Source organism: Manihot esculenta, chromosome 10 (assembly GCF_001659605.2).
Source record: "Manihot esculenta cultivar AM560-2 chromosome 10, M.esculenta_v8, whole genome shotgun sequence".
Classification (NCBI taxonomy): Eukaryota; Viridiplantae; Streptophyta; class Magnoliopsida; order Malpighiales; family Euphorbiaceae; genus Manihot; species Manihot esculenta.
The window spans coordinates 24,215,546-24,287,634 of NC_035170.2; the positions used below are offsets into that span (position 1 = coordinate 24,215,546).

A 72,089-nucleotide genomic window follows, 5' to 3' on the forward strand; every position below is an offset into this window, starting at 1 on the left:
TGAAAATGTTGTTAAATGATAAATTTGTGATAGTGTTAAAAAATAAATATTTTCTTAACAAAAGAGAAAATTAAGTTATGTTTTTTAAAATTGACTTTCAATTTTTTGAAAAAGAAAGTTGCTTTTAGATTTTACAGTGTTATTAATACCGATATATACAATATTCGCTTAAAAGTGTAGACACTGTCACAGTTCGATTTGGATATTAAACTGAACTGAAATTAGATAGATCAAATTCAAAATTGATCTAATCAATTGATTTTAATTTTTGAATAGAATTAAAATTTTAGATTAATGGGCCGATTATGATTTTTTTATTAATCAAAATCGAAATTAAATTGAAACTGATCGTCCAATTTAATTTCGATTCGATTTTTTATTTTTTAAATAAATTATTTTTAAAAATTGTGCGATTTAAAATTGATATATAAATAAATTAAATTATTAAATAATTAAGTTTAAATTTTATTTTTAATTTTTAAAAAATATTTTTTTACATTTAAATATAATGTAATTTTATTTTATATTATATATTATTTTATTTTTTATATTATATAAATAGCTACATTTTGTAATTTTTTATTTAATAAAATATATATTTAATAATATTAAGATTTATATTTAATTTTTACCTTTTATTTAAATTTTTATTTTTCAAATTAACATTAAATTACTCTTTTATAATTTAAATTTAATTAAAATCAAAATTGAAACGGTGTAAAATTGAAATCGTAATCGCTATAAAACTAAATAAAAATTAGACTGAAATCATTAAAAAACTGAAACGGTTCAAAACCGTATTAAATTGAATCCATTTTAATTTAAAAAATAAATCAAACCACCAATTTTGAATCCAAATTGGCCATGATCATATGTACCAAAATAAATTATGAGCGTTCATTATACGACAGAATAACTTACAAATGGCTAAGTAAATTGTAACTTGATTACAAAACTCTCACCCCTAAGAAAAAAATACAGACATTATGATAGGTAATACTTGGGATGATAGAAGAATTGCCCACTCATTAATCAGTCGAATATTATCACATTATATTTATAATCTTAAAATTTCATATTCACTAGTTGATATCAATTAAATTTTCGAAAGATTCACTAATTAATTTTATTTTTTTATCGTATAAAAATAAAATATACATATAATTTAAAAGTATATTTTTATCCATTTTTTTATATTTAAACAATTTATTTATGCTAATTTTTTTTATAAATTTATTAGTTTAAACATTGGACTGTAGTCATAAACATCAATCACTTTATCTTAATTTTTTTTATATTAACCAATTATCTTTTGCTTATTTTCAACTGCATCAAATATTATTATATATAAATTTATTTATATTTTTTATTTATATTTTTTAAATTATATTAAATAAATAAATAAATTTCCCACAAAATATTTCGTATGAAAAGTCAAAGAAAACCTAATCTTTCAAATATTTTTTACTTTAATTTTAATCGTATATTTTATTTTCGAAATAAAGATGGAAGTGACATATGGAGAAGTAGGAAACGGTTACCGTAGACCTATGAGAAAGGTTTTATTTATTTTTTTTTTTTTCCCATTTTATGGACTTTTTAATTTTTATAAGGTTATTCAACTTCTTAACAATTTAATATTTACATGCAATTGTCTTTTTTTTTTTTTTTTTTTTTTTTTTTTCCTGCGACTTGCTCATATTTGTAGCGTTGTCTTTTGTCCCACTAACTCTTTAGTTACTGTCTTGTTATTGGAGATGGAACTTTTTAATTCAATTTATTAATTTTCTTTTAAAATAATTAGTGATTTATTTTTTAAAAATATAAAAAATATCATTGTGATTTTTTTTATAAGATTTATAGTTTAATTTATATTAAAATAGTATTTACGATATTATATTATTAATAAATAACGATAATTCTCATATACATAAAAAAATATTGATGTGTCAAATAAAATATAATTATTAATTGAAAAATAACTCATAGATTTTGTTATTTAAATTGTATTAAATTAGTATATTATTATATAATTTTATATTAATATTTCTGACGACATTTAAAAATTATCTCTATTTAATAATAGTTATAAAATTATAAATATTATTTTAATATAAATTGAATTATAAGCCCTAAAATAAAAATTAATAAAATTATAAAATATGTTTTTATACATTGCGCTTTATTTTAAATCATATATATATATATATGCGCACTATAGAAGTTTATAAAAAAAAATTATAATAACTTAAATTTTGAAAATATTTTATAATAGACTTAAATTATTTTAAAATATAATTAATATGAACTCGAAATTTTAATATAAAATAATATAAACTATAAAGGGATTGAATTATATTTATAAATTTTAAATTATTGTTTAAATTCACTGATTATAATAAATAATAATCTAACAAAAACAATCATATACAATATATAAATTTTAAATTTTAAAATTAGTGTTATATTTTGTTTATTCAAATAATATTCTCTCAGAATTCAAATTATTATAAGAAATGTTTGAGAACATTCATGTTATGGAATTATTGGATCATTTTAAATTTAAACTTAGTGTGTTTTGAATGTAGTTAAAGTTTAATGGAGCTCATATGTGTGAATATATATTGTGCATTTATTTAAAATAAAAATTAATCATAAAAAAATATATTCTTTATAAATTTTTATAACTACATCTTATATTAATTTAATTATTAATTAAATTCTAAATTTATATTTTATTTTAAATATATTTTTTCGTTATTTATATTATTAAATACTAATAGAATTATCACGTAATTTAAAATATCAGCAAAATTAAAGGTATAATTAATCAATTTATAAAGGTGATATGGTAATTTTGTAATAGTATGAGATGTGAGATGACGTGACAATTCTATTTGTTTTTAATGATAAATAAAATATATTTAAAATAAAATGTAAAATTTAGGATTTAGTCAGTAATTAAATTAGTGAAAAATATAATTATAAAAATTTATAAAAATAAATTTTTTTTATAATTAACTTTTAAAATAATTATATTTAATGACTCAAAGTCTAACATAATCACTCATAATCTGATCTGAAATTCACTAGTTTAGATTAATCTAATTCCCTAAATAAAAAATATTTTTTAAAAACTATTTTATTATATGTGAACCTAAAGTTAATATTTCTATGTTTGTTAGTTGATATAAAAAATTATAAGATTGCCTTTCCCTGTTTGAAAACAAAAAATTTATAGAAATTTAATTGATTTTTTTTCAATCAATTCTTATATTTGAAACACAACTAAGTGAAAAACGGTTTAATTATTTTAAAAATATAAATCATGAAAAATTGTGTGTGATGAATAGTGATTATGTGAGAATTTAATTTAATTTTTATATATGATTTAATTACTTGAAACAACGCCTTTAAAATTTCTTACAGAATTATTAAAATTAGCATAAAATTATGAAAATCGAAAGATTAATTATAGTTAATCTCCTGTTCACATAAAAAACTATTAAAATTAAAAATATTGAAAAAAATATAAAAATTAAAAAAGAATTAATGCGATATCAAAATTGTTTAAAGTAAACCATGAACTGACACTATAAAACAGGGTCACGTGATAAGTAGGGGTGTAAACGAAACAAATTGTTTGTGAGCTATTTGAGATTCGGCTCGATAAAAACTCGATCGGGTTCAGTTCGTTTTCTAAACGAGCCGAGTTTAAGCTTAGCAGTATTCGGCTCGTTTAAACTCGCAAGTTTAGCTTGTTTTCAAGCTCGTGAACAGGCTCGCGAATAAACTTGTGAACGGGCTCGCGAATAAGTTCAGGAGCAGGCTTGCGAATAAGTTCAGGAGCAGGCTTGCGAACAAGTTCATGAGCAGCTCGCGAACAAGTTCATGAGTTCGCCAACACCAATCCCACATCAAAGGTTGAAAAGATATGGAGGATTATGACTTCTCTATAAAGGACAACCATTTTACATACTTTTTCATTAGTTTTGAATTTGAGAGACTTGAATTAAATAAGAAAATTTAATTTAAAAGTCTCTTAACGACCTTATAATTTAAATTTTATTTTTAATTTAAATGAATTTAAATTATATTGAGCTTATTTATAATATAATCGAGCTCAAATTCGAGTCTAAATGAGCTCAAATTCGAACTTGTTGAATGGAGTTTGAGTTGGCTCGTTAATGTGATAAACGAGTTTATTACGAATCGAGTTCGAATTGAGTTTGAGTTTAATATTTATTTTATGAATCGAGCTCGAGCTTATAAATGAAGCTCGAGTTGAGCTTGAGCTCGAACTCGAGCTTTTAAATTTATTTTCTAATTGAGCTTGAGCTTATCAAAGTTCGGCTCGGCTTGGTTCGATTACAGTCCTAGTGGTAAGGGTCTAATAGGCTAATACGAGATCTCACCCATAGAAAGAAAGACCTGAACACCGAAGCGTCTCTTTGGCAAGACGAGACTTTACAGAAAGTTACCGTTAGCAGAAATAATCCAACATATCTCTATTGTATCTATAATCTCAGGATTCCTTATTCAACTAGCCGGTACCAATCGAATTTTCAGAAGATTCGATAATTAACTCTACTTTCTTACAGTATAAACATGTATAGAGATCAAGATACGCATTCTTACATACTCATTTTGAGTTCTAAGCAATTTAGTTTATTGACTTTGAGTGTTGGAGTGGCTGCTCATAGATACTAATTACCTCACATATTCTCTTTTGCAGATTGACTAATCGCGGTTCAGATTTATTTCAGCCACATTATTTGGTTCCGTTGTCAGAAAATCTATTGAATTCTTCCTGTTTATTTAGGTTAAAGTCGGTCTTTTATTTATTTTCTTTTAAAAAGATATTCTTTTCGCATTTTCTAAATGGCTAACAATTCACGAGTTGCTGTTAAGGCTGTTGCCAACAAAGGGGCCATCATTTCTTTCACTCATAGAAATGGACAAAACACGCCCTCTATGATCAATGAGGTAGACCTCAACAATCTGAATAATGAGCAAATATTTCAATACATTAAAAGGCTGCAGACCACTCTCAAGCAATGTAAGTCTCGGGAGGAGGCCTCATTTATAGCTCCCAGAATAAGGGAGGAAGCTTCTATTAAGACCCTAAGGACTCAGACGGAAGCGATCCAAACGCAGTTTAAAGGGAAGGCCAAGCTGGAGAATGAGGAATCATTGGACGAGACTCCAAAGGACGTCGATTGGAAGCTGGTTTGAGCTGTGCAAAGGTACCAGAAGGAGCAGGAGGAGGATTATGGCCTGAACGATGTCTCGCCCCTGTTAGAAGAGATTTTGGCAGAAACTTTTCCTTCCAAGTTCAAGCTACCAAGCTTGGATAAGTATGATGGAACAGCTGATCCCAGGAGTCAATTGTCGATCTTCAGGATAACGATGCAGCTTCAAAACGTCAATGACTTTGTGTTGTACTGAGTATTTTCGTCCACACTCACTAGTTTGACTCAGAAGTAGTACCAACATCTGAGTCCAGATTCTATTCATAATTTTACACAGTATGCCATGTTGTTTAAGTCTAGATTTATTAATTGCATACCTCTTAACAAATTCTTCTCTGACTTACAAAAGATCCGCCAAGGAGATGGTGAATTTTTAAGGGGTTTTATTTCACGTTTCAATACTGAAGCGATACAGGTAGAAGAATTAAATCATAAAATAACATGTGAGGCGCTAAAAAAAAGAACTCATAACATCAAATTTATGGACTCGTTGATCAAGAATCCCACCGCTACCTATTAGCAGCTGATGGATAAAGCTCAGAAATATATAAGACTTGATGATTAGGCTCAAACACTGAGAGACGAGAAGAGGACGAGTCAAAAGCAAACCCAAAAGCAGGAGAGCCGAAGGTATAAAGGAGACTGTAGGAACTATCTAGTGTCCCGAGGAAGGGACAAGCAAAGTATAAGAATTACACTCTCTTGAATGACTCACATGCACACATTTTAATATGGATAAAGAAAAACGATAAAAAGATCAAATGGCCTTCCAAGCTTAATCATAAGAAAGCTAGAAAACGAAACAGGACCAAATATTATCGTTTTCATGAAGATCACGGGCATACAATAGAAGAATGCCAGCTGCTGAAAGATGAGATCAAGAGATTCATAAGGGATGACACATTTCAAAAGTTTGTTAGAAAGAACAGAAAAAAGAGGAGATCCGAACTTGAGGTAAGTACTCTTTCATTTTGTAGTCATATTTGATAATTCTTATTTAATTTGGGTTTATATAAATCCGGAGTATATAGAAATGAGATTTCATCGACAAAATAAATAATTTATCTCCTCACTTTCACATTAAAAATCATTTTACCTCCTCATCTTTTACTTTATCCTATTTACTTTTTTAACTTTCAAATGGTGAAATAACTTAATCTTACAAGTGGATTGCGATATTCACGCGCCTACTATATAATGAAGATGAATTTATTCAATAATTAAAAGTTTAAAAAGTGATATACACACTCTTTCATTTTGTAGATATTAAATTTAAAATTTAAAAATTAAAAAAATAAATAAAATTCAGAATAAAATGACTTTTCATAAAAAAGAAAGGGAATTATACATTTGACCGACTTCATTGAGATCTGTCGTTGATGATCTGAGATCCAATAGAATAGGGTTTTACAAGGGTTTTGTATTACTCAATAAGGCTTAAGCTTTCTGAGGAGGGGACTCCTCTTTTATACATTGTCTTGCTTGCTGGTGACGTGTAAAGGTCTCTCCAGGATTGGGCCACGCGTCTCTGCCATGCGGATTCGGAGGTACTAGGGTATCAGCTGCCTGCTCCATGCGTAACGGCTTCTGATTCTCCTCGTGCGTACGTTCGAGCGGATCTGCCAGGCTGTCTGGTGAATATTTTTCTGGATCCTGGGCTGGGCCGAGAGTTGGGCCGGACGCTAAGCCTGAGTGGAGAGGGCCTGCTTCGTAAGGGCCGGGCCAGCTTGAGTGAAGAAGATGGGTCGAGCCCGGCCTTGAGGGTCGGATGAGCCAGGCTTGTTATGTATATCAGGTGTGTGGGCCTCTACGTCATGGGCCTTGGGCTGTGGTCAAGCCCCTGGCTCGGGGTGAAGGAATCCAGCGGTCATCAATTGCCCCTTCACCTTCTCGGCAGTTATTGCTCCAACTGCCGAGGGGGTGAATACCAAGAACTATTATGATCGCGTCTGTTCGGGTTCAGGTGCCTTAATAACATCCTTTCATCTTTCAGTCATTGCGCAGTTTCTGAATTCTATCTGCTCTTTTCTCCTTCTGTCTTTTTTCTATTCTTCTTGTCCTCTGCCGCCTTTGCTTTTTTTGTCATCATTATCTGGACATCTCCTTTCTTTCCTTTCCCGTGAATATCTTTTAAGAATCTGACATCACTGGCTTAGAGTCTAGTGTAGCTCTGCCCCGTGCTAAGTCCTCAGGCTCCGAGTATATATCAGCGCCAGCTTTTCTTCATTCTTGAGCCTTCTGTTGAAATGAGAAATTCTTGTTTTATCTGTGGCAGGTCTATTCGACGCCTTCTTCAAACAGATTGCCTTGTGCCCCAGAGGTTTGCTTTGATTTTGCTCTTATCATCTTAAGGGAGAACTGTTTCTGACTTGTCTCTATTTTGAAACTTTTTGCAGTTCCTGAAATAAAAATGGGTCAGTTCAAAATTCTTGAAAATTTGATGTTACCTCTAAGGCGTCTGGATGGTGAATTGAAGATCCTTCTGGTATGGCAGTCGAAGGGTGGGACCATTCGGCAAGCTGCTGAAACTGCTTTACCCAGGTCGTCTGGCCGGCCTCCTCCTCTGCTTGTTGTCCGGGCTCCAAAGAAGTTCTGGGCTATTGAGGGGTTCGCTCTAACTTCACCTTTTTCCGCAGAGAAAAAGGGAATTTCCTCGATGCCCCTGTTGTCCTCTTTTGATATAAATGGGAGTGGCGCCGGCGCTCAGCTTGTTGTTCCTTTTGGTGTGAAGTACCAGTATTATTATTCCCTTTGGTGTGAAGTACCAGTATTACGTGGGACTGAGATCTGCTGCACTTAGTCAAGTCTCCAACGACTTCTCTGAGTGTATGCTTCGTGATCTCTTCGGCACCGTAACTAGGGAGCCCGTGTTTCCAGGGTACATTCGAACAAGCTCAGATATTATATCCTGTTCGGATGTACCGTGAATCACATTAGGGTGCCGACCTTGGTCTTTTCTGCCAAACTCACATTCCGAGCTGTGAGAATTCCTCCGGGCTGAAGACCAGAGTAGTAGGATAGGTGACAACGATATAATCGTAGATGATGATGTATGTGGTTATGTAAATCCTTTAAGGATAGTCTTTCATCCCGTAGTGTAGGCCTTTGTAACGTGCTGTAATGTACTTTCCTTTTAATGAAGTTCTTGTTCTGCTCTCATACTCAAGCTGTTCTTCCTTTATCATGTGTGAAATACTTTAGATTGCTCGCCTTATAATTTTAACCAACTGAGCTCTGTCCTGCTTTTTTCCGAGCTGATCTAACCATATCTGCGAGCTCTGATGAGTTGAACTCCGGATCCACTTAGCCAACTGGGCTTTCAAGTTTCCGAACTGGACTGTCTGACCGACCTGTGAGCTCGGTCTTTACTTCGATGAATTGTCTGATGAGTTGAACTCCGGATCCACTTAGCCAACTGGGCTTTCAAGTTTCCGAACTGGACTGTCTGACCGATCTGTGAGCTCGGTCTTTACTTCGATGAATTGAGCTTTGAGTCTCCTTCATCCGGCCGGGCTCTCAGGTCATGTTGTCCGAGCTGGACTAACCGACCCGAGAGTTCTGTCTTTGCTTAGTGAAATGAGCTCTGAGTTTCCTTTAGCTAGCCGAGCTCTCAAGTCATGCTGTCCGAGCTGGACTAATCCGACCTCTGAGCTCGGCTTCTGATGAGTTGAACTCTAAGCTCTCAGCTCAGTATGGATCCGAGGTACCCTTGTCATCTCTTTCCGATCTCGTAACCCTTGTTTTAACAACAAGTCAAATCTTATATATATTCTACGTGATGAGTAGGTCTAACCTTTATCATGCTTTCATCTGCTTGCATCTTTGAGTTTTTCCTTCTATTTTCTTGATACTTACCACGGATGTGGTGAAGTGATGAATCTTGTGGGTTAAGTTGTCTTGGCTGGAAATCAGGTCCAAACAAGTTGGGCTTGCCTGGGCTTTTAAGTGATGGGCTATCATTGTGGACCTGGCCCTTGATAGATGTAGACAAGCCCAGCGATCATCCTTTTGCCCCTTTACCTTCTCTCCGGTTATTACTTAGCCGTTGAGAGGGTAAACTTCGAGAGCAATTAATGATCGCGCCGCTCCAAGACAAAACTGTTCAGATCAACGTTCCGTCTCATCATTGCCTTTCATTTCGAATTCTTTCTGTCTTCCGAAGAAATTAGCTCTCTTCTGCTCTCTGTCTTCCTGCAACTCCTTGTACGGTTTTTCATCCCATCGTGTTCTCAGGTACGCTTCCTTGTTCTCCCATGGCAAGTTCAAAGCTTCCTGATGTTTTTGACCTTGAGTCGCATATTACACCTTCCAACATAACTGATCACATTTCCCGGAGGCTTTTAGATACTCTGTTGTATCTTATTCGAGCACCTCTTCCAAATGAGAGGATAGTTCTTCCTTACCCTCCCCCTCCTAGTTTGGTGGATCCCCAAGAGGTTCGTAGCATAGTGTTTTTCCTGAAGCAGAGAGAATTTGGTCTACCGTTTCCTTTTACCCCTTTCTTTGTTGAGGTCTTTGAATACTTTGGGGTAACTCCTCGAATGTTATCCCCAAATTCCATTTTATTCATGTCCTGTTTCGAGTCTATCTGTCTGGGTTGGGGTTTCGCACCTACGGCCTGTCTGTTTGTCACTTTTTTCCGCCTGGTTAGGGCGAAGCAAAACTTCTATTACTTTTCCCCCCGTAATGGGCTATCTCTTCTTACGGGCTACAAGGATTCTATAAAGGGATGGGTAGAGAATTTCCTTGTGGCGGAGCTGAAACTAGGGTCCTGCCGATCGTGGGATGTGGACCTAAGGTGGGGGGAGATCTTTCCGGGCTGTAACGATCTGCCCGAATTGAGTCTTATTGAGCAGGTCGGGCTGCTTCGACTGACTTCCGTTGAGAGGAAGTATGATGTCGAGAAGTGTATGTTTGCGTCCAACCTTAGGGATATCCGGGACACGGGTATAGTGCTTTGTCCGGCTATTCTGTTTCTTCTTTGCTCATAATATCAGGAAGTATGCTGACTCTTTATAACTTCTTGTTTCTTGCAGCTTCTGAGGTTAGAATGGATGGCATCAAATTCCCCAAGAATCTTGACCTGTCTCGGGAGAACATGCATGCAATTTTTGACGCCTTTGGGGATGGGCGTTCTGTAACTGAGATTGCTGCAGAGCTGGCTCAGGCCGCTTCCTCCAAGAAGGTCAGCCGACCTCCCGTCAAAGCTTCTTCTCGAACTTCCAAGCCGAGCTCTCGCAGCACCAAATCAGCTCGGCCATCTAGCCGTGGTGGGTCGAGCTCAACCTCGACGCCTGCTGAAGGGTCTAGATCCGTTCCAGCCTTCTCAGAGGTCGTGAGGGAAACTTCCCTAGCCATTGTGGAGCAGACCCAAGCTACTGAACAAGTGGGGCAGGGTGCTGCCCATTCTACTGAGGGGGTGTCAGGGGGAAAATCTAAGTCCCCTGTTGAAGACAAGGAGACCTCTGGGACAGGGATGGAGATCATCCTCCTAGAGGATCAAAGCCCAGAGGTTTCTGGTGAAGGTGCCCCTGCCCCTGTGAGGACTGAGCCTGAGGGGTCTGAAGTCGTCCCATCAAAGACCGGGGACAAGCGTCCGACCCCTTCTAGAACGTCTGCCCCGTCTCCTGCTCGGAAGAGACCTAGGACTGCTGTAAGGCCTTCTCCACCTCTTCCTCCCATTGGGAAAGAGAAGGGTGTTTCTGCTGTTCCCTCGTCGTCCCCTACTGGCGACGTTCTGAACCCGTCAGGCATTACCTCTGAGTCTCCGGCCAGTGCTGTTGCCGCACTTCTCCGGGAGTGGATGTTTGGCGGAACAACAGAGGCTTCGGATCCTCGTCTTCTGGCCCTGACTGGTCACTTGGCCAGTTCTACCAAGGAGCAGGTGTCCTTCCGATCTCGCTCTCGTGAGGAGCTCGGATCCACGATTAGAGAAATGCTTCTGATGGTAAGTTATTTGTCTCTTTCTTTTGATCTTCTTCATTTCTTTCTCTTAAAGGTTGGCCTCTCTTACCAGGTGACAGGTCTTTCTATGGAAGTGGACGCTCGCGACCACTCTCTCCGGGAGTCCGTGGACCGCCGGATCGAAGAAGCGCGTCGCGATGAAAATCTGACGGCCACCAGTGACGCAAGGGGCCACCTGGTTGCCGCCCGGGAGCAGATCCAGTCTCTCCAGGTGGAGTTGCATTCTGCACTGGAGGCCTCTAAAAGGGCTGAAGACAAAGCGGCTGAGGCAGCAGAGCACAGCAAATCCCTGGAATCAGAGCTGTCTCGTACTTGCAGGGTTCTCCAGGAGACTGATAAGAGGGCAGCTGAGGTGGAAGCTCGTTGTGTAGAGGTTGCAAAGCAGCTGTCCTCTATGACAGCGGCCCTTCAGGAGAGGGATGAGGCTGTAAGCCAAAGAGCTGAAGTCCAGCGCCAATATGAGGCCTTAAAGGCTGATTTTGAAAGGCTTCAAGCTCACCTGAATGAGGTGAAGGCTCAGAGGGAAAGTGCCCTAGCCCGGGTGGAGGTCCTTGAGCAGGAATTGGGCACAAGTTCTGAACGTATCAAAGATCTGTCTTCATCGGCTGAAGAATTCAACCTTCGCCAACAACAGCTGTAACGACCCGAAAATCGGACCGCTACCGGCGCTAGGATCCAGATCGGCTTAAGGCCGCCGGGACCCGAAGCAAGCCTGACATAAAACCTGTAAACCTGTATAATCCCATACATGATCAACAACATGCATAAAAATTAAAACTTTTCTTTCCATACTCATCAACCAAACTCAACCTGAGCATAAACATAAATATAACTTTGATCCTCTGTGGGATCTCATCTGTGCCCTCAATGGGTAACATACATCTGTTGAGTTGGTTTACATAAACATCAACAAAATCTCTAAGATCATGTATAAAAGGGATACAACAATCTATGGTCAAGCACACACTAACATCCATAAAACTCATTACATAACTATACTGTACTTTTACATTACAATTTGATCATGTCCATTACTAGCTATTACATAAACATGACTTCTTTACTCTATCCGGACTCCCGCACTATACTGTACCTGCAAGCCTGGGGGTAAAGGGAGAGGGGTGAGCTAAAAGCCCAGTGAGCTGAACTATTAAAACACATTAATACTATGCTCTATGAAATGCATCATAACACAAACAATTCACATAAGGGTTGGGTGAACTTGTCACCAATTAGTCCAAGTTAACTCTGTGCCAGGCCTGTAGAATGGGGTCCTGGTCTTTCCTGTAAGAACATACATTACTTACCAGTTTCCCAGGGCCTCCTCTGGCTCCTGGTCTTCAAGTCCCATAACCGTGCTAGACCATAGGATGGGATCCTGGTCTTTCCTTACTCTGTGCCAGGCCTGTAGACTGGGGCCTGGTCTTCTTTACTCTGTGCCAGGCCTGTAGCATGGGGCCTGGTCTTCCTGTCATGGACTAACTGGGTCATCCGACATTCACCCACAACAACAATAAATTATGCAATGCGGCATATTCGTGAAAACTAATGCAATCATCCTATTGCATAATCATGATGCATGAAACATGATAAAGCATTTAATTTAAAAGATTAAGTTTAGTTCCACTCACCTCTGGCTGACTCTGACAATACCGAAGCAGTTGAACTCACTGCTGGGGTCCTCGGTTCCTCGGGTCCGAACCTACACAGGTGGACTCAAATGAGGGACCAAACATACGTAATTACAACTCTAATATACTCCCCAAAAACCCCCCTAGAACATCATGAAAACATCACATAAAAACATGCAAGAAATGGCTGAACAGGGCACTTTCGGCGGCAGGTTCGGCGGCCGAAAGTCCCTCCAGAGCCGAAAGTCAGGCAGGTTCGGCGGCACCTTCGGCGGCCGAATCTCCCAGACAGATCCGAAAGTCTTCTTTCGGGGGCAAGCTTCGGCAGCCGAATGCTGCCTCCACAAGGGGGTTCGGCGGCCGAAAGTTCCTTCGGCTGCCGAACCTGGTTTCTCCCAAAAGGGCAGAAACTTGGCTCACATGAGCCTCTTGCCTCCCAAAACCTCAAATCATGCATAAAGCTCAACTAGGACATGCATACAAGTTCCTAGGGGTTTCAAACAATCATATACCCCAACTACAACACTTCAAACACACACAATCAACACACATTGCTCAAAACATCAATATTAACCCATAACTCAACATATATCCTAACATGCATTTCTACCCAAAGAACTCATAAAATCTTACTTAAAACACATAAGGAGCTTAAGATCGGCTCTTACCTCTTGAAGATCGAGAGGGAGACGACCTAAACTTGGAGATCCACGAAAATGAGCTCCTGAGTTCCCAAAGCTCCAAAACTTGTTTCAAAAGTTCAAAACCTTCAATGCAAGCTTAAAACTCAAGAAAAATGGTGGGGATTTGAAGGAAGAACACTAGATTTGGAAGAGGAAGGTCGGAAGCTCGCTGTGGCCGAAAATGGGAGAAAGCTCGTCCATTTCGGCTAAGTGCCCCTTTTATAGGTGGCTGGCCAGGCCACGTTCGGGGGCCGAATGTGCCTCCGCATCCATGCAATGTTCGGCGGCCGAACTTGACTTTCGGCGGCCGAACCTGAACTTCCCTAACTCATGCTTTCGGGGGCCTAACGTGCCTCCAAAACGCATGCATGTTCGGCGGCCAAACTTGACTTTCGGCGGCCGAACCTGGGTTTTCCTCCAAGGACTTTTTATGCTAAAACTCATTAAATTTCATACTTAAAACCATTAAAAACATAAAAACATTTCATAAAAACATGATTCTACCCTTCTAGAGGTCTCCGACATCCGAGATTCCACCGGATGGTAGGAATTCCGATACCGGAGTCTAGCCGGGTATTACAACAGCTAAAAAATGAAGTCAGGGCTTTGGAACGTAAATGTTTAGCCCTGCTCGAGGTGGTAAAGTGTGCCGAAGGGAAGGCTCAGCTAAAGCGTGAACAGTATATAGCAGAGTATCAGGAGTCTGATGAGCTGAAGGTTAAAATTGAACAGGCCTGTGAAGCTCATCTTCAGGACTACAAAGACTCTTCTGAATTTAAGGAATTTGTAGCTGAGGCTTGTGAAGAACATCTTGATGAGTATAAAGCTTCTGGTGAAATGAAACAGGCTATCATTGATAAGGCCTTCCGCATGTATGTAACTGGCTACAATCGCGGTTTAAGAGAAGCTAGACAGGCTCCTGATATTCCTTTGGCCAAGCTTCGTAGGCGCGAAGTGGACTCAGATGGTGAGTCAGTGCTATACGGGGAGGATGATTTCCCTTTACCCCGAGGAGATTCCCGGAGGAACATAGACCGGCCAGCTGAGTCTTCTTCAGGGGAATCCGAGCTAGGGTCGGAGGAAGATGATCCTGATTCTGAGAAAGAAGGCCTCCACCCTGGGTCAGAAGTTGCCCCTACTATTAATGTTGAGAGCTCTGGCCCAAGGGACACCGAGCTTCTTTCGGAGGTGACTGTAAATAGAGATAATGCAGGCGAGGGTGTTCTTATTGATGTAAGTCCTTTAAGGACTATTTATCCTCCCACCTCGCCGGAGAGATAAATTGTAACAGTCATTAATGAAATATCAGTTTCCTCTTTTTTGTTTTTCATATTTCTTGAAATTTATCCTTCGTATTTGTGATGTGAACTACATATTTTCATTCATAAGCTCTGAATTAATCTTAAGTTGCGAGCTCAGCTCTTAGCTGATAGTCTGAGAGATCAAATCTCGTACCTTTTTAATGGCAACTATCATGTCTGTTTTTGGCTTTTAGTCCTTCTTTCTTGGTTGTGACTTTGTATATTTGTTCCAGATAAACTGATTTAGGCTTTGATTATAGCCTTTTTATCCTCCTAAGGATTTCTTCATTTATGAGTCCTTCTATGGAGGGAGCTCGGCCTTTCTCTTTGGCTTTCGTATCTTGATCTTTTAAGGATATGAGTCTATCCGAGCTAGGAGCTCGGTCTTGGGCCTTTGTGAATATCGGTCCGAGCTGGGAGCTCAACCTTGAGTTTTTAAGAATATAAGTCTATCCGAGCTGGGAGCTCGGCCTTTTCTTTGAAAGCCAAAGTTTTGGCGTTAGCGTCTTTTTCGAGGTCGGGGCTTCTTTAGCTTATTAGGCCTTGTACCTTTTTCATAGGTCGGAACCTGACTATCCGAGCTGGAAACTCGGCCTTTTTCTTTCGTACCTTGAATTTTTGCGGAGATATGTTTATCCGAGCTGGGAGCTCGTCCTCGGCACTTTTATAGCTATTACGCCTCGCGCCTCTTTAGTAGGTCGGAACCTTGTTTTTTTTTTTTTTTTTTTTTTTGGTAGCTCCGGGCCTCTCTGTTTTTGTGAGGTCGGAACTATATTTTTGTAAGTTGTCCCTGCATGGGAAAAAATTTTTTATTTTTGGGAGGCTCTTAAGTCCTTCACCAGCCGTTTTTGTTTTCCGGAGATCTTACGAGATCCTGGCTGAGCCGGGGTGGCCTCGGGGCCCCACCGGCTGTCCTTTGTTTTGTTTTCCCGGGAGTTCTAGGGGATCCCGGTCTTCATGCTCCGGGAGGCATCTTTTAGACCCTCACCGGCCGTTTTTATTTTCCGGAGATCTTACGAGATCCTGGCTGAGCCGGGGTGGCCTCGGGGCCCCACCGGCTGTCCTTTGTTTTGTTTTCCCGGGAGTTCTAGGGGATCCCGATCTTCATGCTCCGGGAGGCATCTTTTAGACCCTCACCGGCCGTTCCGGGGTGACCTCGGGGCCCCGCCGGCAGTTTTTTTGTTTTGTTTTCCCTGGAGTTCTAGGGGATCCCGGTCTTCATGCTCCGGGAGGCATCTTTTAGACCCTCACCGGCCGTTCCGGGGTGACCTCGGGGCCCCGCCGGCAGTTTTTTTTTTTTTTTTTTTTTTGTTTTCCCGGGAGTTCTAGGGGATCCCGGTCTTCATGCTCCGGGAGGCATCTTTAAGATCCTCACCGGCCGTTCCGGGGTGACCTCGGGGCCCCGCCGGTAGTTTTTTTTGTTTTGTTTTCCTGGGAGTTCTAGGGGATCCCGGTCTTCATGCTCCGGGAGGCATCTTTAAGATCCTCGCCGGCCGTTCCGGGGTGACCTCGGGGCCCCGCCGGCAGTTTTTTGTGCTCCCTTAGGAGGTCTTGCTCAAGGTTCAGGCTCATGGGCCTTACTGTCGCTTCGTCATCTCAGCTGGTTTTTGTGCCTAACTGAGGTCTTGTTTTCAAGGGATCTTTCTGAGCCCTGTTCTTTCTTTTTCATGGAAAAATGTTTTTCACAAAGATAATCACATTGTATAAACAATTTTCATTTATTCATATTTGTCAAAATACAATGTTTTTCTTTACAAATATTTCAAGGGAAATACCTTTTTAAGTGCTGGATGTTCCAAGCGTGGGGCTCGGGGTTTCCTTGCATATCTTCAATTCGGTATACCCCGGGCTTAACCACTTTTGTCACCTTGAATGGACCTTCCCAGGTCGGTGCTAGCTTGCCTGCGACTGCTCTTTTTCCTGTAGCTTCCAGGTTTCTCAATGCCAAGTCCCCTACCTTCAAGCTTCTTTCCCTGACCTTTTGGTTGTAATATCGTGCTGCTCGTTGTTGATAAGCAGCAGTCCGGACTTGAGCTTCTTCCCTGACTTCTTCAAGAGCATCCAGGTTGCTTCTTAACTTGTCCCCATTAGTGTCCTCACTAACAAATTGGACTCGATGAGTGGGGATCTGCAACTCAACTGGAACTACGGCCTCTGTGCCGTAAGCGAGTGCGAACAGTGTTTCTTTAGTGGGTGCTCTTGGAGTAGTTCGGAGTGCCCATAGGATGCTATTGAGTTCTTCTGCCCAATTCTCCTTTGCACCATCCAGCCGCTTCTTTAATCCTTGGAGGATTGCTCTGTTAGTGACTTCTGTTTGGCCATTAGTCTGAGGATGAGCCACGAAGGAGAACTTATGCCATATGCCCATGTTCGTCGTGAAGGTTTTGAAAGTGCTGCAGTCAAATTGTCTGCCGTTGTCTGAGATAAGCACTCTGGGTATGCCAAATCTGCAGATGATATGCCCCCATACAAAATCTATCATCTTTCTGGCTGTGATTGTGGCAATTGCTTCTGCCTCTGGCCATTTTGAGAAGTATTCCACAGCCACTACTACAAATTTCCTTTGCCCCGTAGTCTTGAGGAAAGGTCCCAGGATGTCAATTCCCCACTGTGAGAAAGGCCATGGACTGGATATGCTTGCTTGAGGAGTGGCAGGGGTCCTGATGGCGTTAGCAAATCTCTGACATACGTCGCACCTCCGGACAAACTCTTCTGCTTCTTTTTTAACAGTGGGCCAATAGTATCCTTGCCTGAATATTTTGTTGGCTAATGTCCCTGCTCCCTCGTGAGCTCCACATAGGCCTCTATGTATCTCTTCCATTATCCTCGTAGCCTCTTCCGGGCTCACACATCGGAGCCAAGGGCTGGACTTCCCTTTTCTGTATAAGGTTCCTCTTATTACCTGGTAATTGGCAGCTCGAGCTGCTATCTTTCTGGCTTCGTCTTTATCTTCAGGGAGCTCACCCTTCTCTAAGTATTTTAGATAAGGACTTATCCATGTTAGGCTCTGTTCCACCTGCAGTGTCGTGTTTGCCTTTTTGAAAGCAGGTGTACGGACATGCTGTATATATACTTCATCGGGAAGCTGCTCTAGTTCTTCTCTAGACAACCGACTAAACAGGTCTGCCTCCTCGTTTTCATCCCGAGGTATCCTTTGAAACCTGACGATAACTCCCGGACCCGTAAGCTCGGCCTCTATAGTTTTTACTTTATCAAGATAGTTCTGCATGATAGGGTCCCTAGCCTTATATACTCCCGTCACCTGGTTAATCACCAACTGAGAGTCGCTATTTACTTCGAGGTCGGTTACCCCCACTTCCAAGGCTACCAACATCCCATTCACCAAGGCCTCATATTTGGCCATATTGTTGGAAGCCTTGAACTCCATCCGTAAAGCATAACATACTTTAAAGCCCTCCGGCCCTTTAAGCATTACTCCAACGCCACTGCCCTCAGCACCTGATGCTCCGTCTACATATAGCTTCCAGCTAAATTCTTGGGAAAGCTCTCCCTCTCCCTCCTTTCTTGGTATCTCCGAGGATGATCCTTCCTTCTCCTCATTGAATGAGCATTCTGCAATGAAGTCAGCCAGCGCTTGAGATTTTATAGCTGTCCGAGGTCGGTATTCCAAACAATAGGGGCTGATCTCTACGGACCAAGCCAACATTCGCCCTGAAGTTTCCGGCCTGCATAAAATCTTCTTTAGGGGTTGATCTGTCATCACAACTCCTTGATGGCCTTCTAGATAAACTTTGAATTTTCGGACTGCCAACAGCAGGGCATAAGCCGATTTTTCTATGTTTGAATATCTGACTTCGGTATCTCTGAGCACCTTGCTGACGTAGAAGACAGGCTTCTGCTCTCCTTCTTCCACCCTTACTAGTACTGCGCTGACTGCTTGCTCTGAGGCTGCCAGGTATATCAGGAGTTCTTCCCCTTTTATGGGGCTGCTGAGCACGTGAGGCGAGCTGAGGTATTTCTTAAGCTCTGTGAAGGCTTTTTGGCAGTCTTCTGTCCATTCAAAATTCGGAACCTTCCTCAATTTTTTGAAAAATGGCAAACACTTTTCTGCCGACCTTGACATAAATCGGTTAAGCGCCACTACTCTCCCAGTTAATCTCTGGACGTCCCTTACACAGGTCGGCTCCGGCATATTTAATATGGCTTCTACCTTCTCCGGATTGGGCTCGATGCCTTTTCCGCTTACCATGTATCCCAAGAACTTTCCTCCTCTGATGAAGAAGGCACACTTTGCTGGGTTCAACTTCATTCTGTACTGATCTAATACCTCAAATACTTCCCTCAAATCTGCCGTGTGTTGTTGGAAAGTTGAACTTTTGACCACCATGTCATCCACATACACTTCCACGTTTCTGCCGATCTGGTTTCTAAAAATTTTATTCATCAACCTCTGATAAGTTGCCCCCGCATTTCTTAACCCAAAGGGCATAGCCCTATAACAGTATGTTCCATCTTCAGTTATAAATGAGGTTTTCTCCTCATCCGTCTTTTCCATTGGGATTTGGTGGTAACCAGACATAGCATCCAAAGAGGACATATAATCAAATCCGGCCGTTGAGTCGACCATTTTATTAATGTCAGGGAGGGGGTAACAATCTTTAGGGCAGGCCTTATTCAGGTCAGTAAAATCTATGCACATCCTGTATTTGCCATTTGCTTTTTTAACTAACACAGGATTTGCCAACCACTGCGGGTACATAACTTCCCTAATAAAACCTGCCTCTTCTAGCTTCTGCACTTCCTCCCGGGTGGCTTGCTGCTTCTCTCTTCCCACTACTCTCTTCTTCTGCTTTACAGGTTTGGCCTCGGGGAGGACATTCAGTTGGTGTGTCATCACTTTGGGGTCAATTCCCGGCATGTCCGAGGGCTTCCATGCGAAGGTCGGCGAGTGACTTAGGATCAGGGCCATGGCTTCACCTTTTTGTTCTTTGGTGAGGCCGGCATTGAGACTGAAGACCTTACTCGCTTCTTCTTCTGATAGGGAGAAGGTCTCCAGCTCTCCAACGGGCTCTGTCCGGGCTTCCTTTGTCTCATCCCTGACCTCCAAAACTTCCGAGTCAAGCGCTTCTCCGGTTGAGCTCGGTTCCGTCACTGTGGCCAAGTATACTGCCCTTGCTTCTTCCTGGCTGCCCCGTACTATCCCCACTCCTTCCTCCGTTGGGAACTTGAGTGCCAAATATCTGATGCTAGTAACAGCTTCAAAGTTGAACAACGCCGGTCTCCCCAAAATCGCATTGTAACTCAGTGGGAGTTTGACCACCAAAAACACCTCATGATGGGTGCGAGCTCTGGGTGCTTCTCCCAAGGTAAGGGCCAGCTTCACCTTCCCTTCTACAAGTACCGGTGCTCCTCCGATCCCTTTGATGGGTGACTGGTCCCGAACCAGCTGTTCCTCTGGGATTCCCATCTGCTGGAAAACCCGATATGGCAATAAATTGACCTTACTCCCATCATCCACCAGAACCTTCTTCACCCGAAAATTATGAATGACTGCTTCAATGACAAGCGCGTCATCATGGGGCATCTGAATGCCCTGTGCATCTTCCGAAGAGAAAGCGATGGTCATGGGAGAGTGTTCAACGATCTGCATAACCTCGCCATTGCTGGTCTCCCCTTCCCGGTTTCTCTTCTTTCCTCGACGGTTCATCCGTCCTCCAATTCCTCCAACAATCATATTAATAGTCCCACTGGACCCATCATTCACTGGTCCAACTCCAGTTCTCCTGCGCATCTGGGCTGCCGGACCGGGTTGAGGCCTCTGCCCCTCCGGTTTCTTCACAAAATTTTTGAGATGCCCCCTTTTTATCAATCTTTCAATCTCCGCGATTAACTGAAAACAGTTATTTGTATCGTGGCCATGCGTCCGGTGGTACTGACAATACTTGTCAGGATTCCTCTGATCTGCTTCCGACTTCAAAGGTTTGGGCCACTGGAGAAACTCCTTATCCTGGACAGCCATGAGCACCTCGGCTCTGGACGCATTTAATGGAGTCGGTTTCTCCGGGACCCAAGGAGGGAGCACTCTTGGTTCATGAGCCCTGGGAGGAGGGGGAGGCCTTTGATCCCTTCTTTCCCAGGCCTGCTTGTACGGCTCAGGCCTCTTTCCACGCTTCTTCTCGTGTTTCTCCGGCCTCCCCTCCTCCGGGGCTTTCTCTTTTCCTGCCACCCCTTTGGCAAATCTACTCGTTACTAAGGCGTCATCCTGCCTTATATACTTTTCCGCCCTCTTCATCAACTCGGCCAGTGAGGTCGGAGGTTTCCTGCTCAGAGAACCAAAGAACTCGGCAGAGGTTGTTCCCTTTTGCATGGCCTCTACCGCCCTTCCTTCGTCAAGCTCGGAAATCTGCAGGGCCTCCGTATTGAAACGGGCGACATACTCTCTGAGGGATTCACCAGCTTTTTGTCTCACTATTTCCAGATAGCTCGTCTTCCTATCTGCTGGCACCCCGGCTACGAACCGGCTAATGAAGCGGGTGGCAAGATCTCCGAAACTTTTAATGCTTCCGGCCTCCAGGCTATTGAACCATGCCCTCGCTGGTCCCGAGAGCGTTGTTGGGAACACCTTGCACATCAGAGCATCTGACAGAGTTTGCAACTCCATGAAGGTCTTATAGTTCATGACATGCTCTCTCGGGTTACCAGCCCCATTATAGGCCGCCATCAGCGGCATCATAAACTTTTTGGGAACGGTCTCCTGCTGCATTAACTTTGAGAAGGGAGAAGAAGTAGGCAAGGAGGTTTGACTCTGATCTTTCTTACCTAGCTCGGCTAGGAGCTGCTCCTTCAACCTTTTCAGCTTTTGGTTCATTTTCTCGTCTTCCGGGCTGGATCTTTTGCCCAAACTACATTCTTCCTCCTTTGTTTCAGTTTCCGTTTCCCTGGTTGTTTCAGCAGAATAGTCGTCCACCTCTTCATTTTCTATCAACTCTCTTGCCCTTCTCCCATGGATTCGGGCCTCCGGTTCTTCCTCTTCTCCGGCATCGTGGTTGTTAGTTTGGAGGCGGGCAGAGGTAGGTTGGGGTTCATCGGTTCTGGGTTCCTCCACTACTGGGAGTGCGTTTACTGGGGTGCTAAGTCCCCTTTGTTGCATTATCTGCCCCAACCAGTGAGCAGTGGTTTGTAGCTGGAGAGCCATGGTTTGAATGTCTTGGTTAGACAGGGTCATGGTGGGAGTATTCCCTGCCAAGCTTGGCGAGGGATTAAGAGAAATAGGTGTTTGGTTATTCAACGTTGTAGGGCTAGAAAAGGAGAACTGCTGCCCATCTTGGGCAGAGCTCAGGTCATTTGGAATATTAAGGTTACTTTCTTGGTGGTTTGCCATCGTGGATCTCAGTGGGTTTTGAAAGTGAAAACTCCGGTGATGAAAAGATCTCCTTCGTTTCCCACAGACGGCGCCAATTGATGATCTGAGATCCAATAGAATAGGGTTTTACAAGGGTTTTGTATTACTCAATAAGGCTTAAGCTTTCTGAGGAGGGGACTCCTCTTTTATACATTGTCTTGCTTGCTGGTGACGTGTAAAGGTCTCTCCAGGATTGGGCCACGCGTCTCTGTCATGCGGATTCGGAGGTACTAGGGTATCAGCCGCCTGCTCCATGCGTAACGGCTTCTGATTCTCCTCGTGCGTACGTTCGAGCGGATCTGCCAGGCTGTCTGGTGAATATTTTTCTGGATCCTGGGCTGGGCCGAGAGTTGGGCCGGACGCTAAGCCTGAGTGGAGAGGGCCTGCTTCGTGTGGGCCGGGCCGGCTTGAGTGAAGAAGATGGGTCGAGCCCGGCCTTGGGGGTCGGATGAGCCATGCTTGTTATGTATATCAGGTGTGTGGGCCTCTACGTCATGGGCCTTGGGCTGTGGTCAAGCCCCTGGCCCGGGGTGAAGGAATCCAGCGGTCATCAGTCGTGAATGTTAAAAGTGTTATTCAAATATAACAACAACAAAATCACATTTTAGGAATATAGAACGGCTCGTCCTAATTATAAACTTTGAAAATATTGTCTTTTGTTATTAATTAGCATGTTTATATTATAATTTATTCTTTAATACATTAGAAACTTATCCAAGAGAAAGAGGCTATTACAATTTTAACTTCAAATCTCATACACCGCAAGAATCACAAGGCTACAACTCTGAAAAGAAAAAACGGCTACATGCGGAATGATAGTTGATTCATTTTACTTACTTAAGAGTTTATTTAACTTTTAGATTCATTTTCTACTTGACTCAAAATAGTTAAATCAAATTATTTAGTAGTATTAATATAAGAATCAGCTGCTTGCTTAGAGCTGCTTATTTGTACCGCTTCCCACATCGGGAAATTACGGTAATTTCGAATTATATATAATAGTTAGCACGAAACTACTAAATAACTTGGGTTAACCATTTTGGGTCAAGTGAAAAATAGGTTCAAAAGTTATTTAGACCAGTTTGGGCCAGACTGTTACAATTGATATCAGAGCCACCCTGAGTCAGACAAATTGTGCAGAGCTAGTGGATCTGCGAGAAAAGAGATACCCGTGTGAGACGAGATGGAGCCGCCCGAGTACTAGCGAACCACAATATCCAAGGGTCCGGTCCTAATTAGCAATTGTATCCGATTCTGAGTCAGACAAATTGTGCAGAGCTAGTGGACCTGCGAGAAAAGGGCTTCCCGTGTGAGACGAGGTGGAGCCGCCCGAGTACTAGCGAACCACAATATCCAAGGGTCCGGTTCTAATTAGCAATTGTATCCGATTCAATTGCGACGAGGACGTCGCAAATTTAACAGAGAAAAATGTAAGAATCAGCAACTTGTTCCCACGTTGAGAAATTACGGCAATTTCAAATTGTATATAATAGTTAGGGTTTATATATTATCAATTTAATTAGTAATTTGCGGAGCGAGACTCTTTCTCACAAGACGGGCAGCTGAATATTACAAAAACTTTACTTTAAAAAAAAAAATTCCGAATTACTTATCCCAAGTATATTATTTTGTTTATTTTGTGGAAAAAACATCAACATTCATAATCTTTAAATATTGCTTAGCATTGTCATGTAGTATTAGATAACAGATCAGCTAATATGCATTTTTCAGCTCGTAGTGGAGACAGAAAGAAATAGAAAGGCGAAGATTTCAATGATTTAGTGTTAAAAAATTCATATAGAATAATCAAAATATTTAATTAAAGATTAAGGTCGGATTTCACATAGCAAGAAAATGAAACATATTCTTGAAATTCATGCTTGCCATGGCTTTTTTATTTTTTCCTTTTCCTCCCAAGGTTTTCAAACCCAAAGTTTATCTCCCAACAATGGTAGCTTCCCTTCAAGTTCTCATGGCTGCAATTTTTCTCTCTCAAATGAACTTACTAGCAACTGGATTATCTTTCGACTTCACTGGTTTCAATGTTGGTGACCTTAACATTTCTTACGAGGAAGCCTACCCTGCGGACCAAGCCATTCAGCTTACAAATAACATGAGAGGTGTCAATCCTCAAGCAAAATTTGGCCGAGCCACATACTTCAAATCTATGCAACTTTGGGACAGATCTTCAGGTAATCTCACAGATTTCAATACCCATTTCTCTTTTGTCATTGATTCTCAGGGCAACAGCATATATGGAGATGGATTGGCCTTCTTTCTAGCACCTGAAGGTTCAAAGCTTCCTCCCAAGCAGACACAAGGCTGTAGTTTAGGTCTTACATTTGATGGACAAGAATTAAACACTTCTTCAAATAGATTTGTTGCAGTGGAATTTGATATTTTCAGTAACGATTTTGATCCTCCGGGCGAACATGTCGGTATCAACATCAATTCTCTGGAATCTGTAAACAATATTACTTGGTTTTGTAGCATAATGACAGGGAAGATGAATGATGCTTGGATTAGTTATAATTCTAGTACACATAATCTAAGTGTTGCCTTCACTGGAAATGACACTCTGAAGATGCAATACCTTAGTGAAATCGTTGATCTGAGGGATTATCTCCCAGAACGGGTTACTTTTGGCTTCTCAGCAGCAACAGGAGAGCTTTATGCTATTCATAGAGTTTATTCGTGGCATTTTAGTTCAACGTTGGAAATTCATGAGAAGAAACCTATTCTAACACCTCCATCAGAAGCTCCTTCACCTATTTCGGATTCAAATCCGACAGAAAATGGAAAAAAGAGAAGATTACCAGTGCTTCCAATGTTGTTGGGTGTTTCAGGTGCTTTAGTTGTCGTGGGTGGCTTGATTTGGCTGTTTCTTGTTTACTGGAAGAAGGATGAAGAAGTTGGCCATGTCGTGGATGAGTACATGGAAGATGAATTTGAAAAGGGAACAGGGCCAAGGAAATTTTCATACCGAGAATTGGCTCGAGCTACAAATAATTTCAAGGATGAAAAGAAGTTAGGAGAGGGAGGATTTGGTGGGGTTTATAAAGGATTTTTAAAGGATACAAATTCAGACGTTGCAGTGAAGAGAGTATCAAGGTGGTCTAAACAAGGAGTCAAAGAATATGCAGCAGAAGTAAAGATCATCAGTCGACTAAGACACAGGAACCTAGTGCAACTCATTGGCTGGTGTCACGAAAGAAACGATCTCTTACTTGTTTACGAGTTCATGCACAATGGAAGCTTGGATTCCCATCTTTTCAGAGAAATAAGCTTGTTAACCTGGGAGGTGAGGTTCAGAATTGCTCAAGGCATAGCTTCAGGATTGCTGTACTTGCATGAAGAATGGGAACAATGTGTTGTGCATAGAGATATAAAATCCAGCAACGTTATGTTGGATTCAAACTTCAACGCTAAGCTCGGAGATTTCGGATTGGCAAGGATGATGGAACATGGAAAAGGTTTGCAGACAACAGTATTGGCAGGGACAATGGGCTACATGGCTCCAGAATGTCTGACGACAGGCAAGGCCAGCAGAGAATCTGATGTGTACAGTTTTGGGGTGGTGGCTTTGGAGATTGCTTGTGGAAGAAAACCAATAAACACCAAGGCTAATGAAGAAGAAGTGCATATGGTTTCATGGGTTTGGGATCTCTATGGCCGAGGGAAGCTGCTTGAAGCTGCTGATCCAAGATTATGTGGTGATTTTGATGTGCAGCAAATGGAAAGGTTGATGATTGTTGGGCTCTGGTGTTCTCACCCAGATGAAAATTTGAGACCTTCAATTAGGCAATCGATTCATGTGCTTAATTTCGAAACTCCATTGCCTGATCTTCCATTGAAGATGCCGGTGCCGATGTACCTGAATACAGTGGTGAAGCCGTTCTCTTTTTCCTTGTCCTGTGGTCCTACTCTTAGTAAAGGTATTCGAAATCAGTCTTCAACTAATAGTTATAATGCTAATTCCTACTCTTTCCGTTGAATTAATGACATTAATTAATTTTTGTAAGTTTTTGTTGAGTGTTTCTACTCAAGTTTGGAATGTTAAAGTTTCTCTTCACATCATACGTTTGTTAAATTTTGTTTTCAATGCTCTGTTTCACTCCCTCTCTATTAATTTTTTTTTTGTGCCAAGCCAAAAGCTAAACTTTATTAGAGTGACCATTCGATCGATTCGATTTAAAATCAAACTGAATAAACTAAAAATTAAAATTTCAGTATCTATAAAAATCGAACCGAATTGATTTTAATCAGAAATCGAATCCAACTGAACCGATCCGATTTGATTCAATTCGGTTCAATTTAAATTTTTAATAAATTTTTTATTTTTTACACTTTATTTTTAGTATTTTAAAATTTAATTGGAATATTTTAACTTTAATACAATTTAATCTCCCTATATTATTGAAAATAATATACTATTATCACTAAATCAGTTCGGTTTAATTTTTTTGATTTTTTTATCAAAATCAAACCGAATTGAAATAATCAAAATTTTTAAAATTAAAAATTAAAACGAACCTAAAATGAATAAAATTAAACTAAAATTTTAAATTAATTTAGTTCGATCGATTTTTTCGATTTAAACCGAAAACTGCTCGCTCGTACGTTTTTAAAATATCAAGAGACCAAGCTCAGAATGTCACATAAAAAATTATAAAAACTTAAATGAATATGCAAATTTTTACGCATTATAGTTAAATGTTACTACTTTTGTATAATAAAATATGCTAATTTTTTTTATTTCTCTTAAATTATATATTATTTTTAAATTGTAATTTATTTATTAATTTCTTACTATATATTCTTTTAAATATACATTAAAAAATAAAATTTATCATTTTAAAAATAATTTAATATTAAAAATATAAGTGAGGATTATATTGAAAAAAAAACAAATAAAATTTATTATTTTAACTATATAATTATATTTTCTTGATTCATATAAAAATTAAATATGTAAAAAGAACGATATTTATGTAAAAAAATAAAATAAAATTTTGCTTCGACTCAATTTGTTTTGATCAATAAATTCAATGAAGCGTTATTCTTAAAAAAAGATAACAAAATAAAATTCAAGGTTTCACATATTTGAATTTGATTTCAGTAATAAGCCCAAAAAAAAAAAATTTATTTGACATCCAAACATTAATCCAGCCATGATTTATTTTATAAAAAAATAATTTAAATAAATTTTTATAAAATTATATATGATTTTATTTTTATAAATAAAAAATTTATAAATTAAAAAAATTTTCAATCCTAAATAATAAAATTAATAAAAAAGAATTGATTTAAATTTTTATAAAATCTTTTATTACGAGGATTATATATATAAAAGGAAACCATTCAATTTTGTTTTTCAATTTGATATCTTGTCCTAATTATAAAAAGTACAAGTTAATTAAAAAAATGCTATAAATTGAAGCTTTAATAATAAAGTTAAATATTTTTAATTGTTATAAATATCACAAAAAGATTAAATTAAATCTAGAAAAATTAATGAAAAATTACAATATAGTCCTTAAAATTTTATTTAACTAATAAAATAATCTTTGCATATTTTTATTTTAATAATATTCATTTTTGTTAATCTCATTATTTATTTTCCTATTTCACTTTTGTATGCATATGATAGATTAATAAAAAAATTTAAAATATAAAAATAATAAATTAAAATATATAATATTTCATTTAATTTAATATTATTGATATAAAACGAAATTTTCCATTCACACAAGTTATATGTTGAATATAAATATTTAATAAAATATTTTAATATATAATATTTATGTAAGAATTTATTTATAATAAATATTTATTTAATATAATATATTTAAGATTACATATAATAAATATAATATAAAATAGATTTGCTTTCAATATGGAAGCTTAGGAGGGAAGTAAAAGACATAATCCAAAAGAAAGGAACTTTGCAGCCCATGAAAGAATCGAAAATATGCATTTAAAGTAATGATTATTTGTAGCTATGTCGGGAGGACAATGGATAAAACAAACCATTTTACTTATTATAATATATTTAAAGTAGTAAATCCATATATTGGATTATAATATTATAAAATTTATAAAATAAAGTTTATGGCGAATGGACCTATCAACATACTTCTTTTTGTCAGACGACTATTTAATTTTTTTCGATGTGCATGTTAATAGGGCTGCGAGGTGATTGGATCTACTCTCCTACCTCTTGTTATGTCAGTGGGTTAGACTATTTTTTGGTAGATCTGCGTGTGTAGTCAGTCCGGACTGCTTTAGAAATTCCTGATAGACTTTGAGTCTATATATTTTTTTAGAATTCGGTCTCACTCCAGACGTAAGAATTCGGATGTAAAAATCCCAACGGTCATCAAATAATATCCAATATTAAGTAAAATTTTCTAATTAAAGTGTTTATTATAATTTTTTTAATATATATTAAAAATATATTTTTTTTATAAAAATTCACTTATTTATATTTTACCATGACCAAATCTAAATAAGTATTTTCCTATTTTACAAATCATTTTATAAAGATTTTTAAATTTTTTCTTTAAATTTAATTATATATAATTAATTCAAATTCTAAATTTATAAGAATTCTTTTATTTAAATTATTTTTAATTTTTATTTATAAATTAAACTCAAATTTTTTATTTTAAATTTAAAAATATAAAAATAATCTTATTTATTTGGTTTTTTATTTTTTATATATATTTGTTGTAATTTACATCCTTTCATGGAAATCATGGCATGGAGCCAAGATTTTGCATTTTCTTTCTCAAGAAAGATGAGAGAAACTGCGTACCGTCCGTGTCCATTCGAATTGATGGAGACAAATACTATATTGTATGTTATTAACACATTCTATCTCATTGCCTAGCAAATTCATATCCAAGTTTAATACTGTTCTTCACTTTCCATTTCATTTCCATAACCTATTTTAATAATGTGATCATGATAACCACAGCTATGGCGAATTCAACGTTTTGAATTGTGTCCCCATGATTCTATATATACAAAGAGCAATTCTTGTTACTTTCATCCATGTTATACATCTTCTTCTTTGATTATGATAGTCTTGTTTCTTCTCTTCTTCCTGAGAATTCCTCATGTCTCTTCTTTATCATTCAACTTTCCTAGCTTCGATTCAAGCAACCATGACATAAACTACGAAGGAGATGCGTCTCTTTTGGATTCTGTCATCCAGCTTACTCCAAACCAGCTTTCTCAAACTGGTCATGCCACATATGTGGAACCCATGCATCTCTGGGACAATGCCTCCGGCAGCCTCGCAGATTTCACCGCCAGCTTCTCTTTCTCCATTGATTCACAGAACAATGCTTCACATGCTGATGGGCTTGCGTTCTTCATTGTTCCTCCGCAATATAGAATGCCTGATGAAAAGCAAGGTAGCGGTATTGGTCTTGCCAGTGGTAACCTGACCTTGAACTCAACAGCAAATCCATTTGTTGCTGTCGAGTTTGATACTTACTACAATCCCTGGGATGATATGGATGATGATCATGTGGGTATTGATATTAACTCCTTGAAGTCTTTAAAAAGTGTGAAATGGTACAGTAGCGTCATGGATGGGAGGGTAATGGATTCTAGGATTAGTTATAATTCTAGTTCCATGAATCTCTGTGTTTACTTTACAGGAATTTCAGAAAATATCAAAGTTGATCAGAATCTTTGCTATGAAGTTGATCTAAGGGGATACTTGCCTGAATGGGTTCTTCTGGGGTTTTCTGGTGCAACTGGGGCGAATAGTGAGTTTCATAGAATTCATTCATGGTCTTTTGATTCGAGTTTTCAACCACATAAAAACAGTACGACCACTCCCTCTCCTCCACCTCCAGACATGCCAGTTCCCATTTCCACCGGAAAAGATGAAAACAAGGCAGGAAAAATTGCAGGGGTGGTGATCGGCTCACTGGGTGCTTGTGTTATAGTTTTTCTTGGTATCTGGTACTTCAGGCACAAGAAGAAGAGCAAAACGAAACCATATGCTCATCCCATAGGCTCAGTACAAATGAGTTCCACTAGTGTTGGAAATATAGAGGAAGCAGAAGTTGATTCATTCGTTGTGCAATCCCAAGACAATGAATTTAGAAGGGTGACTGGAGCCAAGAAGATTCCATATGAAGCCTTGATTTGTGCAACAAATAATTTCGATGAGAATGAGAAGCTAGGGGAGGGAGGATTTGGCGCTGTATTCAAGGGATATCTGAAGGATCTGCGCATTTTTGTCGCGGTTAAGAGGATATTCGTGAGCTCAATTGTAGGAATAAAAGGCTATGCAGCTGAGGTCATGATCCTCAGCCAGCTGAGGCACAAGAATTTGGTTCAACTCATTGGTTGGTGTCATGAAAGAAAAGCAATCCTACTTGTTTATGAGTACTTAGAAAATCGCAGTCTAGATTTTCATCTATACAATGAGGAAACCTTGCTGAAATGGGAGCAAAGATTCAAAATTGCCCAAGGTTTAGCTTCTGGCTTGCAATACCTGCACCATGGATGGAAAGAAAAACAATGCGTGTTGCACAGAGACATCAAGCCTAGCAATGTAATGTTGGATTCAGATTTCAATTCTAAGCTTGGAGATTTCGGATTAGCTCGGCTTCAGGACAACGACGGGCGGTCTCAAACATTACAAGGTGGCAGCCGTGGATACATTGCTCCTGAATGTTGGGACACTGGAAGATCGATCAAAGAGTCAGATGTCTTCAGCTTTGGCGTTGTGGCATTGGAGATTGCTTGTGGAAGAAAACCATTTGTACAAAAGGAAGATGGAAGCCAAGTTCATATAGTAGAGTGGCTTTGGGAGTTCTATGGAAGAAGAAAGCTGATCGAGGCAGCTGATCCGAAACTTGAAGATTTTAAGAGGAAACAGATGGAATGTTTGATGATTGTTGGGCTCTGGTGTGGTCACCCACACTACGCTTTTCGACCATCAATGAGCGATGTCATTGATGTCCTTAATTTTGCTGCTGACCCTCCTGAGCTTCCACCGAAATTTCCAGGTCCAGAACATTGTCTTTATGCACAAGGATCATCGACTGTCTCATCTTCTATTACTGCAACTTTCATAACAGCTCCAACCCAACATTCAACTTATGATTCCCAATCTAAGAACTCAAATTTCACTTCTCCTACATCTCCTCTCATTATGAACCAAGTTAAGTCAGGTCCATCACGTACTCAAGATATAAATATATAAATGTTTTATATATGTGATGTAATACACATGATGATGATATAAAATTTTCAAATAAATTATATTTTGGTCTCTAAAATTTAATAAAAATTTATAAATTAATCTCCATTTTATTAAAAGTTGTTATTTAATCCATAGAATATATTACTACTTACCATGAAAAATAGTTAAATCATTATTATTATATTATATATTTAGGCACGAATTTATTATATGTATTAAACTGTATAAATTAAATTGTTGGCATATATGAAACTACAGGGATTAAATTATAAATAGATCTATAAAAATAGATAAAATGACTATTTAGTCTCTATGACTCACTAGTTGATTTCTCGGTTTTTAAAAATATATTAAAACGCTCTAACATTAGGGGTGAGCAGTATTCGATTCAAACCGAAAAAATCGATCGAACTAAATTAATTTAGAAATTCGGTTCAGTTTTTAATTTTAAAAATCTTAGTTATTTCAGTTTGTTTTGATTTTAAGAAAAAAAAATTGAAAAAACCGAACCGATTAGTAAAATTTCGATTTTCATTACACTGAAATTTCAGTTTTCGATTTATTCAGTTTTAAACCGAACCGACCAAATGTTCATCTTTATATGGTGTTTTAAAAAGTCTAATAATTAATCACTCTGTTAATTTTAGTCGTTAAATATTAAAAAAAAATCTAAAATGTCCCTGATAGATTAATCAATTCCAATTAATAAGTTTTAAAAACGTCACTCAGTTTTAAAAAATTTAAACTTTTTAAAAAGTCATTTTAAAAAAATTTAAATTTTAAAAAATTTGCGAGATTGATTAATAAATTTTTCAAAATTATAAAATTAAATAATAAAATATTTACTTACAAAATTAAACAGAAAGACGAAGTAATAAACTTTTTTAAAACGTCAGGAACATTTTAATATATTTTTGCAAATCAAGTAATTAACTAGTAAATTTTATCATATTATAAGAATTAAATAGTAATTTTTTCATAAAAAAAATCTTAACTATATAATAACTGATTAATTTGTTTTTTTTTTAAATAATTCTAGAAACTAAATAGCTAGCACATGAGTTAATATGTAGGTATTACTAAGCTAGAAAGATTGAATCATAGTTTATTTTAGAAGAAATTTGGTTAATTTACTAAGTTTTCCAGAATTAATTTTAAATAAATAAAATTTTGATTTTTTAAAAGGGTGCATGCGGATTATTGGATTTGAATTTGTAAACGGGTATATATTGGGAAGTGGTTAATTGTTAATTTGCAATAGATTTTAATGTAAAGTATTTCAATTAATATAAAATTAAGGTAAGATAAAGTATATAATTTTAATAAAATATATAAACTTTATTAATGAATTTAATAAATATTAATTAATTAACTCTTGAAAAAATCATTAACTTATATATTTTTAATTAAAATCGAACTGAATTAAAATTTTTAAAATTAAAAATTAAATTAAATTAAAATAAATAAAAAATTTACTGAATTTTCAATTTATGTTAAAAATAATTGACAAGAAAGAATTATGTATTTTATTAAAAATAAACAAATAAGCTATTTTAGCAAATAACAATAATAACGAACAAGTAATACGATAAATAAATGCACGAGAAGTTGCCAGGAAATAAAGGGGACAGTTTAATTTTACGGCAAGGTATCCTCAGACATCCGAACACAGGCAAGAAAACAAGACTCAGTAATAAAAATAATCACTTTGACAAAGACATCAACTCTTTTATTATTCTCCATGGCTGAAGATTGAAAGCAGGGCTTTAGAATTGATGATAACATCTATGAGCTTGTTATAATTTTCCAAGAATTTTCTTGGATGCCCATCTCTGCTGCCATGGACATGTCTTCTTCTATTACAAAACTCTCTTTCTCTTCGTTCATTCCTCTTCATATTCTTTAATAGTCATGGTTCTTATTATATTCTTTGTTCTAATCTCTCCTGCCAATGCATTATCCTTCAACTTCACCAGCTTCAACGACAGCATTCGTGACCTAAAATATGAAGGAGACGCGTCTCTCGTAGATTCTGCAATTCAGCTCACCGAGAACCTGCCTGAACTCACAGGCCATGTGACATATTTGGAACCCCTCCATCTCTGGGACGAAACCTCAGGCAATCTCGCTAGCTTCATCATCAACTTCACCTTCTCTATTGATGATCAAAATAACGCTTCACACAGTGATGGGATTGCGTTGTATCTCGCTCATCTAGATTATCAGATACCTGATATCCAACAAGGTAGTGGGATTGGCCTTGCCAGTGGGAACCAAACATTAAACTCCACAGACAATCCATTTCTTGCTGTGGAGTTCGACACCTTCCATAATGCATGGGATGAAGACGATGGTGATCATGTCGGTATCGATATCAGTTCATTAAGATCTTCTCAACATACAAGATGGTATAGTAGTCTTGATGGAAGAATAACGGAAGCTGGAATCAGCTACAACTCTAGTTCCAAGAATCTGTGTGTTTACTTCACTGGAATAACAGAAGGCATCATTATTCCACAGGTTCTTTGCCTTGAAATTGATCTAAGGAATCACTTGCCTGAATGGGTTGTGGTTGGTTTTTCAGCAGCAACAGGAATGTTCTCCGAGTTCCATACCATCCACTCATGGTCTTGCAATTCATATTTCTCTTCACTACCACTACCTCCTTCCTCCTCTTCACCACCACAACCTCCTTCCTCCTCCTCACCTCCGCCTTCCCAGATTCCTCTGCGTCCTCCCAAAAATGATAGATACAAAGTGTTAATGATCGTAGGATGGTCAGTTGCTGGTTTGTTTTTGGCAATATTGATCGTTGGAGTGATCTTGTTTTTCATTTTTAAGAACAGACCGAATACAATAGAGGGACAGAATCCAGTTCCAGGTCATTATGGAGGAGGAGGAACAGAACCTGGTCCACCACAAAATCAGTTCAGCGAGATAGAAAATGATACAGCCATAAATCAGAATAGAGAAGCAGCAGGAAATGCAGCAGCCACAACTCAAATTGCTAGAAATTTAGAAAATGGTTCTGCCACTGTTCAGAGCAGAAGTATAGAGAATGAAGTAGACAGTGCTCAGAGCAGAATTGAAATCCAGAATAGAGAAGAAACACAAATTGATTCATCCAGTGCTCAAAGTACAAGGGAAATAGGAGTTGATTCATCATCTGTAAGAAGCTCAGACATCTGTTAATGCACTGTATGGGCTCAATAAAATTCAAGCTACAATTCCTGATTTGGAAACGATAAAAATTAGTTTTTTTTTTTCTTTTTCTTATATTTATCTGGTTTTGAACAAATGGGTATAATAGTAAATTAATTCATTACAAGTGAATTTTTATAATTAAGACCAAATACATATTTTTGCACAGAATCAAGAAATAAAAATGCTTAAACACAGCAATAATCAACCCTCTACAAATGGGTCAGCCCAAAGTAGGGATTTTGTAGGAGTAGCTATGATGGCTGTCTCAATTTCATACACCCGCCAGCCATCAACAGAGCAAAGAGTGAAGTAGACAGTACAATTTCTCTTACATCCAACTCTGCTTGCTAACACAGTCGTACAACGATTGGCACCCACAAACAATGTTAGATCCCCAAGGCTCTCCTTCTTAATCCGTGTCAGGTTACCAATATTAAGCTTGCACATTTCCACGTAATCCACCACTTCAATAGAATCTCTAGAGACTAGAAAGACTAGCAAAATCTTCCCTTCTGATTCTACCATATATTCTCTGAAATGCTTACACGAAACAGAAGGAACAGCTATTTCTTACCTAAAGCTATGATTCCGACATCAGAATCCATGTCTTCTATTACTGCAAGAGTTTCCTGCAAACTCAAAGCATAAAACTTTTCCTTAAACTAAATGCGATTAATGAATCACAGAAGTGTTAAAGAATTGAATAATTACATAATCTAATACTACTTTGTCATTTTCATAATAAAGTCATGTACTAACCGTTCCTTTCAAGTATCTCAAAAGCCACTTCACAACTTTCTAATACTTTTTCCCTGGATCTGACATATGAACATAATATATATCAAACTCCTAACTACAGAAATATAAGGTACTTTTGCTATGTGATCATGCTCCATAGCTGTTTTTGGTGATTGCTCTTTTGACAATTTGAGATGGTTAGCCAAAGGCGTATTTTTGGGCTTAACATCATCAATTCTAAACCTGGACAACACCTTCTCAATATATTGCTCCTGGGACAAATTTAAAATTCCAGCAAACCTGTGCCGGAAATTCTCATCCCTAGAATCTGCTTTGCTACACCAAAATCCTTCATTTCAAACTCTAATGACAGTCTCTCCTTAAAATTATTGATCTCCTCCATACTTGATCCTGCAATTAATATACCATCCACATACAAGAGTAAAATAACAATTAATATAATAACACTCCTCCTTTTCACTTCTGTGAAAACAGTTTCTGCATATGAAAGAGTCAAACTTCTTATACCACTGTCTTGGAGCCTGCTTCAATCCATACAAACTCCTCTTGAGCTTGCACACTATGTATTCCTTACCAGGAACCTCATATTCCTGTAATTATTGCATGTAGATCTCTTTCTTTTGATTCCTATGTAAAAATATTATTTTTATATCCATCTGCTCAAAGTGCAAGTTCTCTACTGCAATAATATTCAGCAAAATTCTGATTGTGGTTAGTTTCACAACATAAAGGAATATTTCAGTGTAATCAATACCTTTTCTTTGTGAATACCGCTTAACCACCAATCGGTCTTGAACCTAATTTTACCATCAGTTTCATTCTTAATCCTGTAAACCCACTTGTTCAACAAAGTTTTCTTTCCTATAGACAACTTAATTAATTTCCAAGTGTCATTCTTCTCAAGTGACCATATCTCATCATCCATGACTTGCTCCTACTTGATTGAATCCTTCAACTGCAAAGCCTCATCAAAGGATTCTAGTTTTCTTCCATCAGTCAACAACAAATAATACAGGAAAGATGAATACCTTTTTGGTGACTTGGCAGTCCTAGTAGATCTCCTCAATACTGGTGCAGATGTGACTGGCTGCTGTTCTGGTTCTACAACAGTGTTTTCTGAATTCTCCTGTGGTCTTACTACAACATCACTAGGTGAAATTTCCTGTAACTCAACCTCAGCTCTCACTTCTTTTGTATCTTCAGATTGCACCCAGACATGTTCTTATACAGGACATTCTTATCAAATGTCATATCACAGTGTCTCAAGATCTTCCTATTCTTGTCATCCCAAAATATATACCTAAACTGATTTGAACCATACCCAATGAAATAACACTTCAAAGCCTTTGTATCAGCTTGTTTCTCTTTTCTAGATCAATGTGAATATAGGTAGTATACCCAAAAGTCCGCAGATGAGTAAACTTGACCTCCTTACCCGACTAAACTTCTTCTAGAATCTTGAAATCCAAAGAACTGAAGGTCGTCTATTTATCAAATATGCTGCTGTTGCGTGTCGAAACCACAAAAAATAACCTATCGATAATCAACAAATATGAATTGCATATGGAGTGAATGGGATCGAATCCACAAGGAATTGACACTAAGAACTTCTAAACAATGACTAGAAAAATAAACAATAAAAATACAAAGTGGTTTTAATGATGAGTTAAAATAAAAACCTAAGAAATTAAAGAAAGCGATAATTAAAAGAGAAATAAATCAATGTAAATAAATTCTAGTTGAAGTGTAGGATCTATTTCAGCTTGAAAATTGATTATCGATACAAAAATACTTTTATCCATTCCAATAAATTAGTTATAATTATGGAAGAAACTCCACATAACCAATCTCTCTTTAGATTTAAATTAATTAGAAAACGTTCACTAATTAACCCTAGCAAACAAATTGTCGAAATAAAATTTTTGAGATTTTATTTATCAACCGCCTTAAGAATTAGAGAGACCTAATTCTAACTGACCAGCCGTGTGGTGAGTTTAAGTTAAATCATGCAATTTCTTAGTGGGTTGCATTAATTGTTACTTGTTGTTCGAATAATCTAAGCAATTACGGACTTCAAACATTCAAACTAACAATATATTACTTTGAAATTAAAAACAATGGGCCTTATTGATCAAGTAACAAAACAATAATAATATGAAGAACATAATTTGCATAAATATTGGAGAATAAAAGATGAACAATTGTGTTTAGATCTCACAATTCATGTATAAACTAAAATTTCACCCTAACTTCAACCACAAATAAAAAGTTTAGTCACTCATGACTTTCAAAGAAAATACAAAATATAAGAGAGAATTCAAGATGAAGGCTTGGTGCTGAAGAAGAGTTATATGTTGTTGTCCTCAATGATTGGCTTATATAGGTGCATAACCCTAGTAAAGTTCTTTTGGGAGTAGAAATTTTTTTTTGTTTGGAATTAGGACTCCTTCCTTCAATATATTTCTTCCAAGTATAAAACTCCTTGATTTGAGGATGATTTGGTACCGTACTGAAGAAGGAGAAATTGCATGGGTCTCGCAGCTTTCAATGAGGTGTCCTGGTCCTTTTATTTTCAAATTTGGATTTTTCTCACTCACTGTCAAATTTTGTGCTGCATGTTGATTTGCCTAGTGGTTTGGGCAAATCGCTGGTCAAGTCCACCATCTAAGAATGGTTAAGTTAGTTTGCGGGCCTGGGCCATTCTTGGCTTCTCTGCAATATAATAATCCAATAGGTTTGTCCAAATCGCTGGTCAAGTCAATTTCAGCGCTTTTAGATCATTTTTTTATCAAATATTCTTCTCTTTTTATTTTTTTTGTGAAATATAACAAAAAGTATAAAATTAGTCAGAAAAATACTCAATTTAATGCTAAGAATAGTATGAAAAATTGGTTAAAATTACGTTCGATTAGCTACTATGTTCAATGCATCTGCCCAAAATATTTTTGGCAACCTAGCACGTAGCCTCATGCTTCTTGCTCACACATTTAATGTTCTGTTCATCCTTTCAGCAATCTCATTCTATCTTGCGTTGCCAGAAGCTGTTTCGATGCACCTGATTCTCTCATCAGCACAGAACTTCTTGAATTCCGTAGAATCATACTCTTCTCCATTATCAAATCTTAGGCATTTGATCTTTAACCCAGTCTGATTTTTCAACTTCAGTCTTCCATCTCTTAAAAGTGGCAAAGATATCTTATTTGTGTTTCAGAAAGTAAACCCATACCCTCCTACTAAAGTCATCAATGAAGGTAACATAGTATCTCGAACTATCAAGAGAGAAAACTAGGGATGACCCTCACACGTCTGTATATACTAGTTTTGACAGTTCTGCCTTTGGTTCTCTGATAGCCTTTGTGAAATTGACCCGTTTCTGCTTTCTCAAAACACAACTCTCATACAGACTTATATCAACAAATTTCAACCATTGCAAATACCCTTTCGAAGCTAGCATCTTCATCCTTTTCTCGCTCATGTGTCCAAGCCTGTTATGCCATAGACTTAAGCTCGATGTACTGTCAACCGCAACAACCATATCCGAACACCATGCAGTAGTGTATAAAGTTTCGAATTTTGTACACCGTGCTATCACCATAACTCTTTTTACAATTTTTCATGAACTCTCCCCAAATACTGTTCTATAACTCGTACTATTTAGTTGGCCAATAGAGGTCAGATTCTTCTTCAAGTCAGAAATATATATGACATCCTGTAGCTTCCACTTACCTTTACCTGAGGTTTGGATACATATATCCCCCTTTCCAGTAATCTCCAAGACTTTATTAATAGCAAGATACACCTTCCCATAATTTTCAGACTTGAAATTATAGAATAATCATCTGCTTGGAGAAGAATGGAATTGATGCACCTGAATCAAGTATCCATAAGTCAATCGGATTGTCCACACTAAGAATTAAAGTATCACCAATGTTATTTGCAGAATATATAGAATCATCATCTTTATGAGACTTGTTCTTTTGGCCTTTCTTCTTCTTAGATTTAAGGCAAACATTTTCAAAGTATCCTTTTCTACCATAGCCCCAACAAACAATGTAATACCCGGCTAGAGTCTGGCATCGGAATTCTACAGTCCGGTGGAATCTCGGATGTCGGAACTCTCTAGAAGGGTAATAGATATGTTTTTCTAAAGTGTTTTAGTATGTTTAGGAATGGACCAGAGGAACCAAAGAGATCAGCAGTGAGCACTGCTTCAGAGTTAGTACAGAGTCAGCTAGAGGTGAGTGGAACTAAACTTAATCTTTTTAATTGAGAAATCAATTGCATTTAGCATGTTTCATGCACCATGAATATGCAATAGGTTGATTGCATTAGAATTCACGAATATGTTGCATTGCATTCTATATTGTTGATGTGGATGGATAGTGGATGATCCATTAGTCCTTGAGAAAGACCAGGTGCACATTCTACGCCCTGGCACGAGCTATGAGAAAGACCAGGTGCCCATTCTACGCCCTGGCACGAGGTATGAGGAAGGCCAGGTGCCCATTCTACGCCCTGGCACGAGTTTAGTATGTCGGGACTATTGGTGACACATTTATCCTTGCTGTGAATTGTCTGTGATATGATGCATTTCATATGAGCATGTTTATTAACATGTTTTTACTGTTCTACTCACTGGGCTAGTATAGCTCACCCCTCTCCCTTAACCCCAGTCTTGCAGGCTCAGAGTATAGGGGGAGTCAGAAGAATACATGAAGAGTAAATAGTGTTGTAATAGCATAGTGTGGACATGTATTTTTGTAAAGAGATGTTTTAGCAGTGTATAGAGTTCAGTAGTGTGCTTGACCCATTTGTATTGTAAATCCCTTTTTGTATACATGGTTGGGTATGTAAATGTGTTTTCTTGATGAGTATGAAAACCAGGCTTAACATATTATCAGTGTTAACCCATCTAGAGCAATGATGAGAGCTCTAGTAAGGGGTTTCTGTAGTACAGAGATAGTGCAGGCACAGGTTGAGCCTTGGTACAGAGCAAAGTTTTATGTTTTTGCAGAAAATGTATGATCATGTATGGGATTTTACAGGTATACAGAGAGAATAGTAGGCTTGCTACGGGTCCCGGCGACCTTAAGTCTATTTGGATCCTAGCGCCGGTAGCGGTCCGGTTTCCGGGTCGTTACAAACAACCTCATTTCTTCCATGAGATTTCTCCCGCCTCTTGACTTCGATCGACCATGTTTACTATGGTCTCCCTTCAACTTGCTCCTGCCCCTACCCTCGACACTGAGTGTGTTACCCATATGAATGCTCTCGCTCATGACAACATCCTAAACTTCATCAAACTTTAACTTCTCAGACCCATGTGAACTACTAATTGCAGAAACAACAGTATCCCACGACTCAAGTGGAGAGGATAATAAAATTAGGGCTCTTATTTCATCATCAAAATTAATCTTGATAGAGCTTAATTTGTTAATATGGTTCATAATAGATTCACTTTCAGAAATCTCCAAATTAAACAAATGACGCATCAAATATACCTTGTTAATAGCCAATGGTTTCTCATACATGTTCGCTAGAGCTACCAGAAATCCTACAGTCGTTATCTCCTTAACAATATTGAAAGCAACATTTTCTTGCCAATATTAAACGGATCAACCCAAGTGCCTTTCGATTCTTCAAATCCCAAACTTCCTATTTCATAGTTTCTGGCTTCTCCCTTGAAAGGAGTTTATGGAGGTTATTCTGTTATAGATAATCTTCAATCTGCATCTTCTAGAAATCAAAATATGTTCCATCGAAATTCTCAATTCGAATCTTCAGGCTTTCTATTGTCTTTTCAGATTGTAGCGATACAAACCAAAAGCTCTAATACTAGTTGTTAAGAATCGAACAATTACACAATCTAAAAATAATCACAAAAAGAAATCAATACACAGATTTAACGTGGTTCATCAATTTGGCTACGTCTACGGTGGTTAGAGTTTTCTTATTTCTCTGTGAGTTTTTGAATAAAATATAGTAGAAGTGTTATATATTTATATGTTCAGGAAAAATACAAAAAGACAAAATAGTTCTAAAAAAATTCGCGACCATGGGATATGGTGTACAATTCGTAATACATTATTAGATTTCATATCCTAACAAGAAGATGGGTTCATTCATTTAGATCAGAAGAGAGAGGGTCAATGATGGTATCCTTTGCTTTCCATAAAGGCAAAAACACGTTCCTTCATTGTTCAACTGCTAGATCTCTTATTACATAATATGGTGATGAAATTATGCAATATGGACTCGATACTACTTTACAGACTAATATTCCATGGGAGCATCCAAGAAAGTGGAATTTGGGATGCGAAGGAGGCTTTCTTTCTCTTGACCAATACTAGACACAATCCTTTTTAAACCTGATGTTGAAGGTGCAAGGTTGATTATCAGCAGGTTCTTGATCGTCAAAGGCGAGTTGAAGCCATGGTGGTGAAGGATTGGGATTGCACTTGCTTGGTTCTACTCTACAGAACTTAGTCATAGACCCAGAAAAGATTTTTTGGATAAGGGGTGGTTTGCCTTTCTATTAGGTAAATAAGTTGCTGTGGAAGATCATGCCATAGCTTTGGAGTTTTGGCTTTTTTGTTACATGATGATTTGAGCTGGTTTTTGCATTTATTCTTCTCCTTCCTTACCATAGCTGCAGAGAAATGTGTGTGAGAGAGAACGGGCCAATGTTATGTGTTGATAGAAGAGGTGTTAAGATTTGATTATAAAATCATAAGTGTTGGTTTAGTTCCTGGTTTAATTCCTAATATTGTGTTATTGTTAGTAGTGGCAAATAAAACCATATCTGCTGCAGATTAGTTGCAGATTTTTAGGCCATTTAGTTTTGTTCAGTTTACTTTGTAATGCCTATAAAAGGCTTTGTTTTTGTAATACCCGGCTAGACTCCGGTATCGGAATTCCTACCGTTCGGTGGAATCTCGGATGTCGGAAGCCTCTAGTAGGGTAGAATCATGTTTTCATAAAATGTTTTAAGGTATTTCATGGTTTTAAGTAAAATGGAAATGAGTTTTTGCATGAAAACAACCTTGAAGGAAAACTCAGGTTCGGCTGCCGAACCTCAAGTTCGGCCGCCGAACATGCATGCCTTCGGGAGCGCCTTTAGGCCCCCGAAAGCATAAGTGAGGAAAGTCTAGGTTCGGCCGCCGAACCTCAAGTTCGACCGCCGAACATGGCATGCATGCGGAGGCACGTTCGGCCCCCGAACGTGGCCTGGCCAGCCAGTATAAAAGGGTCCCTTAGCCGAAAACGGGCGAGCTTTTTTCCCCATTTCCGGCCAAGGTGAGTTCTCCGCCACCCCTCACCGATCTTGAGTCTTTTTCTTCAGATCTTTCAAGTTTTTCACTAGTTTTCATCTTGTTTTGAAGATTTCTGAGTTTTGAGCAAGTTTTGGGAGCTTTGAGGTTCAAGAACTCAAAATCTTCCACCTCCGAGTTTAGGACGTCTAACCCTCGATCTTCAAGAGGTAAGAGTCGATCTCTAGCTTACATTATGTTTTAAACAAGTTTTATGCTAGATCTATGGGGTAGAATGCATGTTTAGCTCATGGTTAGGTTTATGGGTTTTATATGTGTTTATGGACAATGTGAGTTGCTTGTGTGTTGTAGTTGGGGTTTTTGATGGTTTGATGCCCCTAGGAACTTGTATGCTTGTGTATGAGTGTTGTAGAATAGGTTTATGCATGTTTGGATGAGATTGGAGGCACAAATGCATAGGGGAGCTGAGTTTCTGCCATTCTGGGCGAAACAAGGTTCGGCAGCCAAAGGAACTTTCGGCCGCCGAACATGCTTGTGGAGGCAGCCTTCGGCTGCCGAAGCTTGCCCCCGAAAGGAGACTTTCGTCTCTGTCTGGGACTTTCGGCCGCCGAAGGTGCCGCCGAACATGCATGAGTTTCGCCTCTGTCTGGGAGTTTCGGCCGCCGAAGGTGCCGCCGAACCTGCCTGACTTTCGGCTCTGGAGGGACTTTCGGCCGCCGAACCTGCCGCCGAAAGTGCCCTGTCCAGCCCTTCCTTGCATGTTTTTCTATGATTATTCCATGATGTTTTAGGGGGTTTTTGGGGAATAGTTTAGAGTTATGTTCAGGTATGTTTGGTCCCTCATTTGAGTCCACCTGTGTAGGTTCGGACCCGAGGAACCAAGGACCCCAGCAGTGAGTCTGTTGCCCCAGTGTCTGGTCAGAGCTATCCAGAGGTGAGTGGAATAACTTATTATGTTTTAAAGCAAAGCATGAACTTTTTAGCATGTTTCACGCATCATGAATGCCATGTGATGAATTAGGTTGCTTGCATTAGAATTCACGAATATGTTGCATTGCATATTTTTATGTTGATGTGGATGAATGTTGGATGATCCATAGCCCTCGATCTATGATATGACGATGTGATATGTACGGTACGGAAAGTAAGACCAGTGGGACCCATTCTACGTTCGCTGGCACTATGTAAGAGAAAGACCAGGACCCATTCTACGTTCTGGCACAGTTGGACACTGTTATGTTATGATATGTAAGGGAAAGACCAGGACTCATTCTACGTTCTGGCACAGTTGGACCATGTAGAGGGCTATTGGTGACAAGTTCATCCTTGATGTGATTAGCTGTGATGTGATGCATTCCATGATCCATATGATTTAAATGTTTTTATTATTCTGCTCACTGGGCTCTAGTAGCTCATCCCTCTCCCCCTTTTTCCCAGGATTGCAGGTACAGGGTAGACCAGGAAGTTTACAAGAGTAATAAAGTCTGATGTATGTAATAGATAGTGTGGACATGATAATTGTATAAATGTTATGTAAAAGTACAGTTTCAGTCATGTAATGATATTGAGGATTAGATATTGTGCTTGACATTGTGTATGAGGTATCCCTCTTATCCCTCTTATTACATGATCAAAATGTTTTATTATGTTCATGAAAGCCAACTCATCTTATGATGTATCGCCCATTGGGGCATTGATGAGATCCCACAGAGGGATCATGATTATGATTATGAGTATGTTCAGGTTGAGTTGGATGTATGAAAGAAAAGTTTTAAATTTTTTATGTATGTTGTTGATCATGTATGGGATTATACAGGTTTACAGGTTTCATGTTAGGCTTGCTACGGGTCCCGGCGGCCTTATGCCGACCTGGATCCTAGCGCCGGTAGCGGTCTGATTTTCGGGTCGTTACAGAATGGTATCAGAGCCCTAGGTTCATAGGATCGGACCTAGAGTGTCGGGCTCATAGATGTTCTAGAAGGTCAAGCACAATAGGAAGATCATGTCCACTAGGATAGAATGTGGAGTCCTGTCTTGTATGATGATGTGAAATGCCATGATTATATACATGTGCATTGATGCTATGATATGAATGACGTATATGTGATGAGGGTTCATGTGTTCCCACATGAACCATATGATGCTAATGTTTGTATGATGTGTACTGTTTTTCAGAAAACAGGATGAGAGGAACTCGTCGATCTGCACGATTGACTGGAGTGCCACCTGAGGATGAAGGCACGAGCGCCCGTCCTCCTACGTTGCCTAGGGCAATGTCTTGTAGAGCCAACAGAGAAAGAGTGTCAAGGGACCCTAGAAGGTCTTTTGATGCTAGCAGAAGGGGGACAGATAGAGGAGGAAGTTCTTCAGATGTGAGGGAGGTTATGGAAGAGGATCAGAGGAGGGATGGGAACCTGGATGTGAGCATGGAGGAAGAAGGGACAGGGGAGTCTCAGGGAGGTGTTCAGGCCTCGGGGTATGGTTTTCCACCCCATTATCCACCCTTTCCACAGGGTTCAGGGTATCCGATGGGAGGCACATCGGATTACTCCAGCTTTAACCCCTACCCTACCTACATGCCTTATCCACCTTTCTATCCACCTTACACACAGTACCCAGCTTATCCACCCTCACCCTTCTATCCAAACCCGGCAAACCCCACCTCGGGGAATGCTGCGCCCCCACCTCCACCACCTACAGAACCAGCAGCCCCAGTTACTCAACCTCCTAGACCTAGCTCAGTTGATGGGAGCAAAGTAAAGATGACAGATTACCTCAAGCTGGATGCCCCCAAATACAAGTCAGGGGATGACCCCTTTGAATATCTGAGAGTAGTGAAGACAATAACTGATGAGCTAGGGGCGAGTGATAGCAGGGCCATTCAGATGGCAGGGTTCACTTTAAAGTGCAAGAAGGCACGGGAATGGTTCAAGTGTTATGTGGACCCGAGACTAGACGGTATGACATGGGAGGAATTTGCGAATGAGTTCGCTGGATGGGCTTTTCCAGACAGTTCCAGAGAACTGAAGATGATTGAGTTTGAGCAACTGAGGCAGACAGAGCACATGAGCATGGAGGAGTTCACAGATAAATTCTTGGAGCTATTGCCTTTTTCAGGGCAAGCTCTAGATTCAGACACAAAGAAAGCCAAGAGGTATGTTATGAAGCTGCATTCCAGGTACTCCTCGTTGATTCAGTCAGTTGAGAGGGAAAGTTTCCACACTGTGGTGGATATGGCTCGAAGAATGGAGGCAAGTGCTATAGTTGAGGGGTCAGTGAAGCAGTCAGTGACCCAGTCTTCAGGGGTTAAGACCCCAGGCAGAGGAGGGCCAGGTCTCTCTTCTCAGAGCTCAAGTAAGAAGAGGTGGGATAATACCACCAAGAAGCCGAAGAAGAATAAGTTTTGGAATAAGCTGAAATCCGGTCTAGGTTTTGGCGGTGGCTCGAGTTCAGGCTCAGATGGTACAGAATGCCAGAGATGTGGAAGGCCGCACAGGGGAGTGTGTCGAGCTGGGACTAATGCATGTTTCAGATATGGACAGGAGGGACACATAGCTCGGGAGTGTCCTAGAGCGCCTTTTATGGGCCAGCCCCAGCAGACAGCTTCTGGTAGTGTGGCACAGCCAGCAGTTCCAGCCACAACTCAGGGCAGTGGCAGAGGTAGAGGGAGAGGGGCAGCCTCTTCTTCTGGTTCCCAAGGTGAAGGTCCATCAGCTCCAGCCAGGATCTTCACCATGACTCAGCAGGAGGCTAACACATCCAACACCGTGGTGTCAGGTAATCTCGTCATTGGGTGTTCTGATGTGTATGCATTAATGGACCCGGGTGCATCTCATTCATTTATTGCTCCGAGAGCCGTTGAGAGGTTGGGTCTGATAATCTCTGGGTTAGAGTGTCCCCTATGGGTCAGTGGACCCAAGTGTGACCCGTCAGTGGCAGTGTCAGTCTGCCAGTACAGTCCAGTTTTTGTTGAGGGAAGATGCCTCTCCGCCGACCTTGTGGTTCTAGATTTGACAGACTTTGACGTCATTCTAGGGATGGATTGGCTATCTACCCATGGTGCTACCTTGGATTGCAGGGACAAGGTAGTCAGGTTCAGAGATCAGAACGGGTCAGAGGTCGTCTTCAGAGGAGACAAGAGGGGTACACCTAGAGGTTTGATATCAGCTCTTCAGGCTCGTAGGTTGCTTAGGAAGGGATGTCAGGGGTACTTAGCTCATGTGAGAGAGCTAGACAGTCAGGTCAGGGAGCCAGCCTCGGTGCCAGTTGTCAGAGAGTTTCAGGATGTCTTTCCAGACGAGCTTCCAGGTTTACCACCTGCTAGGGAGATAGAGTTCGAGATAGAGTTGGTGCCTGGAACTAGACCGATCTCTATCCCTCCCTACAGGATGGCCCCAGCCGAGTTGAAGGAATTGAAAGAGCAGTTGCAAGAGCTAGTAGAAAAGGGCTTCATCCGACAGAGTACCTCACCTTGGGGTGCTCCGGTCTTGGTTGTGAGAAAGAAGGATGGATCCCTCATACTTTGTATCGACTACAGGCAGTTGAACAAAGTCACTACCAAAAATAGGTACCCTCTGCCAAGGATCGATGATCTATTTGACCAGCTAGCTGGAGCGGGTTGTTTCTCCAAAATAGATCTAAGATCGGGGTACCATCAGCTAAGAATAAGGGATGAGGATGTGCCGAAGACAGCCTTCAGGACCAGATATGGGCATTTTGAGTTCCTTGTAATGCCGTTCGGGTTAACCAACGCCCCTGCAGCATTCATGGATCTCATGAACAGAGTGTTTAGCCAATACCTGGATCACTTTGTTATTGTCTTCATAGATGATATCTTAGTGTATTCCAGGAATGCAGAGGAGCATGCCCATCATCTGCGGTTGGTCTTGCAGACTTTGAGGGAACATGGCTTGTATGCCAAGTTCTCTAAGTGTGAGTTCTGGCTGAGGAGCATTTCGTTCTTGGGGCATGTGGTGTCAGAAAATGGTATAGAGGTAGACCCCAAGAAGACAGAAACTGTGGCTAACTGGCCTAGACCCACTTCAGTGACGGAGATCAGGAGTTTCTTGGGTTTGGCAGGTTACTACAGGAGGTTCGTTCAGGACTTCTCAAGGATTGCAGCTCCTCTGACCAGACTAACCAGGAAGAATCAGAAGTTTCTGTGGACCGACCAGTGCGAAGAGAGTTTTGAAGAGCTTAAGAAGAGGTTGACTTCAGCACCAGTTTTAGCTCTGCCATCTAGTGATGAGGACTTTACAGTCTTTTGTGATGCGTCCCGTGTGGGACTGGGTTGTGTACTGATGCAGAATGAGAGGGTGATCGCTTATGCTTCTAGACAGCTGAAGAAGCATGAGTTGAATTACCCCACACATGACCTGGAGATGGCAGCAGTAATCTTTGCACTCAAGATGTGGAGGCACTACCTCTATGGGGTTAAATGTGAGATCTTCACAGATCATAAAAGCCAGCAGTACATCCTGAGTCAAAGAGATTTGAACTTGAGACAGAGGAGATGGGTAGAGCTGCTGAGTGACTATGATTGCAAGATTCAGTATCATCCGGGTAAGGCGAATGTCGTGGCAGACGCCCTAAGCCGGAAGTCACTAGGCAGTCTATCCCACATCACGGCAGAGAGGAGACCAGTGGTGAAGGAGTTTTACAAGCTCATTGATGAAGGTCTACAGATGGAGTTGTCTGGTACAGGTGCCTTGGTGGCCCAGATGAGAGTGACACCCGTGTTTCTGGAGCAGGTGGCTCAGAAACAGCATGAGGACCCGGAGTTAGTGAAGATTGCTAGGACTGTTCAGTCAGGCAATGATAGTGAGTTCAGATTCGACAGCAAGGGGATCCTCCGCTATGGGAGCAGACTATGTGTACCAGATGACATAGGGCTAAAAGGAGACATTATGAGAGAGGCTCATAATGCAAGGTACAGCATTCATCCCGGAGCCACCAAGATGTATCAAGATTTGAAGAAAGTTTATTGGTGGCCAGCGATGAAGAAAGAAGTGGCACAGTTTGTGTCAGCCTGCGAAGTGTGTCAGAGGGTGAAGCTTGAACATCAGAAGCCGACTGGAATGCTTAACCCGCTACCTATTCCAGAATGGAAATGGGAAAATATAGCTATGGACTTCGTAGTGGGGTTACCGGCGACGTCCAACAGATTGGACTCCATATGGGTGATTGTGGACAGACTCACCAAATCTGCTCACTTCATTCCTGTCAGGAGTGGCTATTCTGTGGACAAGTTGGCGCAGGTGTATGTTGATGAGATCGTCAGGCTGCATGGGGTTCCTGTTTCTATAGTGTCAGATAGAGGGCCCCAGTTCACCTCCAGATTTTGGCGGAGTCTGCAGAATGCCATGGGTACTAGGTTGGATTTCAGTACTGCCTTCCACCCACAGACGGACGGACAATCAGAAAGGACCATCCAGACCATAGAGGATATGCTCAGAATGTGTGCGCTGGACTTTGGCAGTTCTTGGAGGCAGCATCTACCTTTGGTGGAGTTTGCCTACAATAACAGCCATCATGCTAGCATCGGGATGGCTCCATACGAAGCTTTATATGGAAGGAAGTGCAGATCACCTGTTTGCTGGGAAGATGTTGGAGAAAAGGCCTTGGCAGGGCCTGAGCTAGTTGAGGTTACCAGCAGAGTAGTACCCATAATCAGAGAGAGAATCAAGACTGCTGCAAGCAGACAGAAGAGTTATGCAGACATCCGCAGAAGACAGGTAGAGTTTCAGGAGGGGGATCTGGTATTGCTCAAGGTGTCTCTTATGAAAGGAGTGGTTCGCTTCGGAAAGAAAGGTAAATTAGCTCCACGATACATCGGGCCCTTCGAAATCTTGCAAAAGATAGGGAATGTGTCGTACAAGCTGGATTTACCTGCTTCAATGGAAAGAATCCATCCGGTTTTCCATGTTTTGATGTTGAGGAAGTTTGTGTCAGATCCGAGCAAGGTTCTTAGTGAGCCTGATGTGGAGGTCCAAGAGGATCTCACCTATGTTGAACAGCCAGTACGGATCATAGACACCTAGATCAGAAAGTTAAGGAACAAGGAAATCCCGATGGTGAAAGTCCTGTGGATCCACCACAATTTGGAGGAATGCACTTGGGAGACACGGGAGTCTATGCTCCAGCAGTACCCTCATCTCTTTTAAGGTTAGATCTCTATGTGTTTATGTGTTATGTATGTATGTTATGTTTTATGCCATGCTATGTGCTAGTTGAGGAACATTCGGGGACGAATGTTCTTAAGGGGGGGAGAATGTAATACCCGGCTAGACTCCGGTATCGGAATTCCTACCGTTCGGTGGAATCTCGGATGTCGGAAGCCTCTAGTAGGGTAGAATCATGTTTTCATAAAATGTTTTAAGGTATTTCATGGTTTTAAGTAAAATGGAAATGAGTTTTTGCATGAAAACAACCTTGAAGGAAAACTCAGGTTCGGCCGCCGAACCTCAAGTTCGGCCGCCGAACATGCATGCCTTCGGGAGCGCCTTTAGGCCCCCGAAAGCATAAGTGAGGAAAGTCCAGGTTCAGCCGCCGAACCTCAAGTTCGGCCGCCGAACATGGCATGCATGCGGAGGCACGTTCGGCCCCCGAACGTGGCCTGGCCAGCCACTATAAAAGGGTCCCTTAGCCGAAAACGGGCGAGCTTTTTTCCCCATTTCCGGCCAAGGTGAGTTCTTCGCCACCCCTCACCGATCTTGAGTCTTTTCCTTCAGATCTTTCAAGTTTTTCACTAGTTTTCATCTTGTTTTGAAGATTTTCGAGTTTTGAGCAAGTTTTGGGAGCTTTGAGGTTCAAGAACTCAAAATCTTCCACCTCCGAGTTTAGGACGTCTCACCCTCGATCTTCAAGAGGTAAGAGTCGATCTCTAGCTTACATTATGTTTTAAACAAGTTTTATGCTAGATCTATGGGGTAGAATGCATGTTTAGCTCATGGTTAGGTTTATGGGTTTTATATGTGTTTATGGACAATGTGAGTTGCTTGTGTGTTGTAGTTGGGGTTTTTGATGGTTTGATGCCCCTAGGAACTTGTATGCTTGTGTATGAGTGTTGTAGAATAGGTTTATGCATGTTTGGATGAGATTGGAGGCACAAATGCATAGGGGAGCTGAGTTTCTGCCATTTTGGGCGAAACCAGGTTCAGCAGCCGAAGGAACTTTCGGCCGCCGAACATGCTTGTGGAGGCAGCCTTCGGCTGCCGAAGCTTGCCCCCGAAAGGAGACTTTCGTCTCTGTCTGGGACTTTCGGCCGCCGAAGGTGCCGCCGAACATGCATGAGTTTCGCCTCTGTCTGGGAGTTTCGGCCGCCGAAGGTGCCGCCGAACCTGCCTGACTTTCGGCTCTGGAGGGACTTTCGGCCGCCGAACCTGCCGCCGAAAGTGCCCTGTCCAGCCCTTCCTTGCATGTTTTTCTATGATTATTCCATGATGTTTTAGGGGGTTTTGGGGGAATAGTTTAGAGTTATGTTCAGGTATGTTTGGTCCCTCATTTGAGTCCACCTGTGTAGGTTCGGACCCGAGGAACCAAGGACCCCAGCAGTGAGTCTGTTGCCCCAGTGTCTGGTCAGAGCTATCTAGAGGTGAGTGGAATAACTTATTATGTTTTAAAGCAAAGAATGAACTTTTTAGCATGTTTCACGCATCATGAATGCCATGTGATGAATTAGGTTGCTTGCATTAGAATTCACGAATATGTTGCATTGCATATTTTTATGTTGATGTGGATGAATGTTGGATGATCCATAGCCCTCGATCTATGATATGACGATGTGATATGTACGGTACGGAAAGTAAGACCAGTGGGACCCATTCTACGTTCGCTGGCACTATGTAAGAGAAAGACCAGGACCCATTCTACGTTCTGGCACAGTTGGACACTGTTATGTTATGATATGTAAGGGAAAGACCAGGACCCATTCTACGTTCTGGCACAGTTGGACCATGTAGAGGGCTATTGGTGACAAGTTCATCCTTGATGTGATTAGCTGTGATGTGATGCATTCCATGATCCATATGATTTAAATGTTTTTATTATTCTGCTCACTGGGCTCTAGTAGCTCATCCCTCTCCCCCTTTTTCCCAGGATTGCAGGTACAGGGTAGACCAGGAAGTTTACAAGAGTAATAAAGTCTGATGTATGTAATAGATAGTGTGGACATGATAATTGTATAAATGTTATGTAAAAGTACAGTTTCAGTCATGTAATGATATTGAAGATTAGATATTGTGCTTGACATTGTGTATGAGGTATCCCTCTTGACATTGCTTCACACAAACCTTTCAAATGGCAGTAAATAGCACTGCTACTTCCATCCAACCTTTAATTTGTTCCTTCAACAGTGTGAATTATGAATTTTGGGCGATATAAAAATGCGAACCATGTTTATTTCGCAGGAATTGTGGGAGCTAGTTGAGAACGGGGTTCCAAATGATGAGCAAAAGCTAAAAGAAAACAGAAAAAGGGACGTAAAAGCTCTGTTCTTCCTCTAATAAGCTATATCGGAAGAGATTTTTTTAGGTATTTCAACAGCGGAAACTTCTAAGGAAGCATGGCAGATTCTAAAAATTGAATTTTAAGATTGCTCAAAGGTAATCACTGTGAAACTTCAATCTCTCCGTAGATCATTTGAAACACTACAAATGAGTGATTCTGAGTCTGTTCACGCATATTTATCAAGAACTTCTAAAATTTTCTCTCAAATGAAAGCATATGGTGAAAAAATCACTGATGAGACTGTGGTTTTAAAACTATTGAGGAGTCTAACTCCCAAATTTGATCATGTGGTTGCTGCAATAGAGGAGTCGAAAGACTTATCTTCTTATTCTTTTAATGATTTAATGGGTTCTTTACAAGCTCATGAATGACGGATAAATAAATCATCAATGAGAATTGAAGAAAAAGAATTTCAAGTGAAAGGAGAGTCCTCTCACAGTGGTTATTGTGGTGGTTATCGTGGTCAAGGTCGCGACAGCAGCAACCGTGGACGAGGACGTTCTGGAGAATAACTGCATTATGGAAGTTATGTAATCAAATGCTGGTATTGTGATAAACCAGGCAACAGAGAAGCTGATTATTTGGCCAAGCAAAGGGATGAAGAAAAGCAAAAGAATGAAGGAAAGCATGCCAATGTTGCTGAAGAAGAAGAGGAACTAGAAGAGAGTATGTTGTTTATGGCTCATGCTATCGATAAAATTGTTGTTGATGCTAATGCTGTTTGGTTTTTGGACAGTGGGTGTTCTAATCACATGTCAGGTACAAAGCAATTGTTTAAAAAGCTTGATGAGAAAGAGAAATCAACAATTCGGCTAGGTGATGACAAGGTGATTCAAGTGGAAGGAAAATGTACAATTGCCATCAATACTCGTCACAATAAAACCAAACTCTTAAATGATGTGCAATATGCTCCTAATTTGGCTTATAATCTGTTAAGTATTGGACACTTGATGACTAGTGGATACAAAATTGTGTTTGATGATAACTCATGTAGCATTGTGGATAAGAAAACTGGTCTTACCATTGTTAATGTTCCAATGGCTCAAAACAAAATGTTTCCATTGGATGCTTCCATTGAAAATGGTGCTCTTACTGTTAGTAAAATTGATGAATCTACTTTGTGGCATCTGTGTTATGGGCATTTGCATTAAAAGAGGGTTGAAGTTGTTGAGTCAACAAAATATGGTTAATGGGTTATCCAATGTTGAATCTATGGATTTTTGTGAGGGAAGTGTTTTGGGTAAACTAATTAAGAAATCATTTCCCATAGGAATGTCATGGAGAGCTGATGGTTGTCTTGAATTGATACATGCATATTTATGTAGACTCATGCAAACTGAATCTTTTGGTGGTAGTCAGTATTTCTTTTTACTTATTGATGACTATAGCCGTATGAACAGGGTTTATTTCTTGAAGTGTAAATTTGAAGCTCTCGTCACTTTTAAGAAATTTAAAAGCCTGGTAGAAAATCAGCATGATAGCAGTATCAAATGTCTTCGGATTGACAGAGGTGGTGAATTTAATTCTATTGAGTTTTATGTTGCGAAGAAAATGGCATTCAAAGGGAGCTTACTACACCGTACACACCAGAGTAGAATGGTATTGTTGAGAGGAAGAATCGAACTGTTATGGAGATAGCCAGAAGCTTACTCAAAGTCAAAGGCCTTCCAAATTCATTTTGGGTTGAAGCCGTCGTAACTGCAGTGTATCTTTTGAATATTTCTCCAACGAGGGCTATCATGAATGAAATTCCATATGAAGCATGGAGAGATAAAAAAACCACGTGTAAGTCACTTAAGAATTTTTTGTCGCATGGCATATGCTTTTGGAATGATAGAGAATGAAGCTACTGATTTTTGTGAACCTACTAATTCTTCACCATCAAATGATGTTGCTAATTTTTCATCATCAAATTCAGCAAGTACCGACTCATCAAGTCCAACCAGCTCAAAATCTTCCAGTCCAATCAACTCAAACTCTTCATCATCAACTGAAACTCCTCTAAGGAAGACCCGATCCTTAGAAGAAATATATGAAACTTGTTCTTTTGCTTTGAATGTTTCAAATTCAATTTTCTATAAAGAGGCAGCAGCAATGGAAGAATGGAAAAATGCTATGAATGAAGAAATGGCTTCAATTCAGAAAAATCAGACTTGGGAGTTGGTGGATTTACTGAAAGGGAAGAATATTATCGATCTCAAATGGATTTTCAAAACCAAGTATCATGTTGATGGAAGTAAGCAAAAGCATAAAGCACGGCTTATAGTAAAGGGATATGCCCAACAACGAGGTATCAACTATGAAGAAACATTCTCACCAGTTGCACGCCTTGAAACTATAACATTATTGCTTGCTTTAGCTTCTCAATTATCCCTTCCTGTCTTTCCTTCTTGAACGGAGATCTATAAGGGGAAGAAGTTTATGTTTCTCAACCTGAGGGCTTTGTTGAAAATTGTCATGAGGATAAAGTTTTTAGATTGGGAAAAGTTCTCTACGGGCTTAAGCAAGCACTCGAGCCTGGTATAGTAAAATTGACAGCTATTTTTGTGAAATGATTTTGTTAAAAGTGAAAATGAGCCCACTTTATACTTGAAAAGAGAAGGAAAAGCTGGATTTTTGGTTGTGTGTTTACGTTGATGACATAATTTATTTTGGGTCCAATGATTGTCTTATTGCTGATTTTATGTCTTCTATGATAAGAAATTTTGAGATGACAGATTTGGGGTTATTACAATATTTTCTTAGGCTTGAGATGAAACAATGTGCAGATGGAATATTTGTTAGACAATAAAAATATACAAGTGATTTGCTTAAGAAATTCAACATGACAAAATGCAACGTGACTGTAACTCCGATGAATTTGAATGAAAAACTATAAGCTGAAGATGGGACAGAGAAGGCTGATGCAACTTATTTTCGGAGGATGATTGGTGGACTGAACTATTTGTCTCATACATGAACTGATATCGCCTTTTCTGTTAGTGTCTTATCCAGGTTTATGCACAATCCAACAAAAGCATCATCTTGGAGTAGCAAAAAGAGTATTACGATATGTTGCTGGAACTATTAATTTTAGAATTTCATATACTACGGTATCAAATTTCAAATTATTTGGCTACATTGATAGTGATTGGATGATAGAAATAGTACATCAGGTTATACTTTCAGTCTTGGTTCAAGTGCCATCTCATGGAGCTCAAAGAAGCAGGATATTATTGCTTTGTCATCTTTAGAAACGGAATATATTGCTGCAACTTCTACAGCATGTCAACCTATGTGGCTTAGGTGAGTCTTGGTTGACTTGGGTCAAGAGCAAGTGGCGGCAACTAAAATTTATTGTGGTAACAAATGCACAATAGCAATGACAAAGAACCCAGCTTTCCACAGCAGAACAAAGCACATTGAAACTCGACACCATTTCATTCGAAGGTTGGTTACAAATGGAGAAATAGAGCTAAAATTTTGTGATACTAATGATCAAGTTGTAGACTTATTCACTAAGTCTTTATCTCAGCCGAAACATATTTATTCTGGACAACAATTGGGCATCAGTGATTTTGAATCAAGAGGGCATGTTAAGATTTGATTACATAGTTTCTAGTTTAATTCCTAATATTATATTATTATTAGTAGTGGCAAATAAAATCATATCTACTGCAGATTAACTACATAATTTTAAACCATTTAGTCCTGTTTAGTTTATTTTGTAATACCTATAAAAGATTTTATTTTCTTTTTCTATTAAAATTAAAATATAAATCCACTTTCTTTTTTATGTTTCTGATTTCTTTTTATCTTTATTAAGACCAACAGGAGGAAGAAATAAAGATCAACACGCGTGATCTCCAAGCTCAATAATGTTGGTACAGAAAAATGTGCTAAGTTGAGCTCTTGGGCAACAAGTTTCTTTAATTTTTTATAATATCCTTGTTTCTCTCACACACTCTTATTCACAGGCAATATACACATACAGAAAGGAAAGTCTACGCTGTGTTAAGAATTTCGTATGTTAAAAAAAGAATGGGAAATGGAAGGAAAGCAAGGTTGGCCATTGGAGCACATGAACAAAAGCTTCCCTTTCATCAGGGAAGACCCTTGGCAATACATCAGTGTAGTAATAAAAAAATTTACTTAAAATAAAATAATCAAAACATAATAAATTTTAATTGTTGATTAAAATTTTAACATATAAATGGCATTAATAAGTATGTCATGGTCGGTGCCCCATTTCATGTTGTATTTATATTAAATTCAATTATACAATAAAATTAAATAAAAATTAATAAATGTGTAGTTTTTACTAATAATTGATGTTTTGGAGAAATTAAAATTACAGGAAAGATATTATTAGATATAAATTTATTTGACTCTAAAAAGATTTAAAAATAAAAAATAGTTAATATAAATTATTATTATAATCAATTAATTTGTTTCAAAATAGCTTTATAGAATATAACGAGATAACTTTATTTTAATAAATTATTTGTTTCAATTTATTCACTTTCATTTTTCTGATACAACATTATCACAAGAAACCAAATTTAGAAATTTTTTTTTTAAATAAAGAAATTTATTCTATTAGCATTGCTTCGTCCCAAGCTGGAAATTCGCTGAAGCTATTGATGGTAGATGTTTCCATGTCATAGACCCACCAACCATCAACTTTGCCCTGAGTGAAATACACACAATTTTTCCTGCATCCCACTTCGCTTGCTGACACAGACATACAGCAATTACCACCCACAAACAACGTTCGATCGCTGCCTAGGTTTTCCTTCTTAACCCATGTGAGCTTAGCAGTATCAAGTTGGTAAACTTCCAGACAATCCACTACCTTAATACACTTTCTGGAGATGAGGAACACTAGTAGAATCTTCCCTTCTGATTCCATCAAGCATTCTCTAAAATGCATCGACAGGACAGAAGGAACAGCTCTTTTCTTGCCCAGTGCTGTGATGCTGAGATCAGAATCAATGTCTTCTATAACTGCTAGAGTTCCCTGCAAACTCAAAGCATAGAACTTTTCCTTACACCAGATGCCATTTGTAAATTGTAGCAGGCTGGAACTGGAACAATGGGGATCAACAATATTGCTATCTTTTTTTATCCATTCTCTTCCTTCCGATATTCTGTAGAAGGCGAAAGCTGGATTACTGATGCCTGTCAATACCATCACTATACATTTATTTTTTCTGTTACCCGTCCTCGGCGGCGACGACAAAGCAGCAGATAAAAATGGAACCTTAGGATCCCATTCTGGGATATGCCAGTAACTCCACCATGATAATGTAATAGGATCGCACAATGAATAATCTGAATCTCCTTTTGCCACAAGTAATCCATGGGAGCATCCAAGAATATGGTAAGCTGGAAGTACACACCTTTCTTTTCTCCAGTAACAGAAGAAACCCATTTTAAATGGGATGTTGAAAGTGTGAGTTTCCTTATGTTGACTTCTATAATCGCTGGAGAGTTCAAGCCATGGCGGTCTTGAATTTGGTCTGCATTTGTTTGGCTCTACTCTCCATGATTTGGTGACGCCCTTTGAACAAATTTGATACTTTAGAGAGGACTTTCTTGCTATGAGGTAGATGAGTTGGTGTGGAAGATCCGGCCATAACTTAGAATTGTTGGGTTGTTCGTCAGTTGATTTGAATTGTCTTCTGCTCTTCTTCTCATTCTTCTTGTTTTCTTTTCCCCCCATTGTCAATCCAGGCAAAAATTAATTTCCTGATATTAATTCAGGTTACAGAATCAACAAATGAAGAGAGAAAGGGTGAGGTTTCATCTGTTGAAAGGGGAAAATAAGGATCAGCATACGTGATCTCCAAGCTCAATACTGTATCAGATGTACAAAAACTCTGCTGAGTGATGAGTTGATATCTTGGCCAACAAGTTCCTCCCAACAACCTTAACTGCTAAGAAAAAAAAACGAGTTAATAATTTTATATGTCAAACAGGTGGCGAAAATGGTGGTAGCCATAGGCATTAAGGAAGAAAAGTTGGGCACTCCACCGCCAAAAATTATTCCGTGTACAACCATTTATTACGTTAGAATATATGAAATATATTATTAGGAGTAACTAGCGGACACAACTATTTGATTTAAATTGAAAAATTAATCGAATTAAATTAATTTAAAATTTTAATTTAATTTTTTTAATTTTTAATTTTAAAATTTTTAATTTTAAAATTTTTAATTATTTTAATTTAATTTAATTTTAATAAAAAAATTAAAAAAATCAAATCGGATCGATTAGTGATAATAATATATTATTTTTAATAATATAAAAATATTATATTATATTAAAATTAAAATATTTTAATTAAATTTTAAAATATTAAAAATAAAATATAAAAAACAAAAAATTTATTAAAAATTTAAACCGATGAAATTGAATCAAATCGAATTAAATTAAATCGGTTTAATTTAATTTAATTTTTAATCAAAATCAATTCGATTTAATTTTCATAAATATTAAAATTTTAATTTTTAATTTATTTAATTTGCTTTGATTTTAAATCGAATGTACGGAATACTTAGAATAATAATAATAATACAACCATTATAACTATCAACGGTATCTTAATTAATCCTAACAGAGACGAAGACCCAAAACAAAGATGTTGATAATGATTATTGCGTATGCTAATTATTTTAAGAAAAAAGCGATTTTTTATTTTGATAAATTAATTATATCAAAAACTAAATTAAATTTCAAACTTTCACCATGTGTTATTATTAATTAATTAATTAAAATTATACTCACTCAATCTCATAATTTTTATAAATTTTATTTTTCTACATATATTATAAAACTTCTTTAATAAATTATTAAAAATTACTAAATAATTTGAACATTTTGAATTAAATAGAAAATAGATTTAAAGTTATTTATATTAGTTTTAACATAAATTATTAAAAAGTATTAAATAATTTAGAGTATTTTAAGTCAAATAAAAAATAAATCTAAAAGTTATTTCTATCAGTTTAAATTGAGTTTAAAATATAATTTTTTTATTAATTTTTTAATTATACTTATCTTTAAAATATTAAATTTTATTGAATATTAAAAATTATTTTGAGAGATTTCTTAAAAATAAATAAGATTATGATACTAAATTTATATGTTAATATAATATTAAAAAAAATTATAAAAGGGAAAGATTAATATTTTATTATACTGATTTTTTTTTAAAAAAAAAAAAAGAAATGTCTTGTTGTGTATGTATGGGTTTGTTTTTTTGAAACATATGTATATCACCTTTTGTTACTTATTTAATAATTTATAAAATAATTGCTTTTACAATAAATAATTTCTTTTACATAATATTAAATAATAAAATATATAAATTATTTTCTGCAAAATAAGGTAATTTTTTTCTTAGAAAAAATCATAGACACTATGAAACAGATATTTCACCAATAGATTGCAAACCAAAAAGCAAAAATAATAATAATAATTCTTATACCATTGGGTTCAATTTTCGTTCTCATTTTTTATACTTTTATTAGAGGCAATTTCAACTATTAATTTCAATTCTAATTGGTCAAATAAAAATTATAAAATTTGAAATAAATTTACAACCGACACGTAATTATTGATTTGTGATAGAATCTATATGAAACTAACCATATGATGATATTATAAAATTTTTCATATTACGTTTTTGATCTACAAATATGTATTTTATAACATTATCATTGTATGTAAAAGCCAATTTTCTCTTTTTGAAATTTGGTTCGAAATCGGCGGAATACGGTAAATCGAAATTGTATATAATAGTCCGTACGAAATTATTAAATATTTTGAATTAATCATTTGGAATGAGATGAAAATAAAAGTTATTTAGATCAATTTGGAACGGACTATTGGTTAGAAATCAACTTTATAATTTTTTACATAGAAATTTATTCCAGTAGCATTAGTTCATCCCAATCTGAAATTTGTTTGAGCTATCGATGGTAGCAGTTTCCATGTCATAGATCCACCAACCATCAACTTTGCCCTGAGTGAAATACACACAATTTCTCCTGCATCCCACTTCGCTTGCTGACACAGACATACAGCAATTACCACCCACAAACAACGTTCGATCGCTGCCTAGGTTTTCCTTCTTAACCCATGTGAGCTTAGCAGTATCAAGTTGGTAAACTTCCACACAATCCACTACCTTAATGCTCTTTCTGGAGATGAGGAACACTAGTAGAATCTTGCCTTCTGATTCCATCAAGCATTCTCTAAAATGCATAGACGAGACAGAAGGAACAGCTCTTTTCTTGCCCAAAGCTGTGATTCTGAGATCAGAATCAATGTCTTCTATAACTGTTAGAGTTCCCTGCAAACTCAAAGCATAGAATTTTTCCTTATACCAGATGCCATTTGTAAATTGTAGCAGGCTGGAACTGGAACAATGGGGATCAACGATATTGCTATCTTTTTTTATCCATTCTCCTCTTGATTCCCATATTCTGTAGAAGGCGAAAGCTGGATTTGCAATGCCTGTCAATACCATAATTGTACATTTATCTTTCCTATTATCTTTCCACCTCCGCGGCGGCGAGGAGGACAAAGCAGCGCATATTAATGGAACCTTAGCATCCCATAATGGAGTTTGCCAATATGAGGACCAAATCGGATCGTGGATTGAAGCTCCTTTTGACACTAGGACACCATGGGAACAGCCAAGAACGTGGAACTGGTAAGCTGGATGGGCAGCCGCAGGCCAGCTTCGTCTCCTGACCCGGTAGAAACCCCTTCTAAACGGTATGTTGAGAGTGTGAGGTTCTTTATGGTTATGGTGATTTTCATAATCGCTGGAGAGTTCAAGCCATGGTGGCCTGGGATTTGGTCTGCATTTGCTTGGTTCTTCTCTCCATGATTTGGTCACGCCCTCTGAAGAAATTTGATGGATCAGTGAAAACTTTCTTGCTAAGAGGTCGATGAGATGGTGAGGGAGATCCGGCCATAACTTTGCATTGTGGGGTTCTCTGTCTGTTGATTTGAGTTGTCTTTCGCTCTGCTTAGTCTTCTTGTTTTCTTTGCCCTCCATTGTTGAAGGCAAGAAATTTTCCTGACATTAGTTCAGTTTGCTGACCTAGAATCCAAAACATATAAACATCTCCTTGCGTAGCCTCCAAGGGTTAATTATCAATACATCAATAAATAAATATTTTTTATGAAAATTTTCCACTAAACAAATTAAGAAACAGAAATTTTATTTTTTTATTTTTTTTAAAAAAACAACGACATTGACTTTTTAATTTAAGAAAAAAAGAACCATTTAAAAAAAGTCATATAGCAATACTAATATTTAATGAAAGAAGTTTTAATCTGATCAATATTTAACAAATTGAAGAGGAATTTTTTGAATGGGAGAGAAGCAATTTGTGAGAAGTAGAATATTTCATAGGATGGGACTAACCATCCTATTTGGTTTTAGACTTTATATATAATGACCTGATGACCTAATGATTGTCTGATAATCTAATGACCTGATAACTGATTAACGATCTAACGATCTGATGACCAACCAAATGATCAACTGACGTCTGATAACCGACCTGATGACTTGACAGCCTGACGATCTGATTAACTGAGTGGTATTGTTTTAAGTACTATTTTGTAAATGGACTTTGTTAGGACTAGATTATTTAGCTTGAATTTTTTAAGAACTCTCCCCAAACCATGAAGGATCTCGTAGATAGTTTCATATATACGGCTTCTTCGAGAGATTTGTGGTGTTATCACAGAGAGATTTGGGGAGAGTAATAGTTCTCAGATCTATGAATTACATAAACAGATCTCTCTCATTTCTCAAGAAAATTCTTCCGTTTCAGTTTATGTTACCCGTCTAAAAAGATTATGTGATGAGTTAGGATCAATAGAAAATTTTATCTCCATGTTCCTGTGGAGCGTCCAAAACCATTGATGATATGAACAATAGGAATAGACTTATGCAATTCTTGATGGGACTAAATGAGAATTTTGATTTTTTGAGGGATCAAGTTTTAGTTCTGGATTCATTGCCTTTGATAAACAGAGTATACTCTATGACCCTTAAGCAAGAATCTCAAAAGGAGATTCTAAGTAAAAGAAACTCTATGTCAATTAAAATCTTGGTGTTGCTTAATCAGTCACAAGGACAGTTACAGAAAGTTAAACAAAAGAAATATAATCCAAAGAAAAGACACTGTAGTCATTGCAACATGGATGGTCATGTTAGGAATGCTTGTTTTAAACTAATAGGATATCTAGACTAGTTTAAGAACAAAACCAAGATTGGAGGGCAACCTGCAAGTCAAGATAGAGATAGAAACACTAGAAAAAAACTTGTGGCCATAACTAAGGGCCTTGAGTATCAGAAAGACAGTCCTCTTGATATAGTACATGGTAATACTAAAATTGATGAGATTGGTGCAACTTTGAGTACTCTTCAACAGGAGTTCTCAATGCTAGTGAAAGGAAAAGCAGCCTTAACAACTACAATTGTTGATATGAGTTCAATACTTATTGAAGGCTCGGATTGTGGTTCATACTCTTTTGCTGGTAATTGCAGTTCTGCTAATACTTGAAATAATAAAATGCATGATAATATAACTTAGATATTAGATACTGGTGCAACTGACTATATATCACCAAATAAATATTTATTTAGTAGTTTATTTAGACTTCAAAAGTGTGTGTCTGTTCACTTGCCCAATAAAAATATAGCTAGAGTAACATATGCTAGCTCAATTTTTTTATCTGATTTTATTACTTTAAGATATGTGCTCTACATTCCAAATTTTAATTACAATATCTTTTTTATTAGCAATTTGATAAATATAGCAAGGTCTTATTGTTTTTTCATACTCATAATTACTTTGTACAGGACCCTTTGATTGAAAGAGTGGTGACTGTAGGAAAGGAAGATGGGGTTTATATAAAATAAATCAAAAGAGTTTTAATACATCATAGGTTTATTATATTTTGTCTATAATGTTGGAAAGAATCTTCTGTCATAGTTGGAAAGAATCTTCTGTCATAATTGTAAATAAATCAGTGATCAAGTCTTACCATTTTAGCATAGCATGATTCTAGGACATAATTGAGGGCACAATCAAACGCCTAATTGTTCATATTATGTACTATATAAACTCTGTAACTTACTACACAAGAGGTAAGAAAATAAAAACAGTTTTCTTCCTATAATCTCAAGATGGTATCAGAGCAGGTTTCGGTCTAAAAATATAGCCGTCCTACAATAATCCTTTACCAGATACCTTTCCCAACTTCTTTCTCTCACCAAAACAACAATGGCCGACCTCCCCAGCCCGGTTGACCAATCCCAGGCAATAATTGATCCAATAGCAGACCTGTCACAAAAACTATTCCAGTTAATTCAGAATAGCCAAGATGGAAATCAGAAATCAGTGAACCAATTCACTCTTGATTCAGCACAGCCACCGTCCGACATAAAATTGAATGATTCCAATTATGTTGTCTGGACAAAGATGATGGAGATGTTTATCACGGCGCTACAAGGAGCCGCAAAAGGAGGAGGCACGGGTGTCCCTTATGATCGGGAAGGAGGTATTTTAGGGTTAGAAAGGAGGGCAAATGACCTTTCTACCCCTGTCTCTTTAAATAAATCTAAATGTGCCTCTACTTATTTTAATTCTTGTAAAATTAAATCCCTGGTCTCGGATATTTTAGATAAGTCTGTTTGTAATCCCAAAACTGAATCGTTAGCCCTTAATTCTATCGGTCATGCTAACAAGGTACAAAATACTAGTGGGTGGATATTTGATTCAGGAGCCACAGACACTATGACTAATGATTCTTCAGATTTTGTTGTGTCAGCCCCACCCTCTAAATCCAATATTCTAAACACTACCGGTGGCTCCTTTCCGATCATCGGTGGTGGTACCGTTTCTATAACCCCCACTTTAAATATCTCCAACAGCCTCTATGTACCTTCCTTATCTTGCAAATTACTCTCTATCAGTCAGATCACCAAATAGTTAAATTGCAGAGTACTCATGTATCCTCATTTTTGTGTTTTGCAGGATATTCATACGGGTACGGTACTGGGCCGTGGTACTGAGAAAGATGGACTGTACTATGTGGAGGAGGTCTCAAGTATTGGGTCAACTCATTTAGCTCAAGGGTCCTCAACCCAACAATTATGGCTCTGGCATCGGCGCTACGGCCATCCCTCAAGTGATTATCTTCGTACTTTGTTTCCTGAGTTTAAATCCATTGACATTCCAGTTTGTACTTCATGCGTGCTTGCTAAGAGTCATAAGAGTACTTATCATATATCCACAAATAAATCTGATACTCCCTTCTCAATAATACACTCTGATGTATGGGGGCCTGCCCCGAAAACTGTCTCCTCTGATTATAGATACTTTGTGACTTTTATTGATGATTGCACTCGTGTTACTTGGATTTACCTGTTAAAACAAAAAAGTGAAGTGGTTGAGAAATTCTGTGATTTTTTTCGCATGATTAAAACCCAATTTCACAGGACCATTCAAGTCCTCCGATCTGACAATGGGAGGGAATTTGTCAATAACCATCTCCAAGCCTTTTTCCGGGATAATGGGATCCTTCACCAAACTACTTGTCCTTATACACCACAGCAAAATGGGGTTGCTGAAAGGAAAAATCGACATATCCTTGAAACTGCCCGAGCCCTATTGTTTAAAGCCCAAGTTCCTCCTAAGTTTTGGTCTGAAGCAATTGCCACATCCATTTACCTCATCAATCGACTTCCATCTCGCATCCTTAATTTCCAATCTCCCTTGCATACCTTGTCCTCTCATCACACCATCCCTTCCCATCTCAACCTTCCACCTAAAATCTTTGGTTGCACAGTTTATATTCACATTCCTAAAACACACCGCACTAAACTTGATCCATGTGCTCTTAAGTGTGTTTTCTTTGGTTATGGTGTCCATAAAAAGGGCTATCGGTGTTTTGACCCAATCTCTAAACGGCTCTTCACTACCATGGACTGCACCTTTCTGGAAGAGGAATATTTTTTTTCCTCGCCAACTAGCAGTGAGGGGGAGACAACGGCACAATCACCATCACTGCCAAATTGGCTTAGTTAGAGGGGGCCAGAACTTGATTGTTCTTCTCTTCCGGAGTCTACACCAGAACTGGGAGACACTGACCATTTAGTACAGTCCTCGGTCTCAACGTCACAACCAGAACCTGACACCGTAGAATATCCTGACGAACACACAACTGAGGTATGTGAATCTGAACTTTCCCCTATTTCTAATAACCTTACCACTGAACCCATTTCCCTTGAGGTTCCTGAAAGAGGCCAATATGTTCTACCCCCTCGGAATAATAGAGGAATTCCACCCAGGAGATATGATCCAGAATTCGAGGCAGCCAGGTCCAGATACCCTGTGGCGAACATTACCAAAGGAGAAAGACTATCACCTCAGTTGGTCAACCTACAGAAAAACATTTGCTCAGAATGGATACCAAAGGATGCCACAGAGGCCCAGAAGGACAAAAGATGGGTTGAGGCGATGGAGACCGAGATGGATGCCCTGGAGAAAAACAAGACCTGGGAAAAATGCTGGCTACCCAAGGGAAAACGACCAGTGGGATGCAAATGGGTGTTTACCATAAAGTATAAGTCAGACGGAATGGTGGACAGATATAAAGCTAGACTTGTAGCAAAAGGATATACTCAGACTTATGGAGTTGACTATTCTGAAACATTCTCTCCAGTAGCAAAAATTGATACAATACGGGTCCTATTCTCTCTAGCTGCAAACCTAGACTGGCCACTTCACCAATTTGATGTGAAAAATGCTTTCTTACATGGTGATCTGGAGGAGGAAGTATACATGGATGCTCCACCGGGGTTCATGAGTGGATATAGAAGGGGAGAAGTGTGTCGATTAAGGCGAGCCTTGTATGGGTTGAAACAGTCACCCAGAGCATGGTTTGGGAGATTTACTCAAGCAATGAAGAAAAATGGATATCGGCAGAGTAACTCCGATCACACTCTATTCTTAAAGAGGCAAGGAAGGAAGATCACGTATTTGATTATATACGTGGATGACATGATTATAACTGGAGACGATGTGGATGAAATCAAACAACTGAGGGACAACTTATTCCAAGAATTTGAGATGAAAGACCTGGGGATGCTAAAATATTTTCTTGGAATCGAAGTTCTCAGGTCAAACCAGGGAATTCTGATATCATAGAGAAAGTACATTCTTGATCTGTTAACTGAAATAGGAATGATAGATTGCAAACCAGTCGATACTCCGGTAATGGTCAATCACGAGTTGAGCAAGGACTCAAAAGAAGGACCCACAGACAGGGGGAGGTACCAGAGACTGGTAGGAAAACTGATTTATTTATCACACACCAGACCAGACGTGGCATATGCTGTGAGTTTAGTAAGTCAGTTCATGCATGATCCAAAACAAGACCATATAGAGGCAGCATTGAGAATCGTTCGATATCTGAAAGGAACAGCTGGGATGGGCATGTTGTTCAAAAAGAATGGTCATTTCAGTATCAGTGGATATATGGACGCAAGTTGGGCAGGAGATCTCTCCGACAGACGATCTACTTCAGGATACTTTACCTTTGTCGGAGGAAATTTGGTAACGTGGAAAAGTAAGAAATAGAAGGTGGTGGCACTGTCAAGTGCTGAAGCAGAATTCAGGGGAATAGCAAAAGGACTGGCAGAACTCCTATGGATCAGAAAGTTGATGTTTGAGCTTTGATTCCCATCAAAGGATGCAGCTGAACTTCGTTGTGACAACAAGGCGGCAATAAGTATTTCTGAAAATTCAGTTCAGCATAACCGAACAAAATATGTTGAAATAGACCGACATTTCATCAAAGAAAAGTTGGACAGTGGTCTGATATCTTTACCGTTTGTCCGATCAGAGGATCAATGGGCGGACATCCTAACCAAAGTAGTAGCGGGACGAATATTCCATGAGGTTTTGGGCAAGTTGGGTATGCTAGATCCACATGAACCAACTTGAGGGGGAGTGTTGGAAAGAATCTTCTGTCATAATTGTAAATAAATCAGTGATCAAGTCTTACCATTTTAGCATAGCATGATTCTAGGACATAATTGAGGGCACAATCAAAGGCCTAATTGTTCATATTATATACTATATAAACTCTGTAACTTACTACACAAGAGGTAAGAAAATAAAAACAGTTTTCTTCCTATAATCTCAAGATATAATGTTACATACTATTCCTTCTTTTCAATCATTTGTAAATACCATGCTTTCTTTTTTCATATTAATAAAGAAAGCCTTAATAATGTATCATATGAATCTGCTTACATGTTTAGTATTCAGGATATTCATGAAAGACTTGGACATATTTTTGTTGACAAACTAAGACACATTAATGTAATTAGACATGATGAGAATGGAAATTTACAATGTGAAATTTTTCATTTAGCTAAACAACCTAGGGGCTTTATAGAGAGGAATCCTTAATTGGAGCTATATATTATTTCACTATTATTGATGATCACACTAGGACTACTTGGACTTTTATGATACAATTCAAAGGTTAAAGTATACATTTTCTGTCCAGATTCTTAAAGCTAATTAAGAATCAATTCAAGATTAAAGCCAAAATTATAAGAACCGATAACGGGTATGAATTCTTGAGCAAAGAATGCCAAAAAAATTTTTAGAATAAGGGTATTATCCATCAAAGGTCTTGTCCTTACACTCTCCAACAAAATGTAATGGTGGAAAGGAAATATAGATATCTCCTAGACACTGCCAGGGTCTTAAGACTTCAAGGTAACACACTAAAAAAATTTTGGTCAGAATATATCCTAACAACCACTTATCCCATAAATAGAATGTCTATTGCAAGTCTTAACTGGCAAAGTCCTCATGAAAGATTGTTCAAAAGGATTTCAGATTATACACACCTCAGTAAATTTGGTCATTTATATTTTGCTACTAAAATTAATCTCCATAAGGATAAATTTGAGCCAAGATTTGTTAGAGCAATTATGATAGGATATGCAGGGACACATAAGGCTTACAAACTCTATGATTTACAGACAAATAACACCCTAATTAGCAGGGATGTAATTTTTTGTGAAAGTATCTTCCCTTATGCCCATAATACAGACTTAAATTCATCTTGTGTGGTTCCTATTGCCATTCCTAAGCCTGATGTTATAGATAAGGTCATTATACCCTCAGTTCCTACTTCAATACCCAACCAAAGCAATTTAAATTCATCTCATCATACTGAACCTTCTGTTTCTCCTATGGAGATAAGAAAGTGCACTAGAACTATTCGCAAACCAACTTGGTTACAAGACTTTATTAGTTTTGCTTCTAACTCATCACTGAACCTTCTGTTTCTTCTATGAAGATAAGAAGGTCCACTAGAACTATTCGCAAACCAGTTTGGTTACAAAACTTTGTTAGTTTTGCTTCTAACTCATCATAGAATGTTTATAAAGTGTGTTTTAAACCACATCATCAATCTTTTGATCATAATATAGCTGATGTTAATGAGCCCAATATATATGCACAGGCATCTCTTGATAATAGGTGGACTGTTGCTATGCAGCAAGAATTGCTGGCTTTAGAAAAAAATCATACTTGGGTTTTTGTTGTCTTACCTAAAGGAAAAAAGGTCATTGAGAATAAATGGGTTTATAAAGTGAAGTATAAACCTACTGGTGAGGTAGAAAGACTTTAGGGTCATTTAATAGCCAAGAGCTACAATCAAATTGATGGTCTGGACTTTAAAGACAGATTCTCCCCTATTGCAAAACTTACAACTGTTAGAATTTTAATTACTTTAGCTACTGCAAAGCAATGGGCTATTTTTTAGCTCGACATTAATAATGTTTTTCTCCATGGCTTTTTGAATGAGATGGTTTACATGTTACCTCCTTAAGGGTATCATAAGGCCTTACCGAGGTTTGCTTGTTTAAAAAATCCCTTTATAGTTTGAAACAAGTCTCCATGCAGTGGAATATTGAATTCACTAGCTTCCTCAAATCTTTGGGGTTCAAACAGTCTTCACATGATCACTACCTATTCATTAAGCAATCTGGAGACTCTTTTATGGCTCTCTTAATATATGTTGATGATGTCATTGTGATAGACACTTCTCTTGATAATATTACTGCTGTTAAAACTGCTTTGCATAATAAGTTCACTATGAAAGATTTGGGACATCTTAAATATTTTTTTGGACTTGAAATAACTCGGTTTGATCAAACCACTATTCTTAGTCAGGCAAAGCTTATTACTGATTTGTTGAGTGATGCTGGTATGTTGTACTATAAACCTGCTTTGTTTCCTCTACCTAGAGGTTTACATTTATCACCATATATAGGTGACCTCTTACTGAACCAAATTGTTATCGAAGACTTATTGGAAGACTCATGTATGTTAATCGCACTAGGCCCGATATTAGCTATGTTGTACAACATCTCAGCCAGTTTTTGGCTGCCCTTAAAAGGTCTCATTGGGAGGAAGCTATGCATGTTTTACGATATCTGAAAGCTACTATTACCACTGGTCTTTACTTTCTTGTTAATTATGATTTTCAAGTCACTGCATATTGTGACTCAGATTGGGCATGTTGTTGCTTTTCTAGGAAATCTCTAACTAGGTTTGAGATCTTTCTTAGGTTCTCCTTGATTTTCTAAAAAATAAAAAAGCAATCTACAGTTTTCAAATCCTCAACTTAGGTAGAGTATAGGGTCATGGCTGCAATAGTTTGTGAATTGCTTTGGATTACATCTATTTTATGATATTTGCAGGTTTTAGTTAGTTATCTAGTTCAACTTCATTGTGACAATAAGGCAGCTCTTCAAATTGAGCTAATTCAGTTTTCCATGAAAGGACCAAATACATCGATATTGACGGTCATATTGTATGAGAACAGCTTCACAAGGTTTTTTTAATTACTTTTCATGTATCAAGTCAAGTTTAAATAGTAGACCTATTTACTAAACCTTTTTCAGCTGCCTTACACCAACACTTTTACTCCATGTTGTCTCTGGTACCTATCCCAACTCCAACTTGAAGATGGTGTAAAAGAATATGAATAACAACCTAATGACCTAACGACTTAATGACTGACTGACGATCTAATGACCGACCTAATGACATGATGATCTAATAACCGACTGACGACTTGACGACCTAACAATCTGACTAACTGAGTTATATTATTTTAAATACTATTTTGTAAGTGGATTTTGTTAGGACCGTATTGTTGTAACTTGAATTATTTAAATACTCTTGAGTTATTTTATTTTATGGACCGTGCATTGCACGTCAAATGGACTTATAGATTTAATATAAATAGTCTCTTTTATACAGGACTAAATCATATCAATATATCTGTAACAGCCCGGAAATCCGGACCGCTACCGGCGCTAGGATCCAGGTCGGCGTAAGGCCGCCGGGACCCGTAGCAAGCCTGACATATAACCTGTAAACCTGTAAATCCCATACATGATCAAACAAGCTCAAAGAATCTGTGAACATACTCATATATCAATCAAGCTCAACCTGTACATTACATAATCATAAACATAAACCACCACTGGAGCCCTCATCAAATGCTCCAATGGGGTATCTCATCATACATTAAGCTTGGGCTATCATGAACATCATAAACGTATCTCTGGATCATGTATATAAGAGGGACAACTGTACGTATAGGGTCAAGCACTTTTCTAATACTCAATATCATTCATAACATTACATAACTGTTCTAAACCCTTACATTACATCAAAATACATTTGTCATGTCCACAATCTAACTATTACATAAACATACTTCAAAGCTCTGGCTAACCTCCTGGTCTACCCTGTACCTGCACATCTGGGGTTAGGGGAGAGGGGTGAGCTACAAAGCCCAGTGAGCAGAATAGAGAAAACATATATTAAAATTTCATGCTTTCATGAAATGCAACACATCACAAACATATCACATAAGGATGGTATTGTCACCTCTAGTCCTCTACATTCCAAAGTGCCGGGACGTAGAATGGGTACAACCGGACTTCCTCTTACTATAACATAACATAACATTCCAATATGCCAGGGACGTAGAATGGGTACAACCTGGTCTTTCTCTTACTCTGGCCGGGACGTAGAATGGGTACAACCGGCAACCATACCATAACATGCCTCATCATAACATATCAAGGACTAAAGGATCATTCAATGCCCATCCACAACATCATCAAGTATGCAATGCAACATATTCGTGGAATCTAATGCAAACAACCTAAAATATCACATAACATTCATGATGCATGGGTCATGCTCAAAATTCATATTTCATAACTTTTAAAACTTAAGGTTTATTCCACTCACCTCTGGCTAGCTCTGACAAACTCTATAGCAGCTGGCTCACTGCGGGGGTTCTCGGTTCCTCAGGTCCGAACCTACACAGGTGGACTCAAATGAGGGACCAAACATATATAAACATAACTCTAATATACTCCCCAAAAACCCCCCCAAAACATCATGAAATAATCATAGAAATACATGCATGAAATGGCTGAACAGGGCACTTTCGGCGGCAGGTTCGGCGGCCGAAAGTCCCTCCAGAGCCGAAAGTCAGGCACTTTCGGCGACACCTTCGGCGGCCGAAAGTCCCAGACAGATCCGAAAGTCCTCTTTCGGGGGCAAGCTTCGGCAGCCGAAAGCTGCCTCCACAAAAGGGTTCGGCGGCCGAAAGTCCCTTCGGCGGCCGAACCTGAGCTTCTCCCGAATGGCAGAAACTCAGCTCTCCTATGCACATTTCGCCTCCCAAGCTCAAATCATGCATACCACTCAACCAAAACATGCATACAAGCTCCTAGGGGCCTCAAACAAACATATACCCCAACTACAACACTTCAAACATACTCAAACA

At 38.4% G+C, this 72,089-nt stretch overlaps 3 protein-coding genes across 3 annotated transcripts; all 3 read left to right on the top strand.

The window, feature by feature from the left end:
* Nucleotides 1–24,038: 24,038 nt before the first annotated feature.
* Nucleotides 24,039–26,265, top strand: LOC110625261 (L-type lectin-domain containing receptor kinase IX.1). Its single transcript, XM_021770865.2, has one exon. It carries the CDS (start codon nucleotides 24,071–24,073, stop codon nucleotides 26,186–26,188), a length of 2,118 nt encoding a protein of 705 aa, XP_021626557.1. The 5' UTR covers nucleotides 24,039–24,070; the 3' UTR covers nucleotides 26,189–26,265.
* Nucleotides 26,266–29,136: 2,871 nt separating this feature from the next.
* On the top strand, nucleotides 29,137–31,487 carry LOC110624259 (L-type lectin-domain containing receptor kinase IX.1). The gene has a single exon (XM_043960921.1). The coding sequence runs from the start codon at nucleotides 29,276–29,278 to the stop codon at nucleotides 31,424–31,426; it is 2,151 nt and encodes a 716-aa protein (XP_043816856.1). The 5' UTR covers nucleotides 29,137–29,275; the 3' UTR covers nucleotides 31,427–31,487.
* A 1,752-nt stretch (nucleotides 31,488–33,239) lies between these two features.
* LOC110624260 (lectin 6) lies at nucleotides 33,240–34,722 on the top strand. The gene has a single exon (XM_021769368.2). It carries the CDS (start codon nucleotides 33,338–33,340, stop codon nucleotides 34,616–34,618), a length of 1,281 nt encoding a protein of 426 aa, XP_021625060.1. The 5' UTR covers nucleotides 33,240–33,337; the 3' UTR covers nucleotides 34,619–34,722.
* Nucleotides 34,723–72,089: the final 37,367 nt, after the last annotated feature.

Bases quoted from the DNA above. Each gene is read 5' to 3' on its own strand.
- LOC110625261 (XM_021770865.2), top strand. From the start codon at position 24,071: ATGCTTGCCATGGCTTTTTTATTTTTTCCTTTTCCTCCCAAGGTTTTC.
- LOC110624259 (XM_043960921.1), top strand. From the start codon at position 29,276: ATGATAGTCTTGTTTCTTCTCTTCTTCCTGAGAATTCCTCATGTCTCT.
- LOC110624260 (XM_021769368.2), top strand. From the start codon at position 33,338: ATGGTTCTTATTATATTCTTTGTTCTAATCTCTCCTGCCAATGCATTA.